The sequence below is a fragment of the Sitodiplosis mosellana genome, unplaced genomic scaffold (assembly GCF_009176505.1).
Source record: "Sitodiplosis mosellana isolate CC-2019 unplaced genomic scaffold, AAFC_SMos_1.0 Smas_scaffold_6181, whole genome shotgun sequence".
Classification (NCBI taxonomy): Eukaryota; Metazoa; Arthropoda; class Insecta; order Diptera; family Cecidomyiidae; genus Sitodiplosis; species Sitodiplosis mosellana.
This window is the reverse complement of record NW_022601422.1, coordinates 3,756,548-3,824,398: the sequence shown is the minus strand read 5'-3', so window position 1 is coordinate 3,824,398 and position 67,851 is coordinate 3,756,548. Positions and strand designations below refer to the sequence as shown.

At 36.4% G+C, this 67,851-nt stretch overlaps 3 protein-coding genes across 31 annotated transcripts; 1 reads left to right on the top strand and 2 right to left on the bottom strand.

Annotated features, from left to right (window-relative positions):
• Positions 1 to 7,233: 7,233 nt before the first annotated feature.
• On the bottom strand, positions 7,234 to 32,568 carry LOC129576150 (serine/threonine-protein kinase WNK1). 26 transcript variants are annotated; one of them, XM_055460759.1, is made up of 26 exons: positions 32,033 to 32,568; positions 21,360 to 22,959; positions 20,956 to 21,191; positions 20,707 to 20,770; positions 20,420 to 20,582; positions 19,833 to 20,288; positions 19,405 to 19,681; positions 17,163 to 19,274; positions 15,838 to 17,033; positions 15,576 to 15,719; positions 14,936 to 14,998; positions 13,392 to 13,489; positions 13,174 to 13,294; positions 12,929 to 13,089; positions 11,780 to 12,795; positions 11,652 to 11,706; positions 11,391 to 11,505; positions 11,063 to 11,216; positions 10,848 to 10,979; positions 10,574 to 10,665; positions 9,968 to 10,408; positions 9,316 to 9,854; positions 9,149 to 9,246; positions 8,964 to 9,082; positions 8,699 to 8,858; positions 7,234 to 8,508 (listed from the first exon to the last, which is right to left on the bottom strand). In XM_055460759.1, the coding sequence occupies exons 2-26, from the start codon at positions 21,428 to 21,430 to the stop codon at positions 8,477 to 8,479; spliced, it is 8,115 nt and encodes a 2,704-aa protein (XP_055316734.1). In that variant the 5' UTR covers positions 21,431 to 22,959; positions 32,033 to 32,568; the 3' UTR covers positions 7,234 to 8,476. The 26 variants fall into 26 exon arrangements, with proteins under 26 accessions (XP_055316734.1, XP_055316737.1, XP_055316738.1 ...); XM_055460762.1 differs by having other exon boundaries at positions 9,316 to 9,848; positions 32,033 to 32,538; XM_055460763.1 differs by having other exon boundaries at positions 9,316 to 9,842; positions 32,033 to 32,538.
• A 922-nt stretch (positions 32,569 to 33,490) lies between these two features.
• Positions 33,491 to 46,878, top strand: LOC129576163 (ceramide glucosyltransferase). 4 transcript variants are annotated; one of them, XM_055460817.1, is made up of 10 exons: positions 33,561 to 33,997; positions 39,212 to 39,332; positions 39,399 to 40,018; positions 40,082 to 41,136; positions 41,427 to 41,757; positions 44,372 to 44,474; positions 44,612 to 44,713; positions 44,838 to 44,950; positions 45,114 to 45,738; positions 45,917 to 46,878. In XM_055460817.1, exons 4-10 carry the CDS (start codon positions 41,039 to 41,041, stop codon positions 46,192 to 46,194), a joined length of 1,650 nt encoding a protein of 549 aa, XP_055316792.1. In that variant the 5' UTR covers positions 33,561 to 33,997; positions 39,212 to 39,332; positions 39,399 to 40,018; positions 40,082 to 41,038; the 3' UTR covers positions 46,195 to 46,878. The 4 variants fall into 4 exon arrangements, with proteins under 4 accessions (XP_055316793.1, XP_055316792.1, XP_055316789.1 ...); XM_055460814.1 differs by having other exon boundaries at positions 33,561 to 34,235; positions 39,399 to 41,136; XM_055460818.1 differs by having other exon boundaries at positions 33,491 to 34,235; positions 39,212 to 41,136.
• A 16,515-nt stretch (positions 46,879 to 63,393) lies between these two features.
• On the bottom strand, positions 63,394 to 66,931 carry LOC129576165 (uncharacterized; the record flags this gene model as incomplete). The annotated part of the gene is given in 2 exon segments (XM_055460820.1): positions 63,394 to 65,901; positions 66,167 to 66,931. Coding segments are annotated over 2 exon segments (1,064 nt in total), but the record flags the coding sequence as incomplete, so codon positions are not given.
• Positions 66,932 to 67,851: the final 920 nt, after the last annotated feature.

The window sequence follows — 67,851 nt, the reverse complement described above, 5'->3', positions numbered from 1 at the left end:
CCTGAAAAACGTATGAATAAACAGAATGCAAAATGATCTCTGGCATGTAATATATATGAATATGAACTGTCAAAAGCGGTGAAAAGGAAAATGGCCGCCATTACAGCTGTTCATACCGGTTCATACCCAATGTATGTTATGTACATACGCATAAAAACAAAGTTTTTAAATTTAATACATTTTGATACAGAATGTATTTCTTTTTATTTCAAAATATTTATCAGAAATAAATGTCTTAATAACAGCGAGAAATGTAGTGTCGATATACTCCATTATTGTTTACACGAAGTTTCCAAACGTTGCCAAAGAAGGTAATGTAATTCAGGAGTAATGAGATTTGTTCATTAGTATTCAAAGTGAATGCGTCATAGATTGATTTATCATTTATGTTTTACTGTCGGAATTTTTCCAAAAAAACGAATGAATTTATTCTTTCAAATTTTACAATTTATTAGTCGGTAATAGCAAGCACCCATGCGTATTATATTAAACTAATCATTTCAGTTGGTGTTTATTCAGTTGTATAGGTACTTAAAATGTATTTTACAAATCTGACAGAATCTGACAGTTGCGGCGAGACTACGGGGGTAGGGGGCGCCATGAGTATCAAATCTCTACAGTTCATGGCTTATATGAAATAGCCACCATTATATTCGCAATACCTCCCACTCAATCGTCGGTTGAGCGGTATTTCTCGGCCCTTAACTATTTATTCGATGTGCACCGATATAATTTATCCGTAGAATTGCTGGAATGTTGCATGTTAATTCACTTAAACCCAGACTTTTTTAACATCGTGAAGGAGCAAAACATCGAACGTGCAATTAACGATATTATTTTAAAACACAAATGATATGCACATGAGCTATGCAATAAAATGTTGAATTTGGTAGAAGCTATTTACAGTACACAAAAACAGTCAGCACAATGCCAATCAAGCTGACGACACTTCAGTGCAAACATCATTTGAGCGCTCGCAGCGCCACGAACTCTCGTATCATTTTGTATTGACTTTTCGATAGTTCATGAGTTCGCCGTAGACTTCGTCAAAACGTGTCGTCCCTTTGATGCCAATGAACTTAGAAAATATTTTTCATATCGTTATACGACATTATGTTTATTGAACAATTCGTTAAGAAACAAAATCCTTCTCAAATTTAAAAAAAACAATGATAGAGTTTACAAAAATTTTCGGACTTTGGTTTTATACTTTTTTGTTTGTGTGTTCATTCTTTTTTATGGCAATTTCAGTATTCGATTCTTTGTGTCAAAAAGAGAACTAAAGAAAAATAGTGTATTTATTGAGTATGCCTGAGGAAAAAAAATCAGAACGAAGAAAAAAAAACACAACAGCAGTCGTCACAACAGTGATGTTATTCGCTGCGCGCGTACATTACGAACGCGCGCGTCTGCTGCAAACGACCGTGCACTGTGACGCACGATTGTATGTATGCGTTCCATGCCCAATGGCTATGGTCCATAGAATTAACTATTGCACCATATTTCCATTTGAAATACAGTGCTTGGTTGAGTTTTCTAAGTTTACTGTCGACATAATCATAACTCTCTTCGAAATAAGGGATCAAGTTGAAAAAAATACTTCTACTCAAAAATATTGAACTAAAACTAAGGCGGATTTTTGCATAGAGACAGGAACGCGAAAGAATACGACAAAATAAACGATTCCATAAACGAAAAAACTGCCTAGGTTGAGATTTCTAAGTTTACTGTCGACATAATCATAACTCTGTTCGAAATAATGGATCATGTTGAAAAAATATTTCAACTCAAGAATATAGAACTAAAACCAAGGCGAATTTTGGAATAGAGACCGGAGCGCGATAGTATGCGACAAAATAAACGATTCCATGAACGAAATAACTGCCTAGGTTGAAGTTTCCTAAGTGTACGATCGACATAATCTCAACTCTCTTAAAAAAAATGGATCAAGTTGAAAAAATATTTCTTAAATTAAACGAAACAAACGAATGCATAAGCGAAAAAAGTGTCCATGGTGCGGCTAACCCTGTACATTTTTGGGAAAATCACATGTTTCTCCAAAAAATAATTTCATTACTGAGGAACGTTGAAACAAAGTCAAATTCAAAAAACTGAGCCGATGAATCGATAGTAGGGAACGAAATAAACGAATGCATGATCGAAAAAAGTGTCCATGGTGTGTCTAACCATGAACATTTTTGTCCAAAAAATAATTTCATTACAGAACTACAACGTTGAAACAGTAAAATAAACTTTCGCGTTCCTGTCTCTATCCCAAAATCCGACTTGGTTTTAGTTCTATATTTTTGAGTAGAAATATTTTTTCAACTTGATCCATTATTTATTTATTTATTTATTTATTTTTATTTATTATGGAGCCTACATTTATGCCAATATTGTTCCCAGCAAGCTGAGAACAAGCTGGTCAGAGACCCAATACGGCATAAATTCCGCCCATGGTGTGTACAATGATGATGAGTTTTTGCAATTAAAGTACGTTAATATCAATGAGAAAAATCAAATTAAAAGTCAAACTTAATCTAAATTGGATAAAAAATTTCATAACAATGGTCCGAGTATTTTGATATTTGAAAAATAACAGATGCTTTAGGTTATTTTTAAACGCGACTAGAGATTTAGAATTTCTAATTTCGACCGATATACTATTCTAAAAATTGATTGCAGAGAAACTAAATGCGCGAGTATCAAATGCAGTACACGGATTGAAATTCATGCGAAGATTATCTGGATAACGCGACGATTCACCATTACGAACAAACATGCGATTCAGATACTCAGGCGAACAATTTGACAACTGCTTGAATATCAAGACTGCTGATTGCAGTTTTGCTCTGCTCTCAGGAGTCAATCCACTCAAACGCTCACGATATTCAGTAATATGATCATTACGTTTTAATCCGTAAATGTATCGAATCTTGTCGTTATCAGCAACAAGATCACGGTGCATCTGGTTTTGGGTGCTGTGGGCGCCCCAGCCGTATGTTTCCACATTTCCATAATCCATTATGGGATCTATCAGAGCTACAGCCATATCACGTTTGACGTAATTGGGTATAAATCGCTTAGTGTGACGAATGCGATTCAACACGCCATACACTTTTTGCAATTTACACTTGTCATGTTCTTGAAAAGTAAAGTTGTCGTCAAAAATAACACCAAGGTTCTTTATTGACTTACAGAATTCGATTTTTTCATCACCTAATTTCATTTCATTGATCATATCAAAATTCAACCGACCCGTTTGATGCTTTGATCCAATGATCATTACTTTTGACTTTAAACTATTTATAATCATATCGCGACGTTTAAGAAAATCATTCAATTTGGCAAGGTCCGAGTTTATTTTATCGATACCGTCGTTAATTTTATCAAAATCTACTTCGATATGTGCTTGACAATCATCCGCGAATAAATGGCCTTTCATATTTTCAAACACATTGAGAGTATCATTAAAGTAAAGAGAGAAGAAAGTTTGGCCGAAATTACTACCTTGCAACACTCCATTATTAATTTCGAAGAGAGTTGTGATTATGTCGATCGTACACTTAGGAATCTTCAACCTAGGCAGTTTTATCGTTCATGGAATCGTTTATTTGTCGTATGAGATTGTGGTGCAGTCACCGTGTACAGATTGCTCAGGTCAATATCAATGTGTGTTACTTTTCTTGCATTGATTATTACAGGGGGTTTGTAGATTGAAACACAAGCACACTAGCGCCGCAGTTTGCCCTACAATATCATATACGGCAAGCTACAGAACTATTCATTCAGTATATATCATGTAGCTCAACTGTCAATCTGTAATCCCCCTGGATTATTATTCGCAAACTGATTTTCTTCAATTCAAAGTCCAATGAATGTTGGCTAGAGATTCCAAATAATTTTTTTAAACGTACACATTCAAACAAGAAGATATATATTTCAATATATTCCAAGTGCGTACTTCTAAGTCAACTCCATAGTATGTTTGGTGCATTAATTGCTGTGCTATATCACCTAAAGGCAACGGTAAAAGGAATGCAAAAGAAGAAGAAAACAGATGATCTCATGTGATGTGACATGTATCGCATAATGTGCTTTTATTTGAATAATTTTTCTTTCAATTGATTTACATTCTGGCTGTATTTTGTTCATTTTCAATGTGTGTCTAGCAGTCAATTGTCTTTGCCATATAACGTTGTGATCATCCGCTTATTGTCAGACTTTGAACAATTGTAAAGCGCCATCCATACATAACGGCAAAATCAGCTGTAAATAACCGTAAGTGAATTTCGACATATTGTGAAATATTGCCAAATCATACCAATTAGTACTGAATTTTGTCGTCATTTATGGACGGCGCTCTACAATTTCACACTTCGTATTTTATATGTATTCAATACAAGATTATATGCGTGTGGTTGTGATTAGACAAACTGAATTATGCCTCCTTCTTATGCTCACTCTTTCTCTTTCTATTCTTTTCATTTAACTCACTCATTCTACCTCTTTTCTTCCCTTCTCTTCTATATCTCATCCACCCATTTTCTTTTTCCCTCTACCCTCACTAACTCACGACATAAATCATTTTGACAGCTCACTGTTTAAACCGTTTGTATCAGCTTCGAGCAATAATATCTGTCTGTCAATTGAAATAATCCTTTTTACACTATTTGTTTTCTCATGTCATAATAATTGTCTCTCTGTATTGTTTAAATGTCTTTTTTTGTCATTCAATCGTTGATTGCTTTGTGGTGAAAATCGATTTTCTTGGTTTTAATGCATTCGCCGCATTCACCGCATTCACTCATCGCATTCAACAACATTCATTTTGCGTTTGTGTTTCCATATTCTTCGGAGAGATTTGTTGGGATCTATGTTCTAACTCGACTCCCTCAGAGACGTAATTCTCTGGAGGATGGATGGTGGTGGTTGGGAAACATACCGAATTCTACCGATTAGTACTGAACACATACCAAATGGATAGCTTTATTCCACATCTTGTCTATCTTTAGACAATGGATTTTACATTACGAAGTATTCTCAGCGGGTGCTTCAAACACATAGCATCGAAACTTCTAGATTAGGTTCAAGCTTGGATCTTTATAAATGTTTTCTCTTTCTAGGATGTTTGCTTGGTATAATTTTCAAGCTTTATCATTTTGCCCATGATTTCATTCCTCTTTATTCCATTATTCTTTGAAAACGAAACAAGTATTAATCAATAACTGTTTACTCTGCAGTCTGCAGGTGTTAAGCTTTTCACACACAGTTTTAACCTGTAATAACTTTAAAACCGCTATCAATTCAAATCCCACCGAAAATCACCTCAAAAATTAGTTTCTGTATCCCGTTGAGAATAGCGATTTCTATTTTGCTTGCCGTTCGAAGCTCAAACAATCTATTTTCATTGGATTTTAATTGAAACGGTTACTGTTTAGGGCCATCAATCAATTCGTGAAATATCATTAAAAATCAACGCATGAGTCTGTATCGGTTTGGAATATCGTATGAAGAAAATTGACTTAAACCTCGGACTAGGGGCATTTCTCACGCAAAAAATTGAAACGAATGTGCAAGAATTTAAGATATTTCTTCTTTCCCATTTAAATGGTATAAAAATGTATGAAATTGTCTGGAATTGTCAAATTTAATGTGAACCAAATTACTACATTCCAGTCAATTCTAGAACATTTTGGTGAATTCACTGCAATTTCATAAATTCGGTTCTGTTAGCAAGTACAAATCTTAAGTACGTACCTAAGCTTAAGTATAAAGATTGTCATCCTTATGTACGTACTTAACATACTTAATGTGCTTACGTATCAAGCTTAAGTGCGTACTTAAGGTTAAGTATGCTAAGTATTACGTACTTAAGCTTCATACTGCGAACGTATTTTACACATTCAGTGTAAATGTGTATCCATTTACCCGAATTGATAGAAATGGAAGAAATTGTTCAATATTTATTGGAATGGTTCCATTTTTTAGGTTAGAAATGCCCCTAGACCTCGGAAAAATTTGTTGTTTTTAATCATGGCGATATTATGTTGTATAACTGTAAGCGAATACATATACCCTGAATTAGATTTTCGTTTGATACCATCGTCAACCTGTCAAAATGTGAATTCTCTCAACAAATTTTTGTCAGAGCTGCCTCAGTTTTGAAGCGAAGTTGATGAAAAGAGATCATTAGAAACTGGGATCTTTTTGTTGATTAGAAACGGGAACTTTCGCTGTGTGTGTGTGCGTGTGTGTGTGTGTGTGTGTGTGCTTGATGGACAAATAGAAAAAGTTTGTGCAAGCAATTTATGTTAAATCATGTGAAACTAAAGAGGAAACACAAAACAAAGATTATTAATCTGTCACTGCTGCTACTGCTGTTGCTGCTTTATTAGGATCCAGGATTGAAGATTGATTGCTTCGGCCGAGTATGCAAAGAACAAGTTAAATGGCGCATTTCATCAAAAGATTTATTGCTAGTCAAACTACTAGATTGAATTACACTTGACAGCGAATTTGATATACATAAAGTGCACACAGATGCACACTTTTTTTGTTGTTGTTGTTTTGTTTTGTCATAATAATAATAATAAGTAATAATAAACTTCCGTCTGCATTAGAACTTTGGTTCTAAATACAATATAATAAAGTTTCAGCAATATAATAATATATGTACAACATTTTTGTAATTGGTACGAGCGTTGTTCCATTAAATCATGCATCTCTCTCTCTCTCTCTTTTTCGCTCTTTATCTCTCCTCTATGTCCAATTCCTGTGCACTTGACGTGCACTAAAATTGTTTCAAATCACCTTTATGTTATTTGCATGTGTATTCCTGCGTTTGTGGCTATTATTTTGTTTCTTCATTAATTTAGGTTTGTTTCTTACCATTATTCATAATAGTTCATTTCATACATATTTATTTGCTGTGTTCTGAATTCGAATTCAATGAAACTGTTTCATTTCATTTGTCGTGATTGTGAATTAGTCAAAAGTAATGCGATGAATAATCCTTGGGTTTGCATCTAATAATCCTCTATTGTCGACCGTCATTTGTGAATGAATCCAACAAGCGTGGATGGGTGTATGTCTGGGTCACCCATACTGAGTTCGTGTGTGTGTGTGTGTGTGTGTGTGTGTAACGAGCCTCATCCCACCCAGCCTTTGCTTTCATCACGACATTTCTCCCATATTTTCTCTCTTCTTCATTTGATAACACGACGCAATTCATTGCAGTTTGTATTTTTTTGATTTATTAGGTTTTTTGTTTTTTTATACATTTAAAGCAAACATGTGTGTGTATTTTCCATTTTACAATTGTATTTCTTTTGTTTTGAGGGAGCGTTCTTAAAGATAGACTATATAATCGCAATTTGTTGCATTTCCCACGGATACGACGACGTCACGTATTAATGATGCATTTTAAACATACGTACTGTGTTTCTTGGATGATGTGAACGGTGGTAAAACAAACAATAGCAAGAAAAAGAAAACTCAGATTAACAGATATTTCACATAATTTTTTTTCTCTTTTGTTCCTTTATGAATTGGAATTCAACAAAATTCGATATCAATCACTTTTTCACATCCATTCTCTCTCAGCAATTTCTTCATTTAATTCTTTCTCTCCTTCAACAATTATTATCAAATCATAAAATTCTATTGGGTTTTCTTTTTCTTGCTTAACATTTTGCAATAAAAAAAAAACTTCGTTTGCACAGAAAAATAAAAAAAAAATTTAGGCAATACAAATCTCATTTTGGTACATAGTGTTGTTGATTTTATTTTGTAGTTTGTTGGTTTGGCTGCTGCATTACCGATATTTTTCATCCATCAAAATTAATAGGCAAATTCCGTTTTTTTTTTACAAAAAAAAAGACAATTTGTTTATATAATCACACTAGTGTTTTTGTTTTGAGAGAAGGAAGACTGCAACCTTACATCGCAACAGCGATCACAAAACCTATATAATTTACAACCTTCTCTGCATGTTGTGGCTCTTCCTTCAATCATATTCCTATTACACAATTATCGCGCTTTTGTTGCTGTTTCTTTATTTTTTATTCATTTACATCTACGTTCGAGTTCGGTTTTATTTTGAGTTGACATGTTCGACATTTCCTCTCAGTTATGGCATTTTAAATAATTGTTTCTCTCCCTTTCTCACTTTTAGGCTAATACCGTTCAGCGGTTACCGAAGCTTAGATTTCCATTTTATTTTACTCTATTCTAGATTTATACTTGTTTTTTTTTCTTCAATACTATATCTATGAGCTTTGAGCAATCGTTTTGGTCTGGTGTGTAGTGGTCAAGTTGCGCATCACATTTGTTTTTCTCCTGTTTTTTCTCTCTCTCTATTTCGAAGCGCCGCAGTCTCCAATTTCATTCACATTTCTTCATTTCAACAATCTTCATCGCGATTTCTCATCTGTTCACTCATTTCAGGCTCTGGCATTTCGTATGTAATTAGCTGCTAATTTGTCTTTTGATCATCACTCGTAATTTCTGTTTTAATGAAGACAAGAAAAAATTGATATTGCGTTCAGAATTTACTTTCAAATATTTTAGTTACTTTTGTATTAAAATTTTTAAAATTTATTTTGATATTTTTTTTATCTAATTAGAAAAAAAAAACACAAAAATTCACCATAAAATTGGTTCAAAGGATTTGAAATTGCGTATCGCACACACTTACGTTCTCTAAACTTTTCCAATTCCATAAAGTGTCGCAATCGTAATTCCTCCTCTTCAATGTGCTGACGCTGAAGCAACAATTGCAATCGTTGCCGACTTGTTGGCTCCAAACGCATCGTACTCAACATATTTCGTGTTACTTCCAAATTGTGTTTAATTTCCTTTTTTTTTTTTTTTGTAAAATAGGTCGAGCAAAATAACGTTTGAATTTGTGTAAGTTTGAAAATCGATTGGTATTAAATTTGACTTTTAAAAAGAATTTTTACCGTTTTTTCGTTTTGAGGTATTGTTGTGGTCATCATTTCCGATGGCGTACAAACAGTTGATGGCTGTGGCACTGGTGGCTGTAGTGTTTGTGTGAATAATGGCTTTTCCACGGGTAAAACTGAAGCAAAACCCCAAAAAATTAAGATAAGTATTTGCTCTCAACGAATGAGTGTGTATAAATTACCTTGTGGTTGCGAAACTGGCTGATAGCTCATATTCCCTATCATACCAACTGTAGTATCGATATTGTGTTGAAGTGTATGGCTTTGATTTTGGTTGTAACTGTATAAATAAATATGCATTAATAAAACCAACCTCAAATTTTTGCTCGAGATTTCTCGAAAAAAGTACCTGATTTGTTGTGGTTGTTGTTGTTGCTGCATGTTCGTTTGTTCCGGAACATATGGAACGGGCGCTGGTTGGGATACGACCGGTTGTGGCTGTGGCGTTGGAATCATTTGCGCCTGCATTGTGATCGTGGTCTGTGGTGCCATTGATGTCATCGTCTGCGGTGGCGGTTGCATCACTTGTTGATTCATTATGTGCGATTGATCCATTGTTGGATAGTTTTGCCCTGGCGCTTGTTGAATTTGGGACTGAATCGGCTGTGTCGACGCATAATTTTGCGATTGCATGACAGATTGCTCATGTGAAACTGGCGCTTGATTGAATTGCTGTTGCATTTGTTGCATCGGCACTTCAGATGGCATTTGATTGGCCATTTGATGGTGGGGCAGCACTTGTTGTTGTTGCTGTTGCTGTTGCTGTTGCTGTTGTTGTTGTTGTTGCTGTTGCTGTTGGTGTTGCTGTTGTTGTTTCTGTTGCTGTTGCTGTTGCTGTTGCTGTTGTTGTTGCTGTTGCTGTTGCTGTTGCTGTTGCTGTTGCTGTTGCTGCAATTGAAACCAAAATCGATTTTTAAAAGGAAAATAATTTTGAGCGCGTTTTTAGAACAAATCGCCATAATCGAGTTAGAAAAATAAAAATAATTTCAAGTTCAACCTACCATTGACTCAATTTTATCGGGCGAATTATCGATCGGTGACTGAATGTTATGTGCACCCATATCGTGTACAACTTGCACTTGTTTTGGTTGTTCGGCCGAACAATTTTCTAACAGCACATCGGCTCCATGAATGATGTTCGGTAGTGTCACGGATTTATCCTCTTCTTTCACATGCGATACTTGGAACCGTGAAATTTTCCGCACTTGTGGTGGATTTGGTTCCGGAACTCGTTCCGGTTCGCTCCTCGTAATGACTTGATTTACATTGGCATTTGCCATCATATCCATATCACTGTGCGGTGCAATGACTGCATTTGCCATTGGCATCGTTTGATTTGGAATTGTGCTCGTTTGGTTCGGTATTTCAGTCATATTTTCCTGAGGCTCTTGCCATTGATTCATATGATGACCGCCTTGATGTTGCAAATTACCTGTTGGCTCCTGTGAATTACAAATCGATTCAATGAATGGAATTGCTATGTCAATGCACTTAAACTGGATATCGAAACAACGTATTGCTAAATGAAAGTGACCCAAGTGACCTATTTAAATTTAAACTTATATCTTCTACTGAAAGACGAAATTAGCTTAGAAAATTGTACTCACTTGATTCGGAAGCTTTACGGCATCTGAATATGTCAGATTACCGGTCTGCTGAGACAATGGTTGCTGAACAATATTTGTCATTTGCTGAATTTCTGCAATTGAATTAATAGAAAGTTTTTTTTTTAGTATTCGATTGGATTTCCATTTATTTCCTATTTATTTAGCAATGCTGTCTTTCTCCCCCCCCACCCCGTCTTTTTCCTTTTCTTCTCTTCCTTATCATTCCATTAATCTTCAATTCAATCCAACTAAGCTGAAGAAAAACTGTTTGTACCTGTTTCGATGTTCTGGAACGGCTGTGGCATGTATTCGCCCGTTGGAGTCGAAACGACCGATGTATTTTGCTGGCCGGAATTCGGTTGATGCGACATCATTTGGTGATGAATCATTTGTTGATTGGCTTGTTCTGCAAATATTAACCCGCATTTAATATCAAAAAGTAAAAAAAAAATGGGCTCTTCGTTATTTTGATTCCAAACAAAAACTTACGTGCTGGTTGCAAGGCTGAAATCAAATCCAATGGTTGTAAATTCAATGTCGGTGAGTTCACTACTTGCTGATTATATTCTGGTGGCGATGTAATAGTTGAAGTAGCCACACTATCGGGCGCTGAATACTGATGCTGGTGTTGTTGATGTGATTGCTATTGTATGGGAAAAATGATGAAATTTGAATGATTTTCGTGTAATTGATTGATAAACCATTTAACAGAATCAACGGATTAGTTCAGAATTGATAGAGTGCTTCCTTGATTTTCAAATTATTTTTACAGTTCGGTTCAAATCAATTGCAAAGATATTTCCAGTTATTCTTGTACCTGAATCACTTGATTAGAGTCGATATACTGATTGGAGTCAATATAATTCGGTTGCATATTGTTCCCATTGTACATATCCATGTGCATCGCTTGATTCACAAAGCCGCCTTGCATGCTGCAATATTCCGAATGAAAACAGTTTACATTTATTAGTGAATGTTTCTCATTGATTTGTTCTTTTAAAAAAATAAATCTATCTTCATGTTTGTACTGAATTTTACTCTTTTTGATATACGACAAAATGTTCATTGAAATACTTACATATCTTGTGGATTTTCCGCGTTGCCTGGAATATAGTTGACTATGTTCATTTGATCTGTTGAAGACGAAACGAAAAATGGACCGTCATTACAATCTGAATGAAAATTGCAACTTTTTAATGAATATACCTTCACCAATAAGTTGATTTCCACCCATCTCGGGTGACAGTTGAGATGAGCTTCCCTCATTTTCCGCTAAGAATTTGGTCATCATATGCACGTGCGTAATGTTCTCCAATTCAATTTTCAATTGCTCCAATGTATTGATGTGATCCGGTCCAAGTGGTTTCTTCAATTGTTGCTGAATGAATTCTTTGGTTTCCATTGCATTCGATTGCGAAATAATATCGGTTGGATTGATAAATGGTGCGCCTTCCGGCTGTACAGCCGAAATGAATTCGGCAATTTTTCCGCTGAGTTGCGTGGGCACATTTAGCACATTCGACGCATTCATAAATTGTTGGCCGCCGGAATTCGTGACGATCACCTGTTCGGTCAAGTCAACGATCGTTTGAGTGACATCAGCCGGTGGCGGTTGTAATTGCTGCTGCTGCTGCTGCTGTTGTTGTTGTTGTTGCGTTCGCAGCTGTTCATCACTTGGGATCAGCTGTGGTACTTGATTTTGTGATGGAATTTGATGTATATCACCTTGTAAAACATTCGCAACGTTCGGCGCCTGGCTTATTGGAGGCGGCGGCGATTTCATTGGCTCTTCAATGCAAGTACTCTTTTCATTTGTTACCGTTAATATTGCGGGGCTAACTAAGAAACGTGATATTTTTCGAACGGGTTGAGCTTTTGTCGGCGAAGCGGCTTCCAAATCCTTTTGTGGCTCTGTCGCTACTATAGACGGTGTACTTTCTACGGCCACAACGGTCACCGGTGCTTGATGTGGTATCGATGCAGTATTGTCTGCAACCAAATCACCACTGCCACCATCAGGCAAACCGGCTTTTTGTACGGGCGTCGGTTGGTCGGGAGCCAATTGAAGCGGAACGAAAACATTTTCGGAAGCGTCAAGCACTTGGGCAACTTCCTTTGGCATTTGGTCTAGTGTCGAATTAGGTGCAAGCGTCATTGATTCTTTGGCATCATTAGCATTGAATTGAGTCGTATTTTGCGCTTCAAACGAACTTGGTATATCACTGAAAATGAGACGAAAAAAAAGGACGATCATTGAATACGGTTTCATTCTCATTTTTTTTTTCTCGAAACATTCTCATTTCGAGAATGAGTTTGAACAGTTGTTGGCAAAAATATGTTCCAATTGAAATGTACCTAATATGTTGGAACATTGAAATGGTCGGCGGCGATGATGTCGTTGACGACGAAATTGTATTCTCTGGAGTATAATCAGACATTGTCGTACATTCAGAGGCGGTGCTTGTTTTGCGTGATAGCTCGTGTCCAGCCATTTGCTGATGCTCGGAATGGTTTATCTAAGGCAACACAAATATTTATTTTTTCAATCGAATTTGTTGTCATAAAAATTGCTATCGAACAAAAGTGAATGATAAACTTACAGATTGCGGTGTTCCAACAAGTGCATTGTTCACATCATCGGGAAAATGCTTAATTGTGTCAGACACAACGTCATTGTTGTTATTATTGTTGATTATATTATTGTTATTGTTATTATTCGTGCTGAAAAGAGAAAATTCCATTGAATTCAATTCTTCAACAATAAGTTGGTTGGCAAACTATTCCATTTAATTCGACTCAAAATGATTATGTTGCATACCTGTTTGGACTCTGTGAGGTATTTTGAACACCTTGTAGCGGTTGCATACTGTAAATGGTTGGATCGAACATTTTCGATAACGACGAAGTTTCATCCTTCTGTAAATTGATCAATTCAAAGATTAAAACATTGAACAAAATCGGTATTATGCTCACTAAACTCAATGTGCATCTTCTTTCAGATGCATGGAAATGCTTAAATTGTGCATAATTCAATATTTATACATATATATAAAGAAAGCATACAAAAATCAATCATAAATCTAGTTCAATTCATAACGAAAATTATCGTTTGTTGGCAAATGGAAACGATTTTCCCAGAGAATGCAAATGGAAATGATTCAACATTAAAATCATCAATCAGGTGTATGAATACATTGCTTGACATTTTGGATGTATAGATGATATTCTAGACTCTATCAACAAATAAGAGAGAACTTTGGATCGAAAGTGTTGACAACAATCATATACAATGGTATGGAAAATGGAAACGTTTTAAAGTAAGAATGGAATAGAAAATTTCCAAACTCAGCGATGCACGTCACCACTTAATCGGCTGGTACACAGTACATTTGACCAGTTGCGACTTCGGTCAAACATCTGCTGTTGCGAAGTATTCTCACGAAGTGGTGCTTCGTCTCAGTTCGCGTGCTGTGCACACACGTTGTAACTGGTTAACCATATACACGAGTCACAGTATGCTTTGATGCATATTCGCAACAACGGAAGTTTGACCGAAGTCGAAACTGGTCAAATGTACTGTGTACCAGCCGATTAACTGGTGACGTGCATCGCTGAGAACATTTCAATTGGAACTCTCCATCTGAAGAAGTTCTTCATTCTTTATTCTTTCAGTTCAAAAAGTCAACGTTCCAATTTGACTTTAATACTCACGATGAGCATGATTTTTAACTTTTACTCTAGCTAAAGTGCAGATAAATGAAAGAATCGTCCCATTTATGCGGCTGGTGTCTAGTTGCAGGTAGACTAAAATAATTGAATACACAAGGTCACATTGGAAATTCTAGTCGTAAACCATAATGTTGAATGTGTTTTTGTGTATTTTTTTTTTTGTATTTTGTTTCTTGTGGCACCACAATTATTCGAAAGCTACACGAATAAATGTGTCTGCGGTTCATAAATTTACGTAAATTATGAGCATACTCATAATGGGAATGTTTTATTACTTTAGTACCTGCAGATGACTGCCACTGTCATCAAGACCTTTAACTTTTCTATTTTCAATTGTTTCAAACGAACCGAAAAATTAGAGAGAAAAAAATCCATCCATTTGCAATACAATAACGGATCAACAAACGAAAAAAGATAAAAAAAAAACTGACATTTAAATACACAAATGAAAAAAACCATACAACAACAAAAACAACAACAACAACGATAAAACGACAACAACAAACAAAAAATGGAGAAAACAACAAATGGTGATTGATCGTCTTGAGGGTAGAAAAATAAAACAACAACAATAACAACAATTTTAAATGAGTAAGTGTGAAAATGCGTGAGTTGATTGAGGGAGAAACTTACTGATCGATGTCTTTGATGCGTTCGAAAAGCTGTTCGCTGTCTCGTTAGAGACGCGTGTCTCACCTAGATGATTGATTCCGGCAGAAGTAATTGGATTTGTTTGTTTGTTTGTCATTTACGAGTGAAATGTATTGAATGCGTGCAAGTTAAGAATAGTTTTTTATGTTTTAGATTACATTTGGAGTTGAAAAGAGATTGTTAAGAGTTATATCAATGGATGAAAAAGGAAAACAAAAAACAATGATGAAGGCAAAACAAAAAAAAAAATAAAATATTGGATTCGAGAGATTCAAACTTGAAATCATAATCAATACGGTGGAATGTCAACGATCGCCCCCTTGTTTCGAACCACAGGATCGTAACACCGTAGATTTCAAATGAAATTTGTATGAGTGTTTGTGTGTTTGATATCTTTTGGTATGAAATCTAATCAGAATCTAATGAATAAAAATGATGTGTATATGGTTTGTCTTTGGTGCGTTTTAGTAATTAGAATTAGATTATGATGGAATCAGATGGGCGAGTGATATCACAATATCGATATTTATATAGTTTCAAACAAAAAAAAAAGAAGAAAGAACAGAAACAAAATCAAGAGAACAAGAATTTCGGTCAAACGACACGAATGCATTGCACAAACCTTTTCGAGACCACTTCCAGTTCGGCGGTGAGTTGTCTGCGGCACGGGTATTTGGTTTGGATTCAATTTGAGTTGCCTCACGATATCCTTCACCATATCGGCAAACACATTTCTTTGGCTCGCTGATAGCAATTCCTTTGATATCTGCAATGATGCGAATTTTCCAATGTTTTTTTTTTAAAAACAATTCCGTTTCGAATGGGTTTCTTGTTGAGGCAAATTTCAACGGTTTAATGAAACTGAATTGCCGTTTGCTACTCACCAAATCATTTGCTACATCAATTGGATTCACATCGCTAATATCAAATTTGAATTTAATGGTTTTCAGTTTGCTCTCCATGGAACAATCGACCAGTGTCCCATTTTGAACGCTCAATATCACTAGTTTCGGTATACGCTCCGATGATTTGTTCGATCGTCGGGTTTTGCTTTCGCCACTTTGGGACGATTTTGTGCTTGGCGCGACATTCGTATTGCTACCGCTATTCGCGACTGGCGCTTGCGATTGTGGCTGCTGTTGTGATTGGTCTTGCTCCGATGGCTGTTGCTGTGACATCGCCATTTGAGGCTGTGATTGTGGTTGTTGAGGTTGTGGAATTGGTTGACTTTGAACGGATTGCAAAATCGGTTGCGCATTTTGTATCGGCTGAGAAACAATCGCTGGTTGCGTTATTAAATTGGTGGTTTGTGATGCCACTGATGTTGACACTACTTGACTCGATTGAGGTTGAATTGTTTGAGAGGTTGGCTGTGGAATTGGTTGAGGCACTAATCCTGCTGTCGGTTGATTGACCACCTGAGCCTGAGCCGTGGCTGGATAACTGACAGCTGATGGCGCTGGCGCCGAAACGACAGGTGCAGGTGCATGCGATTGTAATATGTTTTGCTCATTGGAAGTGGATGATTGGGTGATTGTATGCAAAGCTTGGACTAGCTCTTGTTGCGCACCAGTCGATGACGTGTCAGGGATAATGTTTATGGCCTGTGCTTCGATATCAAGGGCATTTTGATCGGTTGTTTGATTCACTGTCACATTTGATCCTGGCACCGCACTGGCATTGATGTCATACATCACTGGAACACCGGTGGACACGTGCTCAGTTAACATTGCACCATGATCGGCTTGCGTTTGATAGTTTAGAACATTCGAGTCATGAACTTCATTAAGCTGCTGATGCATTTGCTGTGGTGGTGGCTGTTGCTGCTGCTGTTGAATTTGTTGCTGTTGCTGTTGCTGTTGCTGCTGCTGCTGCTGCTGTTGAATTTGTTGCTGTTGTTGCTGCTGAATTTGTTGCTGTTGGATTTGTTGCTGTTGGATTTGCTGTTGCTGCTGTTGAATTTGTTGCTGTTGCTGCTGTATTTTTTGTTGTTGCTGCTGAATCTGTTGTTGTTGTTGTTGTTGAATCTGTTGCTGAATTTGCTGTTGGCTCCACACTTCAGGCGTTGTATTTATTTGACCTATGGAAAAAAGACATGATTTTTTAAAATAAACTTCTGACTAAACTTTTTTTCATTTCAATGAATGTTCTGTTGTATCTTATTGTCCTCCGAAGACATTTCAACTATTCAAAACAAATGACTCCTTACCTGGTGCAACTTGCATGACAACTTCATTTGGAGACACGAGATTCTGTGGACCGAGGTGATTGTCTTGTGCAACCATCGATTGTGCGTTAATGTGTGCACTAATATCGGTTGACGATCCAACATTTATGCGCATCGGTTGTTGTTCCACCGGCACTGATTGCTGCTGCTGGTGCTGCTGCACTTGGTTTGATCGAATCGAATCGTCAATCACTCGGTTCTCATTTTCAACCTGTATGTTATTCGCTACAAATTCGGTGTCATTGCGTGCAATGTGCAAATCGGCTTCAACATTTGCATATTGCACTTGTTGCATTGCGTTATCATTATGTTCTTTGGGAATGCTATCAATTTCTGAAACGATTGTGGTCAGAACGTTTTGATCGTAGCTAACCGTGGGTATGCTTGCATCATCCAGACTAGATTGTTGCACAAGGCCACTATCCTTCGACTGAATATTGGCACGTCTATTGCCCAATACCAGTACGTCCGTTGCGTTGATCATCTCACCGGGTATGTAACCGTACTCTTCGCACTCATCATCCTCTTCTTCCACTTCATCGGACTCCTCTTCATCATCGTCCTCTTCATTGATTTCGGCTGCCTTTTGAAAGGCCAACATTTGCTGGGCACGCAACGCTTTCGATCTCAAATGCGGTTTTTGGCCATCGACCTGTTTCTGTGCCATCAATTCGCGCCTTTGTTTGATCAACGCAGCCACTTGTACTTTGATCAATTTTGCCACCGCTTTTGAATCTTCTTCATTGATAATATTCGATTTGAACATCTCGCTCGCCAGCTCATCCGCATTATCAGTCGTGATATCAAAATCAAATTGAATGGCCTCGTTTTCTTTGTGCTTGGATGTTCGCTTCTTTGGATCCATTAGCCGCAATCGAAATTCGATATTATTACACGCGGTGCTCAGCAGAAACTGTTGCTTTGTGATCGGTTCAAGTTTAATGCCCAAATCTTCGCAAAAGAAATCCGAGTTCAATAGGTCAAGGCAACTGGGTCGATCTTCTTTCCGTAATTTCGTACAACGATCGATAATATCTTTGACTTCTGGGTTTTCAATTTTTTCGAAGCTCACCGGTTTGATGCCACACACCACTTTTTTGTAGATTTGAGCCGGACCCGCGCACTCATTGTATGGATACTCAGAGGTGGCCATCTCCAACATGCACATACCGAAGGCGTACACATCGACCGCTTCGTCATAACTTTCTTCGTACATTTCCGGGGCCATAAATTCCGGTGTGCCGATCACGGATTTGGCAAAGCTACGATTTTTTAGCGTGGCCAAGCCCAAATCGCCGATTTTTATGCTACCGGTCGTGCCGGTTATGAAAATATTATCACATTTCAAGTCACGATGAATGATAGACGGTGATCGTGTGTGTAAAAAGTATAAACCTTTTAAAATTTGCCGACACCATGATTTTAATACTTTCGGTGTGATTTTTTTGAAGCGTCGCAAATACGATTTTAGGGTGCCGGACAACATGAGCTCCGTGACCAAGACGATATTCTTCTTTTTGCCATTGGCCACCTCCCAGTAATTGTAAAATCGTACAATGTTCGGATGTTGTAGTTTTTTCAACATTTCCGCCTCTTCGCGAAACCGTTGCCGCTCCGCTTTGTTCACCTTTTTGTCGAGCAGCTCACACCAGGCGACAGCAACACCAGTTTGCGTGTCTAGTCCACGGTACACAGTCTTGAATGAGCCACGGCCAACCTCTTTGTCATATTTGAAGAATCGACCGCACGGCGATACACCCACCGGTTCCTCATCATCTTCCGTTCCGATTGGCTCCTGTTCCAATTTATGCTCGTCTTGCGGCCCAAATGCCACATCGAACTGCAGGAATTTATCATCCGATGGAATAAATTGCGCCTCTAATATTTCAGTCTCTGTGCTCAACAATTCAATATTATCATCCAAATTACGTGGATACTCCGTTTCGATGGTGTCCGAATCGATGAACAAATTTTTCGAATAAAATAAATTATTTGTCGCGGCATCCAAACTCTTGCGAATGAAACGTCGATGCATATTATTTCGCTGCGTTTCATCCGGCGATCTTACTTCCAGCAGCGCAGTACTCGTACATTCTGAAATGGGTTGAGAAGAAAATTAGTCGCGAAATCAAGGGATGTTGTACCGATCGACGTGGTCAAATGTACATTTTGTCATTTTTTTCAAGGTAAATGTCGTTAAAGTCTTAAAACCATTCAGTTTTACCTGTTGAAAGTTTTGCACCTATTGCATCTTTATTTCCGGCCATTGAACTAGCCGCCGGCGTCGTTGCCTCCATCATCACCGCAGCCGCTTCCTTCACTTGATCTGACGTTGACTGACTATCTATTTGCTGTTCATTCTTATCTAACTTATGCACATCTATTAAATGTTCATTTGCATTACAAGCGCTCGATTCACGGCCACTGGAAACTATTTTATCATTATCACCACCGTTATTTAATGCTAAGTCTGTTGATACATCTGAGACCCCATCGTTCGACTGTGAAAAAGAGAAAGAGGTAAATAATTTGTGTTATTGTTCAATTGAAGTGATTCATTTTTTCCCGATCCAATTTTAATGTCTTCTTAAGTATTGTTTTTGTATTTTTGTTTTCCTTCATCGATGATATGGATCTTGGTATATCGCTTACCATTTTCGTATCGTTTTCGTCGGATGTCTCAATGTTTGTGCTGGTTGTTGGTGCCTCTGTCTTTGTCGCCGGAGGCTCGTTAGCCATCGATTTATTGCTTTGAATGTCGTCGATTTCGCGAGCCTCCTCGCAAACACTGCCCTCGCTACAGCTATGCTGTTGTTGCTGTTGTTTTCGTAAACGTTGCTGTTTTCCGGCCGATATCGCTGCCGCTCCACTACTATTGCTACCGCTCGAATTATTTCGACTGGTTGATTTCATTGCAGGTAAATCACTAGCCGTTGAGCTACTGCTGCCACGACCACCGGACAATTCCCGGGCCAAATGACTTAGAAATGAACCCGTTTTCGATAAATTTTGCAAATGATTACTATCACCAATTTGTGGCTGCTGATTTTCAGCTGAACCTGCGTTATTATGACTCGAAGAAGTGTTCACAGATTTTTGATTTTGTTGCTAGTTGTGAAATGAAATAAAACGGGGGAAATCCAATTTAAGATAAAAGTCTTGCGCATATTTTTTTTTCTGTGTTTCAAAATGCAAAGCAAAAAAATGGGAGGAAAATCAAGAGCGAAGATAAATTGTACCTGTTGTTGATTCAACTGTGTTGAATTCGAACGTATGGCATTCGATGCTGTTTTCGACAATTGTGCAGCAATCGGTGCGCAAACAGTTCCAGTCTTTCGTTCACGTGGATTTAGATGATTTAGCTGCGTTGCTGACGCACCCGCTGATGATAATTCGCCCCTTCTGTACATAACAACAAAGCACACAATTCGGATTTAGTACACACACACACACACACACACACAAATCAAACCAATCTTTCGGAAGCAACAGCATAAAATTGAAATCAAAAACAAACTCCATTTACCCTTTTAACGGTTGCCGCGATACAGAATTGTGTTTTATGACAGATGGAGATGGAGATGCAGTTGCTGCAATTGCACAGAACAAACGAAATAAGTGAGTTGAAAATCAATTTAAAAAAAAAGCAATTTCAATAAATCAATTTGTGATTGCGATGCGAATTTTTTTCTTGCTTTTTCTCTCAATTCGTTAATCAATTATGAATTTCCATCGAAAATTTGAAAACTTTTGCTAAGTACTTTGCAGTTATTACCTTTTTCTCTCGACTCGAGTGACTTTGATGAGGATAGAGTAATTTGGTGAGAAGTGGAACAATTGTTGCTAATAAAAATTGAGTCTTCGTCTACGCGTGGATTATTAGTGACGACGGTAGTTTTTGTAAGATTTTTTGTCTGAAGCGATGACGCCGATTTGAGTGTTCCTTGGGCACGGGCTGTTTTTGCATTGCAAATATCGCAGTTTTTTGCGAATGATTCTTGATGTTGTGGGCTGTGTATGTGTATCGAATGGAAGAAAAGATTTATGAAATGAAATTTTTGATTGAAAAAACGGTATGTTTTGAACTATTGGATAAAACGGTAATAGAAAAAAGATGAAGAGAAGTGAAAGAAGCTCGAATAAAAAATCGAAGAAAATCAACGAAGATTGTGTACGTACCTTGTATGGCTATTGTTATCTAAACGTTGATTAACTGATTGCTTTTTATTAGTGACTCGTTTGTGCCGCATTATTGCGGCTACCGATTGATTTGCACCGAAATCTGATTATTGAATCACACACTTTATACACACTGCACTGATTTTTTAAAATTTTCTTTTATTTCTTTTATTCGGAAACACAATTTCAAAACTGCATATATTGAGATGCAAATGTTGAAACCGAAAAACAGTTCTTCTTAAATTTTCACACAAATAAAACACCGAGAAAATAGTACAATTCGACGGAAAGAAAATGATTAAAACAGTGAATAAAAAAAAAATTTACAAAGAAAAGTAAATAACGGAACGGAAAGAAGGAAAAATAAAACGGCTATGAGCGCATCCGCGAGTGTTTGTTTCTCTCTCTCTCTCTCTCTCTCTCTCACGCGGTCAGCCAGTTGATTTACGCGTTTTCAGGACGAACACTAAACGACGTGTTTCTTCTGATATTTTAAAAGTTCAAATGAGAATTGTCCATAGAAAATTGTCCTCATTTTAAACGGCTGTGTGCACACGCACGCCGCATCTCACTTGTGCATTAAGATTTGCTATTTGATTCAATGGTATATAAACACTGTGTGTGTCGCGCGCGCACAAAGACGCACACTCACACATATTCAATCTTATATGCATATATTATTGTACATATATAAATGTGACGATGATGAAAATTAATTAAATTCTTGCCGTTGTTTATATGAGTTATATGTTGGTTGTTCTTTTGACGCAGTAATCGTTGTCGTAGCTGCTAGACTTCCTTTCTGGTGCTACACCACCAAAAATGCTTTTGTTGCTGTTTGTGTCGCTACGCGAAACTATCCTTTCAAACTCTCACTGGCATCCCGTTTGATTGCTGCACCGCAAATACCCTGGATTAGTCGTATGCATGTTAAATTTATATTATTTTGTTTTTTGTTTCTTTCTCTCGGTTTCGGTTTCGATTTAATGTTGTGTATTTTATGTGTGATTATTTCAATTTCTTGCTAAGCAGCTATCACTTGATTTTTTCTTTATGTTAAACTATATACGATAAATTTATTTAAACGTTTACATATCACAAAATGCTGAACCTCATTGAATCATCGGTTTTTTTTTTATTCATCATGATAATATTTTTCTTTTGCTTCGTTTTGCGTGTGAATGTGATTTATTTTATTTATGATGAAAACGCGGTCGTAATCGGTTTCGATTGTGGTTTGGATGGTATTCAAAAGTTCGAAACTATCATGATTCAGCCGACAAATTTTGATTCACTGAGTGAGGCTGCTCCTTCTTCTTCGTTTTTTTTTTCTGGAGGTTTTGCTTTGATTTTTCGTCGTTTGAACAGCTATCAATTGTGTGGATTAAATGCAAGAGTGGATCGAATTTCTAAGAACTTGTATCGGCTTTTGATTCCAAAATGAGTGTTTTCACTTGATACGTATGACTTGCCACTGCGTACATTTTTTTTTTCTCTCAATTTTGTTTATTTTGTTTTTTTTTTTTAGCCTGATAACCGAACACAAAATTAATCAACCATATTTCGTTGTTCGAACATTTGCACGGACGCCAATGGAAATCTATAAAATAATTTAAAGAAAAATCGGTTAAAAAACACTTGTAAAATAATAAAATTTACTCGTTTTTTTCGTTAATTTTTAATTTTTTTCTTTGAAAAGAAAAAAAAATCACGCAGAAATGTGAAAAGAAACCGTTGTGTTAGTTCACTTATATTCTATTTATATGGTGGTAGGCCTATTCACATGATTGTGCACGATCTCCGTAATTGAAATGATCGATTTCCAAATGTGATTGTTAATTGGATGGGCAATCGATTGGTCTTCTCCATATAACAATCATAGCAAAATAAAATTACATCTTAATTTCGCTTAATAGCTCAATTTTGTGCCATTTTGTTCGAACATTCAAATGTATCGATGTTTTCTCTCTTTCCCTTTTTCGCAGTCTGTTTTTTTGCTTCTTTCGGGATTCGTTTCTTTATTCTCTATTTTTTTGTTGCTTCGATTGAAGCGACAGAGGAATCCTTACCGGTTTTTTGATCAGTGCGTTTCACACAACTGTTCCCTACTAGCTATTCATTGATACTCATATCCGAAAGTGCGTATTTTATCTATTGAAAATGATTGTGGGGAGCAAAAAGAAACTGTTTTCTTGAAAAAATGAATTCTTACATTGAAATTCGAGCAAAGTTGTGAAAATGAATATTGTTATTATAATATGGAGCCGTGCGTTGTGCATGTCGTCGTCGAATCAAAACATGCACATTTCGAAAGAGAGAGAGGGAGACGGAGAAAGAGAGAGAGAAGGAAAGACAGTGAGCAAGAGAGAAAGGAAAAGGCTATCTTACGATAGACAGAGACAAGTGACGCGCCTAAGCCAAAGCCAATGGCAATTTTTATAATAGTAATGAATACAAAAATAACAACAAAAAACTCATGGTTGATAATTGCATCAATAGACTCACAGGCCTTTGCTTTTCCATATGTATTTTGTATTGGGACTGGATTGAAAGAAGGAACATGAAACTCTATCGAAAGAGCGAAAAAACAACAACAGCCTAACAGAGAGAAATAATGGGAGAAGAAAAAAACAAACGGAACACCAACTGATCAACAAGCAAACACATACACACATACACAATCTTATTTAAACATTTGTCGCACAGCAAAATAATACACAGCAAATTTCTCGAATTCATCATTTAATTGTTTCTCTTTTGCAGTCGGTAATACACGCGCTCATTCGCTTCTTTTCCTCTGTCTCTCTAACACTCAATCTGTCCATCTTTGTGTCTCTGTCTTAAGCGTGAACACACACACACATATATTCATTATTTATGGCTTCATTTCGAAATTCTTCATCAGTTTTTGTATATATATATATATATCATAGTTTAACACTGTTTTGCATATGCACCGTGAAAATGCATTTTATGCCGATTGGCGCATGCATCCGTAAAACGATTCCTGCCCATATCAAATGTGCGACAGTTGAGAAGCATGCGGAACAGAAACAGAAACAGAAACAAGCGAAGAAGGAGAGAGGAAGTGACAGAGTGGAAAAATGTATTAGTACAACGCACACACCAAACACGAAGACCGTGTCATGAGAGCGAATTCAGCGTTGACGGTTTTAGAATAATTGTGTATTGGATTTGCGAAGCGCCTCAATCTCTCAAACCACATAATTTCCATTGTTTAGTCTTATGATACTTGATGTTTTAGTCACTCGCAATTTAATATTTCTTTCCTTTTTTGTTTCCCTCTGTGTTTTGTCCTTTTTACGCTCTTTCTCGCTCTTCCTTTCTATTTTTTTTTTCTCTACCTTCCCCTCTTTCTCGGCGTATTTCACTCTTTCTTTCTCGCTCTTGGAGAAATGCACAACGATCGATGTTCATCGTGTTATCGCAATCGGTAAACGGACAACGGACTTGTACAATCAACCCGCAATTTGAATAAATCATCTCAATCAATTGAGCAGCCAGCAATGATTAGTTTGTGTTCATTTGCAATGCGGTCGGTTGTCTTGGCCGACATCATCACTGTCGCCGACAACAACTTTTTTTCCTCTTCTTCTTTGTCTCTTTTAGTTAAATTTTAATCAATTTATTATCATCATTTCTATTATTTCGAGAGAGATTGAGTGTGTTTGTGGTGTATACAAAATAAGTTGGTCGTCGGAAAGCGATTGAATTACCCGAATTGTTCAATTGCTGTATGTGCGTGTGTGGCTGACAATGAGTCACATCAAAATCTGGACGCACTAAATTCTAAATGCCTTGCGATGCGGGCAAATTGAGTTTTTCTCTCTCTCTCTCTGTGTGTCGCTTGGTCGAGAGATGAAAATAGAACTTGATTCATATTTATATTGAATTATCGTAGCATTAGTAATTGTTCGGTGATTAAAGGCACTTGTCACTGTGTGAATGTGACACACAGCAGCACAGTGCATGCTAGTGAATCATGACAAAACCGATTATGTCACCGATTTCGATGCGAAAACATCAAAGCAATCCATTCGGAATAGTGTGAATGGTTTGTTTTCTTTAATTTAAAATCTGGATGCTATTTTCATGTAAAATAGAGTCAGACGACCGTCCGTTTTTTTTCTTTCTAAATATACCATCGACATTACTTCCTGAATTCATCGGTTTAAAAACAAAACACGATGATAAGATTTCGAGGGAATGATGCGTAAGTGTGTATGTGATGAGAGTAGAGAGAAAAAAAAATGCACCGTCAATTGCATCTTATTATTACATCAGCCTCATTAATTCATCGTTTATTTTAAATGAATCATTTATTAGCTGAATGACACCAGTCCAATCACTACCGTTTGTTTTTTTTTGGAATTTCTCTTTTTTTTCTTTTGTTAGTTTTTTGTCATTCAAATCTATTTCTGTTCGATAAGTCTAATCAAATGACACACACACACACGGATTTTTTGCTCTTGTCATTCGATCATCGGTCGGTCAATCGCTAATGATGCGATGAACTTTTCTAAAGTGTCGCATGTTCAACCGTTTGAAATTGACAATTTGAAAAATGCAGCACGTGAAAAATGCACATCAGCTGGTTGCTTCTAAAGCTTGATGCATGTTTGGCATCGCATTTGCGGCAGAAAAAAAACCCATGATATAGACATATTTAAGTGTGCAATAGTAGACCAATCGTTGTTGCTGTGAGACAGAATGAAAGTTAAGACAAACGCGTTTAGCGCAATTAGGAAGTCAACGTAATAAACAAACAAAAAGTAATGAAAGTTTGAAATTCAAATTCCAACGAAAAATTTCGCATTTTTTTTATTCCACCGAAGATGTGTCTCTCCGAAGATCGAAAAAGAGGGAGAAAAATACACACACAAAGAAAGAGGGACACATACAGAGATAGGCAGAGAGAGACGACATACAAGAAAATTTGTTTGAATTTAGCGAATTACCGAAGTTAACTTGGTTTGTCATAACAATGACAACAACAACAAAAAAACACAAAAATATCTGAACTAGCTCGATATTACAATAATATGGAAATTGAATGAGAGCAATGTTAAAAAGAGCGTATGTGTTTGCTCCGTGTTTGAATGTGGAAAAATTGTAAAATTTCGAGCGAACACACGATTGCGATGTTTATATGTATCAAGTGAGTTTGGATTACGAATTAGTTGGTATGTGATAAGAAGAATTTTGCGTTCTGCTGTTCTTTCGACTGTGTGTGTATGCATGTGTATGTGTTTGTGTTGGTGCGCTATTCAAAATTATTTATTTTATAACATTCCAATTACGGATGGTTTTAACTATCTCCATCGCAATTTAGTCGAGAATCGCGATGCAAATCAATATACGCCCCAATAAAAAAAAGAAGTACGTGTGAGTGTATTTGGTTCCGCGACGCCTCAGTGGCCATGAGTTATTCTCGCACACCGTTCCGTTCTTATAAGGAACATAGTTTGCCCTTTCGGAAATATCAATTCTAATTGGAATTGTACATTCTTTGGCTGCCGCACAAATGCGTCAAATATAATTGAATGCGGAGCATGAGCGAGAGAAAATATGTTGGGCGATCGCGCGTGGCCGTCGCCAATATTGTTCGTTCGATGATATTGTTGATAAGTTCGTGTTGCACAATGAGTGAGCACAAGGCAGGAGCGAGACGAGCGAAGGCGCGCGCGCACACGCACGCAATGCCTTTGACTAAACAATTTATTATCAATGCTGATTGTGTGTGTGTTGACGCGTTGACGTTTTTATCGAATGCAATTTTATTTTTATTATGACTAACACAGGTGATTAATTTACGCGCTACGAACCGAATGGTTGAGCGTGTCCCGAATGAATTTTATTCAGAGAGGGGAGGGCGTGCGATGTTGCACAAAATTCCCAAGTTGATCCAAACCGACCCATCGAATCGACCAGAAAAGAAACAAAACAAATGTCAATCGTGGCGAGTCAAGCCGAGATTGCATTTAGATCGTAACAAACACTCGCGCACTGCGTATGTGTGTCTGTGTTGTTTTTTTTTTTGGATTTCAATGTGACTCCAAAATTGGAACGGCAAATTAAGTAAATAAACATTTTTACGTAGAGAAGCAAAGCTGTCATTGCCACATTCATTGTTATTACGACCATAAACCATTGCATAAAGTAGCTAAGAATGCTCGCGATCATACGAGCACACACACACACACACATATACGTTCTCAAACACTCAATAAAAACACACCGAGAAAGAGAAACAAATATATGTACGACACACCGAAAAAAAAAACAATAACAACAAGAAAGAAATAAGACAATAAATAAAACAAATAGGTAAAATTGAAGGCGCACAGCAATCGACGAGAGAAAGAGTGAGAAAAAAAACACAACAACACTGTACGCAAAAATGCATAATATGAATAAGCCCGTTTAGGCTTGAACGATGTTTTCCATATGCACTATCAACTAGAATAAGCATTCCGATTCACTTTGAACAATTATGAATTTTACGAAGGAGGAAAAAAAACACAATCGAAGCAAAGAAGAAGTATTATAAAACACAAACCCGACAAACAAATAGAATAGTATCCATCAAGCGGAATGAAGAGAGATAGAAGAAAAAACAAAATAACAACGCACCATGCATATGAAATGGAGCGCTATCACATTGGAAAACGCTGTCGGTACTACCAACAACGAAGCTAACTAACTAACCGACTAGAAATGGATTACCGAAATCGAAAACCAGATCTGGTGCATCGAAATCTGAATTTCATTTTCCATTCGTATTCATGCATGCGATAAGATATATCCACCCCGATGCATTCGGGTTTTTTTCGCTCTCTCTCTCTCTCCCTCCTTGTCTTGCATTGGTAATGCTCTAGCTTTGGTGTTTGTCTTGAAACACGGAACGTCCAAACACATATTGCCGATTGGAATGACGTTTCGAAAAAGGAAAATCGAGGTTTGTGTGTTTCTATCACTTTTTTTCTCTCTTCAAAGTCCACGATTGCAATATCCTGTGCAAGTGCACGTTGCTGGACACGAATTATGGCGTCTTTTTCTTGCTGTTCTTTCTTCTGTTTTCATATGATTACGGCTTAAGCACGATTTTAGTCGAGCACATCGATGATGACATAAAAACATGAACATTTCTGAACGAAATGTGGCAAGAAAAAAATGGAATGCAAAATGGAAATGAGAGGTAAAAATTGGCACATTTTCATTTAAGGACTTGTTGTCGACAAGTAGCCAAGGTAGTCAATCCCGTTCTGTACAGGTTCAAAAGAAAGAAGAGAAAAAAAATTATTGAGCGTGTTTATTTTGTTTAAAAATATTCCATCGCATTGCTGATGTTTCTGTTGCTGTCGCAATGTCTTTAATCAAATGTAAATTTGCATCAAGCAGCGCGCTCGTGTTTGCAATATGGATTTTAATAACAGATGACACACCAAAACAGTCGAGCAACATCAGCCGATGTAGTGTTTGTGTGTGTTCTGACCGAATGAAAAAGGCTAGATGAGATGGAGTGAGCGGGGCGACCGCTATGAAAACAATCGAATGCAATGCAATGTTTTCTCTGTGTATGAAGGAAGCGTGCGTGGCTTCGAACAATCGAATCCTTTTCTCTCTTTTATTTTTTTTTTTTTTTTAATTCTTTGCTTCGATAATTTCGAGTTGGCATTTTATTGTGCATTCTGTCGTTGCTGCTGTTGCCATCGCCACCCAGCTCTCCACCCACCGAAAGCATACATAACTCGTCATACGAAGCGAAAAAAAAAACTAGACTATGCATGAAAAAGCAAAATAAAAACTAGAGACTTCGATCTTATAATATAGAACTTGCACCCGTCTGCTATAATATTCTCTATCTCACTCAAAACTTTAAATGCGCGCTCTTGCATTGGCTGGCTCTGTTGCTGATGTGAGTCAGCCGCTCGCTCGTGCTCATGTTGCATGCTCGAGACCGAAAAACTTTGGCAATAATGAGACGACGACGACGACGACGACGACTTGATGGGCACCTCACACGCGAACACTTTTAGAACATGCAAAACATTTGCTCAACACCCCGATCCGTATGTATTTTTGTAGAAGAATTGAAAGAAAAAAAAACGAATTTTTTCTCGTCTACGCGCCGTACACTTGTACGTAAATCCCAGGACGGAGAGCGGATATACTAAAGCCATACGGCTGCCAGGCGAGCACACGTACGAACTTGCAGTCGCTACCCTCGGTCGTGAGTATCGAACTCGACAGTTGAGAGGCTCTCGAAAGTATATGCGTTCCAGTTTGTATTTAACACAAAACGTGTTCATTCGTCGCCTTGCGAATTATACGGAGCGTCAGAATGAAAAATATTCGAGTCGAGCGAACGAAACCACAGACATGCATAACACAATACATTTGCTATTGTAATGGTTGCAGTAGCGCGAGATTAACATTCGTTCGTTTAGATTTCATCAAAAAAAAAAAAAAAAAACATTTTTCATATCAAAATTGAGCGGGAATTTTTTTTTTTCTTTACCAAAATTCGAATTCGCAAATATGGAATGAAGAAAAAAATTAATTATCCTCAGTCAGTTTCGAAGCGATGTCAAAATTGCAACAGAATCGAATGTTCCAGAACACAGTCGATTGATTGCAGCCAATAGCAACAACGAAATAAATACTGCAGAAATGCTAAGCTTGACCTAAGCAGACACAATTCGATAAAATTCTAATGTGTGCGTATCGGCCAATTAACCTCTATAATTGTCATCTTTAGCCGTAAATTATTTATGAAAAATAATGCTAAATGTTTCATTCATCGATTACCAAACGATTGTAATCAACTCGATGAGTGTAATACGATTATAAAATTTCGCTTTCGACAACGGTGAAACACGAAAATCGCAAGTTTTCAAAGATTGCAATAATGATATACACATGCGAACACACACACACACACACATGAAAGACACATACACTATCGACTCATAAATCGATATCAAACACTCGGAATCGATTTTATTCAGCACTTTGTGACTTTAGCACTGCAACTATTTGGTTTTTGGCCCAACAATAACAAAAACAACGAAATGAAATGGGTTCATGAAATAATTCGTGTTGCGTGCAGAAAAACGAAGAAAGAAAAAAAAATTCGGTAATTTCTTGTTGTATCCTATATCAGCTGGGCATTTGTATGCGTGCACATGTGTGTGTGTGTGTATGTGTATGTGGATGCGAAAATATTTCGCCTCTATTTTGATTCTCTCGAATCATTAGTTTGGTTTCCTCTCATTAGAACATTTCCATTGAAAAGGTACGTTCGACAAGTGGACTCGAATAAACTACAGTTTTTTTTTTTACGTTCGCAACACTTTTTACGATGTGTGTGTGTGTGCGCCAGATTATCTCGATGTCATCCCGTGCAGAAAAACGGGAATGCCATGGCAATTGCAAGAAAGTGCGATACCGACACACACAGCACATACACAAAACATTTATACACAAACATACTCGTCGTACATGTACGTATGTACATACGACACAGAGCCAGAGAGAGAGAGGCACATACACAGGCAGGAGAAAGAGAATCCGAAATTGATTTTCACTTTGGTTGCGTTGTTGTGGGTAGGTCAGGCGTTTTCGCTGCTTGACGTTTTTTTCCTTCTTCTTCTTCTTCTTCGTCTTCTTTTCTTTTCGTTTGCTTTGGCTTATTACGTATCGTATATATCAATATTTTTCTCTCTCTTTTGTATTAAATATAGTTCAATGATATCGCTGTGCTTAGCACAATCACACACATATACTTCACCATATATTTCTCTTAACACGAATCAAAAATATTTTTCCCCATTGCTCTCTTTCTCTCACTCATCGATTTTCGATTATTCATCGACACTTCAAAAAAAAAAACAACAATTAAATAAATAGCACAGGATCAATTCCAACCAACCGAAATATTAAAAAAAAAATTTATGCTATTTTGTTTAGCTCTATGTCTGATGCTGTGTATGATTCATTCGCGAATCAGAACGAAATGAAAGAAGAGTAGCACAGTACAGAAAAAAAAAACAGAACAACTAAATTGGCCAATTTCGGAGTGTTTTCCGCGTTTTGAAGTTTTAGTTGACTGACTGTGTCGCCGATTTTCTTCGACTGTCTTTTTTTTTTTCTTGATTTTTCGACACTAAACACTTTTTTTTCTTCTGCTCGATCGAGGCAGAAACAATTGTCCGCCGTACACTCAAACAATCAAAAACACAAACACTCACTGAATCAGAAATAAATTGTTATTGTTATTTCATTGGTTGTCGTTGTCGTTGTCGTTTAAAACGTCGTCGTCGTCGCTGCTGCTACTCTTTTTTTCGCTCTCTTCTTTCTTTCATTTGCTTCATTTTCAATTCATTTTTGCCCTGTTTTTGTTTATTTCACACACCACACACGAAAAAAAATAATTGTATATCAAATAATAATAATGCCTTTTCGTTTCATTTTTTTCCCTTCTTCTTCTTCTTCTTCACTCTGTCATTCGATTTTTGATTTTTGGCTAATACTTTTTTTTCGCTAGACGTTTCTATTTTATTTCTTTTTTTTTCTGCTATATCAATATCGATGAATGAATCACAATAAAATATGTATAAAAATTATAGATATTCTTTTGGGGTCTGTACCTTGTTTGTGTCGCTTGGTTTTGACGTTGTTGCTGATTTGTTTTGAGTTTTGTTCTTCTTGATTTCGCTCACTGTGACTCGGTTCGATCGATTTATGTGTGTTTCGAGAGCTTTTCCTTTAGCTCATGCACTGATCTGTCATATATAGTCGTAGCACTGACGATATGATACACACATATAGAGAGACAGAGAAATTTTTTTTGTTTTTTTTTTTCTTGCTTCTTCTTCTATATGCACGAACCAATTGAGCCTGCACGCGTGCATCGTGTTTGCGTGAAACACGTGTGTATAACGTGAGAGTTTGGATTTTTTACTCCCGTCTGCAGCGTACACATTGTGCATATGTATATGTGTGGATTGAAACAACGCAAAACGAATGAATGTGTGCGAGTGTAAGGAGTATGACAATACCTATATGATGTTCGATACGTATGCGTTTGACAAGGATGAACGAGTGGTACATTGGCACATGGCTCTATACACGTACATCGTTCATTGTCTATTTCGTACTATCGAGCCGTCAAATGTCGTGCACACACACACACACACACACACACATACATACACACACGAAAATGCCGCCTCTTCGGTTGGCAAGCATGGAATAATGCGAGAGGCGCAGAAAACATCAACTTTCAAAATTCGCACAGATTTGCAACTGCGATGTTACTGGAATGTGTCAAGACTAGATGCACCGATGAGGCATATGAAAAAAAAAATCGCCTTATCTCTTCAATTGCACTTCAAATTAGAAGAAGATATTTTAAATAAACTGTTTTTTATAGCACAAATCATACGCAATTTGAATTGAAACCGATACAACGGATTGAATGAATTGAAAAAAAATGCGTTCTTGTTTCGGTTCGGTGTGGCCGAACGGGTCGGGCAATTGAATCACGCTGAATAAATCTCAAGTGCATTCGAATGGCGCATTGCAAGAGGAGAAAGAAAGAGCGCGTATCATCATCAGAATAGGATGGGGAAAAAAGAATCTCTGGAAATATCGTGCCGGATATTTGATATGACCGTTGCATTATCTTGGACGCATTCAAGTGGTGTCGCCTTCAAATCATGTGATACCATTGAAAATGCTCGAATATCAATTGTGTGTGCAGCCGCAGCACATTCAATAGCTCTAGAAACCGAATGAATTTCCATTCGATTATTTGCGGTTTGTGATATGATTGAATTGCCTCTGTATGAATTGTCCCGTTCGTTTGACGTACGGCAATTGTCAACGAGAGTGAGCGAGCTGCCGATGTGATGGCGCTACTAGTCCCGTTTCTACGGTATGCGCATATCACACCGAATGTGTCAAACGAGCGAGCGAGCAAACACGAAACGAATGGCCGATTGATTGACGGTTGGTGCGAGCGAGACAGCCGCATCGAACGCAACAACGATTTAGACATTCCTTGTACCAACACACCCAATTGACGAGCGAAAAAAAAAACCTCTGCCCGAACCAACGTATAATATCGCGTACAATTTTTTTTTGACGCCGTCGTTGTCGTTGTCGTCGTCGTTGTCGTTGATAATTGTTGTTGTGCATAGAACGCGCAATGTATTAATGATAGTTGTGCTTTTTGTGTTCGACTCTTCACACTTATATTCATTCAGTAACAACTCACAATCGAATTCACGACCGATTTTTCCCTTTATTTTGTTTATTATTTAAGTTTTTTTGTTGAAAATTTGTCGTTTTCCACGCAAAAAAAGAAACAGTGTACCAAACATCGAAAGAAATAAAAAGCGACAAATAAAACACAAAAATACGGATTCTACAAAGTGGCGGCCAAAGCAAAAGTAGCAGCAGTTGAAGTAGCAGCAAACAATTCACCATTTTTTTTTTCGAGGGAATTTTTCCAAGTGCCCGACAGACACACCAAAATTTACTAACTTATCAAAATGCTGAGAAACTCAGAACAGTATCTCGGTGAACGATGAAAAATCGGATCCAATGAAGTGAGTGTGTGTTAGTTGTTGTTGTTGTATCTCTCTATATTTTTCATTTCATAGCGAATTAAGTGTTTATCGAAAGTGACAGATACAATACAGGAACTGAATACAACAAAGCAAATTTATATGCCTGAATAATTGCACATTCATTCAATTTAATGCAAAACTTGCGAATTTCTTTGTTACGAGCGACGGTTTGCAAGTGAAATGACTCAGAAACAATGGAATAGTAAATTACAATTAGGTTTGTATTCAAAGCAAGACAGAGAACATTTGTTGGAGGTTGTTGGTAGATTTTTTTTTTTTTTTTTGTTGGTTGGTTGGATTGTTGATGCGGTTTTTGTTTTTGCTCTTCAAAAGTGATCAACGATTTGTATCGTTCAAGATTGAGAGTGATTTAAAATGAGCAATCGAGTGCTTGTACGATGCAGAACTCATCATTTTTTTCTGCTGTTCATTTCGTTGCTTCTGTCAGTCGGTCGTTTCTGTCGTTCGCTCGTTCATTTCGTGAAGTGTATGTATGCATCGCATGTGTTTACATGACCGTCACTAATAATATTATATTATTCTAATGGGATTTCACTGATGTTTCGAGTGCTTTTCAATTCTCATCGACTACGACGAACCCACCACGATTCTCTATCTGCCGTATTATGTGTGTGGTTTTTCTCTGCTCTGCTTTTGCCTTGTACGTGCTAGTGTCGCCAGAATGGAACGACAATGACGACGACGACGACGGCGAAGAAGAAAAAAATTGCACGCCAATTCAGACAAGGAAAAATTTGTATCAATGCGACAACAATTCGCACGACACAGCACTCAAGATATGAATCATACCAATTTCACTCGTGTTGTTGCTCTTGCAAATCTTGAATTGCATTTCAATCGTATTTATTTGTATTGTGTCTACCCGATAAGTACAAAGTTTCTTTTTTTTTATCTCAATTAAAAGAAAAAAGAAAAAGTCTCATGGTATACATTCTCGTTGTTTCGAAACGGCAAACGCGCGGAAATGATTGGAACCGAAAATTTCATTTTCATCAGCGGTGTGTGTGTGTGTGTGTGTGTGTATGTACTTTTTTTGCTTGATTTCTTCTTTTTTCGCTGCTGTGCTTCTTCAATCGCGTTCCTTTCATTTCGATGAGTGCACAAGTAACGAGTGTATACGTGTGTAATGAGCTTGTGTTATCGTGTGTATTTTTTTCCCCTCTATTCATTTTCGGGTATTAGAAAACGGCAGCAACAATAACCGAAAACGCGAAAAGCATTAAAGAAACATAGACTGAAATCGACCTCTCTCTCTCTCGTTCGAATTTTGCATACTTTCTTGTTCTTTCGAACAACAACAAAAAAATACTTTCTTTCTCCATATCGACATGCGAATGATAGCGTTATTGGGCCAATACACGCACCAAACCAAGCCTTTGAATCATTTCACGTTGCATGTTTTTCAATTCCGTTTTGATTGAGATACACACAGAGTGAGAGAGAAAAAAAACCATATATTTATATTGTGAACTGGCGTTAGTCGCATTTTAAGTTCATGTGTACTGAACGCCCGGCATTATATTTCAACTCCTCGCGCGATGATCTGAACCAAGTGGCATTGTTGTTGTTGTTGTTGTTGTTGTTTTTTTCTTCACTCGTCGACACGTCAAATGCCCGAATTTCTAAACATTGGCCAGAGTCGTGTTCCACTGTCAGTCGATGTGTATTATATACAACAACAGCAATATGTCTACGAACGCATTCCGCACAAAAAAAAACTGAACAGCAAAACGAAAGAAGAAACAAAAATGAGCATACGAACCAAAAAAAAAGAAGAGAAAGATTAATCAAACAAACAGTTGGGGCTGAAAGTCAGGGGAATGTATATCGCACGGCTCAATTAATATTCCTTTAAATATAGAAAAAATGAAATGGAATGTGATCCAATTTATTTGTCGGTTTAATTGCGCACGAGTGTGTGTGTGTGTGTGCGTATGCGTATGCGTGAGCGACCGTACATTCATTCATACATTTCGTTTGTCTTATGCCGGGGTCAATTCAAAAACTGGTGATTTGGTTGGTCCATTCGCTCAACGCTGCGAGAAATACATGATTCATGTTTCGAAAGAGAAATCATACGGTTCATCTTTCGACTCATCTGCCCATCATTTGATGGGCAAGACAGATTGAGCAGCAGACGAAACAGAAAACAACAACAAAAAATTGGCAAACATATACAGCGATGACAGAGTGAGAGTGAAATGATCCGCCCATGGAGAAGAAAACAAAAATACCGAACTGACGACACTGGAGCATTTCCATTTGAACTTTGAGTTGCGAACTGCCTAAGCAGAACGACCGAAACTGTTCAACTTTATATTTGGTTGCTGCTGTCGTCGTCGTTATTGTGTACGGTTTTGTTACATATGGCTCGTCGTCCGATGCAATAAATTATTCGTATATGCGACAAATTACACGATGACTTGCAGCAAAGCGGACAAATACGCATATTGCCCATGACTTATTCGGAAATATGTGCGGAATGCGAGCAAAGAGCGTCCACAATATAGTATGTGGACTCAATATTTATAATCCAGAAAAAAAAGAATCGTAAACGAACGTGATGGAATTGATACGTGTGAGTGTACGTGTAAATTGGGTCTTGAGTGTGTGTTCGTACGCGCGCGCCCGTGTGTATTTTATGTTTACGAGCAAATAAATAAAAATTCAAAAATTCAAATAAATGAAAATTGAAACCGAATGACTCTTGACAACGACGACGACGACGACGACTATGAAGACGGCAGTGGTGGTGACGGCGACCCCATAATTGTATTGTACTTGAAAGGGGCTTACGTCATTTATCAAAAATGAGCCATTTCTCTACTTAGTTATCAAATTAAATAGCTGTTGGAGTGTTGTAACATCGATCGATTTTATCATCCAATACTTTTTCCCTCTTCTACTTCTTCTTCTTCTTCTTCTTCTCTTTGGGGTTTTGACTGGTCAAATGTTGTGATCAGGCCACTGAATGAATTCACATTGCCAAAAAAATACATATACATACAGAGTATCGCGCGCGAGCTCGCTCGCCAAATTCCATGGCTGAACGGCATATTCCATTCGATTCATAGAAGGAAATGCGAAATATTATCGCAATCGAGTGTTCTCATTTCATTCGATACGTAAACAAAATTCACCGCAATCTCGCGACTGGATATGAAACGAAGCGAACGAGAACGATTAACCGCAAAATCCAAGTGTAGCAAATCAAATAAGAAAACCGTGTTTTTTCTTCTCTCTTCAGTTTCTTCTCTTACTCTCTTGTAAACGAGTTTTACCAGCCGACGACTATGTACATGTAGTTCATTGCTCATTTACATTACATATAGGTAAGAAGAGAAAAAAAGGTGGTGTTTAGCACTGCAAATAATACGATAAACACTACAGCAATTTCGATGTAATGCCTTCATTCAGCTAAAAGTCACTCATTTCAATTGAAAATCTATCACACACAGTTTGAGAGCTGTCGTTGTTGCGGCTGTTGTTTTCCGCGATTGCTTAGCTTCTTTAAAACACACCACATCGTGTGTTTCTTCAGAAATCGACGTCACTTGTGTGAATCATGCGATTACATATAGGAAGCGTTTGCGTCGCTAGCAAAATGTAAAACAACTCGCACATAATATGTATGAGCGCTCGGTTTGCGCGTAATTGCTTTATAACTTTATCATTCGATAATCTTGTTAGAAGCGTCGTTGTTGCTGTCGCCGTCGTCGTCGTCGTCGATTGTAGTTGGAAAGAATCGCTTCGGGGATTAGTCACAAGTATCGCATATTAATTATTCATTACATGAATCGAGCACACAACGTTTATTCTTAAAAATTCAGTCACTGTCAAGATCCCATCGAAATCGAATTAGATCAAATATGCGGCTCAAGTTCAATCTGATTTCTTTTTCCCTTTCATTCTGTTCGGTCTGATTGTTTTGTTCCGAAAAATGAACATGATTTGTTCAAACCAAGGAGCAATTTTTTCTTGTTCGTTTTTAGTTTGGATCGGTTGAAAGAGCGTGTGTACGAGGAGCGTGTTGGTTGAGCGCGCGAGAACCTAAATCGATTGATTTTGTGTTTTTTTTTTTTTTGGTCTGTGGAAGGTTTTTTGACTAGTAAATATGTTTAGATCACGTTGTATGGTTATCGAATTTTCGAGCATTTGCTCAAAGTGCTAACACCACTACAACACCACAGTATTATTTCTGTGATAAAGTGTTCGCTCTCATTCGAATAGATAAAAATCAGCGATTCGCCCGATTAGATATGGTGAATACTCGGCTCATTCGGTCGTTCTGTGTGTCTGTATGCAATTACAGTATACGCACTGAATTAATTTGTGATTACGGCCGAAAAACAAAGTATATTGACACATTCACACATTAACCATAGTCCACAGTCCGCATATTTAAGGCAAAAGTCATTAAACAAACACAGAACCAAATGAATAAGCATAGAAAATAGAGAGAAAGAGAGTAACGAAGAAACAAAAACGACGACCGTACAAAAAAAAAAATAACACAAAACTATAACAAATAACAAAAGAATGACCCAAAGTGAACTGGAAAGCTAGTTTTGACTATCTTGCCAATGGTCTTGCTCACACAAACATACACACACATTTAATAACCGCATTACTTAGATACAAAACTCTAGAGGGTAACGATTGAAATCGACACGCTTTTTATTTCCATAGCCGCCACAAGGATGGACAATAGAGACCATACGACACACTAAACAAGAGCATTGTATGTGTGTTTGGCTAGAGACTCGGTGTATGGAAAAAAAGAAAATGTACGGCAAAAAGTCAAAAGCAAAATAAAAGAAAAGTGTGTCCATGCGTTTGGTTTAAGCGCGTAAGCGCGCGCCAGCTACAAACCAAACCTCATTATTGATATTTTCAATGGCATATAATGGATTCGAAGTTGCTTTTTCCACTCTTTCGTTTTCATTGTCACATTCTCATTTCTGCTGTGTTGCTTTTAATTTGGTTGACTGTTTGCTCTATGAGTCATTTGACATTTATTTATCAGTCGCAACACAAAATATAATCGCTTTACAGTGTTACACTTCATTTCTTTGGCTTAGATTTGTTTTTTTTCTTTTAGTCATAAATGTCTTTATTTTGCAAGTATGCTAATGTGATTGTGTGTCCATTTTTTTTTTTCGTTCTAAATAGGGAGTTCAATGCGGCATAGAAGCATCAACCTGAAGACAGTTAAAACCATAAGAATTCGCAACAGCTACACCACCATTTGACGCGAACAATCGTCCAATGTGTGATTGATTAGAGAGAAGAAGTAGCAGAAAATAAACGAATCAACATATTCATCATATCATTTAACATATGTCTGTGTACTTTATAGCCCATTTGGAACAATTAAACATCGAGTGAAATATAGCAAAGGCGATTAAGTTCAAAAGAAGAAGTAGAAGAAGAAGAAGACGACGACGACGAAAGAAAAAAAATATATTAATTAGCACTTCTAATACAATAAAAGGCACTGTGTGTTTGCAGCGATACGACGAAAACAGGGCAATTACGTTGACAAAATTCAACGAAACGAAAAGTGAGTTTTCTGCGCGAGCCAGAGTGAGATGGAGAGAGAGAGAGATAGAGAGTGACAACGACTCGGCTAGTGATTCGATAACCCGTATCTATGTGTGCTGTATATTTGTGTTTATGTAAGTGCCGACCAACCGATGAAAGGATGATGAATATTTGTGTTGAGTGAGTCTATGGCCGTTAAAAGATTATGCAAAGAAAACCGAAAAAGGAACAAAATAAAACACTCAGCCAAGAAGAAAAGAGTAAACGTCAAACAACAAACACACACACACACACACACACACACACACACACACACACACACACCAACAATATAGAAAAAATCAAATCGTAACCAGCGAACAAAGTGCTCTTTATTACTGACTGTTTCGGGGCGTATGTATGAAATTCATTCTTCACTTTAACGTCGACAGTGAAGTGAGTGTTTATTGTTGTTGTTTATTTTCGAGATAAAGAATTGTTAATTTTTTTTCGAAATAGTTGATTTGTTGGTCGGACGAATGGTCGTACGGCTCAAGAATCAAAAGTCGAATAATAACAAAGGTAAGCAGCAGCAGCAGCAACAGCTTTGAAGGTGAAGCGATACGATACACAAAAGTTACGTACAGAGAGACCTGTTTGAATAATAGCAACAACAACAAAAAAAATTATCCGCGTTAAGTGAGACATGTGAATGTGGTGTTTCATCTTTCTTTATTCGTTCATTTTTATATGATAAATATTTGTGTTTATAACTTGCATTGGTGTTAATCACCATCAAATAAACGACGACGACAACAACAAAGGACAATTGTGGCTGTGCTAAAACGAAAACAGAAATAATTCATTCGTCGTTTCAACTAAATAACAAAACAAAAGCGAAATCACAGTGTGCATCATCGTAATCATCATCAGCAGTAGCAGCAGCAACAAATTGGAGATTCATTACGGCATAAAGAAACAATAATAATAAAAACACAGTGTGTGCAATCATTTTGAAGTGGTATATGCATGTGGAAAACAATTTGGCCATGCTCTCGTCGATGCCTAACACCATAAAGCGACTTTAGTTTGTGTGTGTGCTTCATTTTCTTCGAACAAATCGACAATGCCAAATTTAACAATCCAGTGATTTTAAGCCTGACACAATTTTTCCGCCGTCAATTTTGTATTTCGGTTTTTGTTAGTTCCTTCGTTCGTTCGCGTTTGTTTGTGTTTGCGTTGTTCCGTTTTGTTTTTCGTTTTTCGGCCACTCAAATTGTCGTCCGTGAACAGAGCGTTGCCGAGTGAGAGCGACAGAGAGTGAGTGAGTGAGTGAGAGAGAGAGAGATAGAGAGAGAGAGAGGAGGTGCGCGAGAGCGCGAGCGTGCCAATCGCAGCAATTGTGGCGCCAAACCACACCGAAACCGGGAAAAGCATGCCAAAGGAATCATCGTCGATTGATGAGCTCCAACGAAAATGTCACCGATGATATATACTATTTATGGATTTGCGATATTCTTCTTCGTATTTTGGTGCGGCAAATGGCTATTACACGTACTTGCCATTAGCTATGGGTAAGTTCAAATAAGAATCATAATTTTTGAACAAGAAACATAAACACGAAGAGAGAGAGAAAAAAAAAACACACAGAGATGTAAAAAGATGATGAATAGACGCAAAAACAAGAGTGAAAAAAAAAACAATAAATTCTAAACAATGTAATTGCTTTTGGAGTAACACCTCCTTTGCCGTAAATTAATCGCTTTGTTATTTCTGCTTCTTTTTTTCTTCTTCTTCCTCTTCCTCTCGTACGCTTAATTCGTTTGTGTGCTCGCCGGCACGTACCCGTTCTCCAACAAAACAGCAAATATAAATTACATCGCAGAGTTAAGGTACCGGTAATAAAGTCATCGAATCAAGCGGAAATTGTACAAGCCACCGAACAGCAACAGCAGCAGCAGCAGCAGCAGCAACAACAACAGCAACAAACACAACAACAAACACAACAGCAACAGCAACAGGAACAACAATCATCTACATCAACGGCGACATCAGCCAGCGCGCAATTGTCATCCACCATCAATTTAGTTAGAGAAACACCACTGCCATCGATATCAATTCTAAAACCGCTTATGGGCGTCGACCCAAATTTGCAGCAAAATTTGGAAACATTTTTTACTATGAACTATCAAACGGTAATTGTACCTTTTAAAACTTCTCTCTAGCTCCCCCCCCCCCCCTCATTCGTTACCTCCTATAAAAAAAATGCAAATGTCAAGATCATTTCCAATTGAAATTTGTTCAACACGGTATATTCACGGTAATCAGTTGGGAATAGACGGAGAATAAATCGCTGCTGGTATTCAAAGAATGTGTCGGATTCCCTGTACTTGTGCTTATGTGCATTGAATTCGGAATTGAATAATAAATTCGTTTAAATAGGCATAAACAATTTATTATTTACGTATTTCATTGTTCAAACACAAGAAGCGAACAATGACAAAAGAAAAACAACAACGAAGAAACAGAAGAAAAAAAATCCATGAACTAAACCCATCTTGAGCCTCGTTCAATTAAGGTTTTTTTATTATACAAACTTTGCCTACGAAAACAATATCAACAAGACATTTGTCTTTATGGAATCCAATTAGTTTGAGTTTTCGGCATTTTTTTCGGTTCGTGGATTTATTTGTGAAGTGAAGAAAACACCAGCGAAACATATTCAATTAGGGTTAAATGTTTTATGTCGAGACTTTAAATATGTGGGCCAATTAGTGCCATCTTCATCAATCTCCATTCGTTTGTGATGAAATTTTGATTTAACCATACACACGTTTTACGGCGAGTGTAGACATATTCGCATGTGAGATATATGCACGTATGTATTTATTTCGATTTGAATAATTTTCGTGACAAAACTTTCGATTCGTCAACTCGAATTTGTTTCCACTCTCTTATCAAAATTGATATATGCATTCGCATGATCATCATTATAAACGGTTTCTAAATTTAAAACGCAGACACAGTCATTTTTTTCTGTCTCATTTCAGAGCAAACTGAAAAATCCAGAATCAAATCGCCAAGTTCGAAAATGCATTAACGTGCCCTTCATATATTCCATACCATCAGCCGCGTTAACCCTCAACTGCATAAGGCCGCCTTTTGGCGGGCATCATTTAAACATCTGTATAATGTTAATCGTACGGCGGATGACATTGCTTCAAGGGGAATTTTTATTTGTCAATGTTTTTTCTTTATTTTTGTCTTTGGCGTCATTTGTCTATGTCGTACGATTGGTGAGTTATAAACAAAAATGTGCACGAAAACGAAAATTTGACAAAATAAATTATTCGGTTTCCAAATTAGACATATTTTTGACACTTTTAAACAATAGATTTCATTGTTCTCTGACTTATTTCTATCGCATTTCCTGACTAAACCATGGGAAATCTAGGATTATGAATATTTTTTTCGTTATCTATGGCCAAAAATCAACCAAATACCAGTACTCCCAGTCCTGGGAAAAATTCATGCAGTTGAGGGTTAACTTTATGATTATTAATTTGAATGTTTGCCATTCATCCAAGTATTTCAGATAATCCAAGCTGTGAATACTGATTAGTTTGAGCGAAAACAGAGGAAAAATAGTTCTTTTTCTGTTGCCAGCCATTTAAATTTATTTATGAATTGAAACAACAAATGTCATTCACCAGACGCCTGAAATGCCTGAACACTGATATTAAATTGCACTGAATCGAAAGCATTCAAATTCTTTCGCGTCTTTTGTTCTATATATTTGCTTTTGCTGTCACAATTCAGCTGCGGCCACTGTGTCAAGATTAATCATTTTTATCGTCTGTTTGTGGTTTTTTTTTTTTCTTGAAACAAAATTGCATCGCACAACAATTTCCACAATGCAAAACCAAAATAAACCACTTATCCAAATACGTTTTGTACCTTAATTGGCCAATATGAATGAACAAACAGAAAAGAAGAAGTAGAAATATGGAATTTCCCCCAGCAACAAATTTGAAATGAAAGAAAAACACAAAAATTATAATTAATCAATTCACTAATAAGGCGCAATCATTTAAGCATTATTTGCATTCTCGAGTTATTCCAATTTCCAATTATTGTTATAGTCAGTGTTGTAATTCTAATCTGTTGAAAATGTCTGTTTTGTTTTGTACTCATTAGAAATTCCATTGATTTTTAATGAATTCCATTGATTCAGTGCATTTGAGTTATCCATGAAAAACGAATTTTAGCTACGAACAAAAAGGTTTTTTTGCGGAATTTATTATTGATAGTTTGCAAAACGTGCTGAAATCGTCCTATCGATAGCGCTATGACAGTTGCAATTTGTTTGCGTGGAGAATGTTTCTTCTAATGGAACCACATCATCACCCAATCAAATTCCAATATAAAACTGTCCATTTCTAATGACATCATCGATGTTAAGTAATGAGAATAACGCTATAACACATGCTTGCTGTCAATTGTAAATCGCATTGAATTGACGACGTCAATGTGTGAAATGAAACGGGTGTCAGAGTTGAATTCGGTAGAAATTCCATAAGAATCAACGTATATATATAGATCATTGTTGATTTCAAAACCAGTGGCTCTTTGCTACCATGTATTACCATATATTGCTTCTCATCAGAAGTAATAGTGAGTATATGGTTTGGCTTGACGCCGACAATCAAACTCAATGAATAAAGTATCGAATTTAATTAGGCTAATTTACCGCCCAAAAAAAAACCCCCACTAAATAATATATCATTTGGTCTCGCTTTATTTTTGCAGTACGAGCTTCTATTTTGTATTGAGGATAAATGTGATCCAGCTATTAGCGTCGTGGAAACATTGATGCACAAGTATCCAATGATCGATTCGAAACTATTCATTGGTAGGTGTTCGATTTGCGATGCATACACTCGTTAATTCAATAAATAGCATCGAATCAATAATAACGAGTGTCCATCAATTATATATCTCTCTCTCTCTCTCTCTCTCTAACATATAACATGTATCGTATGTCCGCAGGTGGATCGAATGTGGGAGTCAATCCAAAAATAAATAACATGCAACCAGGGTATGAGGCAGCTAAGTATGAGCTGGTTATGATATCGGACAGCGGTATTCGAAGTATGTGTTCTATATTGCGCGTTTTCCTATCTAATTAAATGGTATTTAAAACACTCCAGACAATTAATATGTAAATATATTCGATTTCGTTTCGTTTCCGTTGTTGTGGCGTTTTTGTTAACAGTGAAAGAGGATACATTACTCGATATGGTCGAGTATATGACCAGCAAAGTGGGCTTAGTTCATCAGATGCCATTCACTTGTGATCGCGAAGGATTTGCCGCCACATTCGAAAAGGTAAACAATCAAATTGTGTGGGCTGGCCCATTAGCCAGTATTGAATACAATAAGTCTTCAGTCTGAGTCATTGAAATGACACGGAGATTGTTTACCGGTAATAAAATTTCATAAATTTCATTGTTGTTTCTCTTCTCTTTTTTTTTTTCGTTTGTCACGGTAGATATTTTTCGGAACCGTTCAGTCGCGCATCTATTTATCGGCCGATTTATTGGGCATCAATTGTCATACGGGCATGTCGTGTCTGATGCGAAAAAATGTACTTGCCGAATTGGGTGGGCTGCAAGCGTTCGCATGCTATTTGGCCGAAGATTTTTTCATTGCACAAGCGTTTATGGATCACGGTTGGAAGCTGACCATAAGCAGTCAGCCGGCATTACAAAATTCCGGTATTTGTGATATATCCACGTTTCAGGCGCGTTTAATGCGATGGGTTAAATTGCGCGTCGCTATGTTACCCACAATGATTCTATTGGAACCATTATCCGAATGCATGATACTGGGTGCATTGGCTTCCTGGTCCGTTTCGGTTCTGTTCCATTGGGATGCACTCGTTTTTTATTTAGTACACATTCTGATGTGGTTACTCAGCGATTGGCTCATGTTGTCAATTGTACAAAATGGCACGTTACCATTCAATAAATTTGAATTTGTCGTCGGTTGGCTACTACGCGAATGCACTGGACCATACCTATTCTTTAATGCACTATGGAATCCGGCGATTCGATGGCGTGAACGCGTTTTTCGTTTGGCTTGGGGTGGCATCGCATACGAAATTAAGGATGACGGTTAGTTTTCTCTTTTTGTCATAATTCGTTTTGGTCTATCTCGAAGAGTTCGATTGAACCAATGAAAATTGGATTGAAAACCTTCATATTCAAATTGAAATCAATTTTAAGCGGTAAAAATGCCAAACAAATTCTGATACTAATGCCATTGTTCGATTTGTTCTTCTCAATTTTCCAGGTGATAATAGTAAATGTGCAATTGACGAGAGTGAGGAGAAATTGCATAAGCCAAGCAAAGCATCGCCAATAAATGTATCCGCGTGTGAGGGAACAATTAGTTTAAGAAATCAAGCGCCATTGTCACACAATGGTGTGAATAATGTTGAGCATGGAGGTGTGAGTTGGTGTGAGAAATCAAGTTCGTTAAGTAATAAGTCTTCAATCAACGATGATTATTCGTTGTCATCGCAACATCGAAACGCTTGCATTTCGATATCGGTTGGGATGGATGCCTAAGCTGAAAACAACAAAAATCGACATGAAATAAACATTTAAAAAAAAATAAATAAATTTCGTCACTCTATGCTGGCCCGAACCGGCTTTTTCGTTGCCGCCGCCCCTATTCACTGTGCTCTTCAATTGCCTAACTAGTTGAATATAAGGAAGAGTAGAGTTTCGACTGCTGATTCACAATCGATGAAAATAGTTTTTCGTTCAATCGATGGAATGAGATTGAATTATGGGGTCAACAATTGCAACAACACCATGCACGCATCGGGAAGCAGACATCTTTAGAAATACTTAAAACAAAGCCGTAATAGCTCTCACTCCCATTCATCCATCCATTTACGAGATCATCATTAGCACACACACACACACAAACACACCGAGAGACTTTTGAGTGTGTCACTACCTAGAAACGCCAATAAATGAAGAAAAAAAACAACAGCAACAAAATTCAGAGTATTTTTACCTCATAATTAGTACTTACATTTTTATGGTTCAATTACTTGTTTTTCTGCACCGCAAACTTAATTTTCCATTTTCATCATCTCACCAAAAAAAAAAAAAAAAAAACACACACACACACCAAGCATTAGTTAATGGAGGATTCATCGTCCCTTGTTTCGATTGAACAATGCGCAAGCACACACAAATTCTACATTAAAATAAAATACAAATATAATAACAAAAAAAAAATTATCTATATATATTTTGGTAACATTGGCACGATTAAAAATTTAACAAAAAAAAAATATGGACATACACCACAACAAGGGCAGCAGCAATTGTTATAGTTTTTTTTTTGTCTCATCATGCGGCTTTTCGTGGCTTTTAGGCAATTTTATTACGCTTTTGCATCAGCATACAAGTTTAATTTATTTCATTTTTATTCAATTGAGTTTAGGTCGCAGGGTTTTACGTTTATTTTCCAATGAGAAATAAAAGCGGAAAATGGAAAAGAAACGCAAAACGAAGAAGTAAGCATTCAATCAAAGAGCGAACTAGTGAGTGAGCAATTCAACAGAACTAAAAAAAAAAATGAAACCAAAAAGCAACACATATTCAGTTGCAACCAAGAGATTAATTCTTTTTTTTCGGGAAGAAATGTGTCTTTTTTTCTGTTGCTGCCATTCGTCGCCACGGTTCAGATAGCAGAATGAATAGATAAATTGTTTTTGAATTTGTAAATTGATCAATAAACGAATGATAATGCAATTAGAAAGAAAATTTGTTTTTAGCAAAGAGAAAAATAAAGTGAAGAATCGAAGAAAGCATTGAATATATCTTGATAGGGAAAAATATGTAATTTTTTTTTTTCTCGATTTTTGTTTCCTGTTTTACTCGGACAATTCCAATTCTATTTGAATATATATAGAAACAAAAGTGTAATCGGTTATTAGCTTAAGGCATATAGTTAACGAATTGTACAACCAATTTCGAGCTAATTGATTCATTTATACTACTCTTAACGAAGAAGAAGAAGAAGAAAAGAAGAAGAAGAAGAACAAACACTCTATTCCATTGTGTTTGATTTTCATATATTCCATCGATTGCGTTGCTTTTTTTCAGTTATTCCTTTTGAGATTCATCCACTTGTTTTGCGATTCAAAGCCAAATATTATTGCACGTCTAGAAATTACAACAAGAAACAACTCTTCTTTCATCTTACACACATAATACATATATATGTGTGTCGCCCCCCTCCCCTCCATAAAATTGTTCCATTTTATCATGTATAAAACACAAAATGAAATTTAAATATGATATCAATTTTACAAGACAAATAAAAACTGAAGAAATGAAAAATCAATATAAAAAAAAAAATTGTACATAAAATTTAAATGCGAAAAATTGTACTATTTCATCAATAAAAAACAAAACAACAAAAAACAAACAACGGTGTTTTTATTTTGATTAGATTTTTACGATTTTCGTTGCAGCAGTGACGTCGAAAGAATTTAAACCAATTTCACATTTTTCGCAGGCTATTGACATCATGCAATTCGAATAAAAAATGTCGGAGAAATTCTTTGTGAATTCCATAAATTGTCACAATTCAAGGCAATTATCAGTTATCATGGGGAACAGTTGTAACGTAATATTCAGAAAACAAAGGAAATACCTAAAATTCCAATGCAAAATGGTTCGGCTATTCAAGAGACTTTCACTTTTATCTCTTTGATTCCTTTTTAGTTTGATAATAGAATGTGTTTACAACGAAATATAAAAACACGTAAATTTGATGACCAATTCGTTCTCTTAGTTAGATTTTTTCTTTTACCGTTCTTAGAATTTTCATTGACTTTTTTTCGCACACACACATATCGCATAAATTATGCTAACGATCCGAGCAAATTGGATTTTTTTTCTATGAATGGTTAACGATAAACGATGACTTCATGAATGAAAAATTGCAAAATACTACTTAATCAACCCATATTCTTATCAGCTCCAGACTGAAGCGAGAATTATGTCAACCATGCAGCCATTCATGGAAGTTTCCCTAGAGACCAGTGCATGTGCCCCAACGAAATTCATTCGTCTCGAAAGATTTTTAGTGTATCGCGTTGAAAATTAAAAATGAATTTATGATTTTTGTTATCACCATTACTGATTAAAAAAAAAAGTGTTTACATATCATGACCGAATCTGCTATTCATTCTTTTGATAATTCGAACGTATATTTTCTGAAGGAAACGAACTATACATGTATAGGATGATTTTTCTTGTAATAAGTATTTTCTATGAAACGATTTCCAAAGAAAATGTATTCTATGACGATTCAAAGATCAGATCCAAATGTTTAATGGGAAAATAGAGGATTAAAACTCAGAATTATGTAAATAGAGATACCACATATCAACGAATAAAATTTCGAACAAATGTTTTTTTCTGTTTGCACTTTTGTTTGTTCGAAATTGAAAGAAACGCATACACGATTTTATTAATTTATTTGTCGTAAAGAGTTAGTGATAACAAGCCGTTTTCTTAATTCGTCATTTTGTGATTATAGTTTATGAATGAATCCGAAACGTTATCAACAGCGAATTCATATATGAATGAGTCACTTCTGAGCAATGAAATATCAATTGGTCAATATTCAATTGTCACTTTGATTATTATTATTTTGACGCATTCTTCCGTTTTATTCCCCTTATTTCATGCGTAAGCACATTAGTTCAACATTTATTGACAACGAATAGCTAATCATACTGCATTCATAACTGGAAAGAGCTCTGCGCAGAAATACAGTTTTGAATAGAAATAAATGTTTTGAGTAAAAATATGTAAAGAATGACGGAATTCCGAAGAAAACCACTTAACGTGAATTCAAAATTCGTCGATTCGGAACTCAACTCTTGTTTGTTTTTCACAGATTTGAGTGATGTCATTTCACGTACAAACAAATTCAACTAAGATTAAGACAAGTTTTGTTAACACCATATTCTAAATGCTTACAAGGTTGACAAAAAATCAATGCTATTGATAATGTGGCTTTTGTTATCGTGAATAAGTGGCAGTTAACGTTCACCAATTAACATAAAATAGTCAGTTGAATTGAAGGCGACTAATTCAATTTATCTTCAGTGAGCTCAAAGTCCACTGATTTCCACTTCCATGATATTTTCGGTCTTTTGTCGGTTGTTTTATATACAATTTCAACCATACTTTTCTCCATATGGAAATCACCGTAATCACTCAAGTGTGTTATGTTCCGAGCTTCAACTTCCTTTCCAGCTGGTTTGAAAAATTTCACTATATCCACTTGGGGATATTTGATAGTGCCTCATATCTTTTTGGTTGGTTCAAAAACTAGTTCGAATTCATCTGTATTATGTTCAGAAATTTCAACTGACTGAACTAGAGACATGTTTAAACATGGACCATGTTACATGGTATACCGAAAATAAATGCGAAGTTCGTCATGATTACGAATTTAAAATTTCAACTTGTGGCAATTCATTACACATTTCAACAAAGGGCTACTCCGTTTTGCTATTTTTAACGGTTTACATCTTCTGGTTTCCGACTTTAGCCAAAGATTTTGATCTTGTTGGCACTTGTGTTTCCTTCTGGCATCTATCACACGCGCGTTAAAAGTGTTAGGAAAATGTTTAGTTGTCTCAATCAACATCCTCCGGATACTGATACACGGCTGAGAAATCAGCATTTATAATCTACAAATCTTTCTATAAAATTCATATCAAACAAACATGTCAAGCGATTTTCAACGGGTTTCTGAACGTAATACATAACATGCCAAAATTATAATAATCAAAGACAATTGTTATACAAATAAAAATATTTTTGCTCTAAATTCTTCAATCAATTTGCTTTTTTCTCCTTAGATTTTCATACAAAAGACTCTGCGATATTGCTGAACTAATTGCCTCATCTCGTTCATTCCATAAGAAATTTAAAACATGCTACTAATTTGATTATGTTCATCACTCCCCCATGCTATCACTCAAATCCATAGTAACATTGATGGGAGTTCCTCCACAAGTGCTTTTCATGATTGCCACCAGCCAAGTTTCTCGCAACCGAACGCACTGCTATCTGTTGAATGCCAACCGAACCACTGACTACTTAATGAACTAGAAAACATCATAAAATACACTTGAGAGTTTCGTGCAAGTTCTATTTTGAAAAGCACTTGACTACTTTTAACTTTTGACGATTATCCGTTCGTGTTGGCCATAAAACGGGCAAGAATTTACGAACAGTCATAAAGTATGGTTCGCAAAAAATTAAAAACCATCTTTTTTTTTTTAACAAGAATTGTTGTTTTATAACAAACATTTTGCAAGAGTTTTCAAGCAAATGATTCTCTTAGATAGTTTTTCTCTTGTCCAAACGTTCTTGAACGAAAAAATTGTTAAAACTGAAGGAAAATCTAGAACAAACAAAAAAAAAATGCTTCTTTTGTAGCCGAAATGATTTGTTTTTGGTTCATAAGCAAAATTGAGGATGGTTTTTCAACAGAGGTGAAGAAGATTAATCCACTCCCAGTTTTCTAGATGAATAAAGAGCTTTAATGATTCATCTTAAAGTGGATTATCTTCGTAAGACTCACGATTTGCATCGCCTTATTTGTGCTCTAAATTGCAACGCATCTCGTTTATCTTATCAAAGCCGATGCATTTGCACTGTTTGCCTTTTCGATTCATACAGGTCAGAAACAAAACGAGACAAAATAGCGAAAAAATAATAAAACATTGTGAAAATCAATTATTTGCAGACACAACAAAATAAACACCGACGCAATATTTCGTGGACATGCATATCGTTCGTTGGCTACATTCAATATTCTCTTTGACTGTCGGTCAATAACCATTGATTTCCGATTTTACTTGTGATTTATTTCAGTTATTTTTGCTATTTTTGGAGTTGTTTTTGAATATTTTAATACAAAGTCAATTTAAATGCAGAGAAAAAAAACACATTTGCCGATTTCTTAAAAAAAAAAAATTAGTATTGAGTCGACACTGTGGACTTGTGTTTATATTTGGTCATTTTTTTCATTATCGCTAAACCACTTCGCACGATGTCGTGATGCAGTGGATTATTTGGATATGCAAATCCAATGGAATAAGCACAAAGAGTTTTTGGTCTGAAGTGTTCAGACTCTGAACCGCTTTGCTCTCACATATCCCAAGCAAATGTGCGTAAGCAAATGTAAATGATATGCATAAAATATTCGTTTTGCAGTCGTATTTCAGTGCAGTTTGCAAGAGCAATTGAAGCAGAGCCGTATACGGCTAAATATATTAGAGAGAAACCAAATCTCAGTGAGAACTATTTCTGCGAATGGATTCTTCGTGGTTGCGCTAACGATTTTCACGAAATGAATCACTTCACCAAAGAAAATACAAAATACATAAATGGCAAAGTGACAGAAAAAAAAAAAAAACGTTCGAATTCTCGTTATCGTAATGACTTTGCCATTTATTTTCTCTTTTATAGCTATCGCATGGAATGGTTAATTTCATCTAAATTAATGCTTAGAAACATTTGGCCAAAAATAGTGAATTTCTACGTGGCTTCTGTTTTGTGCCGTTTACTTTCATTTGGAATCAATTGAAATTGCGTCGTAAATATTGCCTTGTCAATGCTCGTATGGCCTGCCCCATTTTGCACTGCCGTCGGAGAAATGCCAAAATCAATTTCAGCGTTTTTTTGTTTTCGTCATACGAAATTTCTTCACCAATTCAAAATGATTTGGTACGAACTAGAGTGATTTCTATTTCTCGTTTATTTCTCTCTTGCAAATTGTAATCGTTTCAATAACAAAAGAGCTAGTGCGCTCGCGCGCCCATTGAATAAAATCAAATACAATTTAATTGGTTCATTGATTTCAATTTGTATTGATTTTATCGATGGAAATGTATTGCACATTTTCTATGTTACGGCCAATTAAAATTGATGTGATTGAAATGATTTGTGCGTTCTCGCAGTTTCTAAGACCGTTTCATCTTGGTTCCTCTCCTTACACGTTGGATAGACGTTGTGACAAAAAAAAAAAAACAACAACAACTCTTTGATGAAATGATTTTACAAAAATTCAATGTACTGAACTGAATCGTAAATAAAGTTGTCGGCATGAATTGCGTGTTATGAGCCGACAAATCGCATCTTGGCCATCGAAAATGAGATGTTTTGACATTTTTACGATAAATACATAATGATCGGGTTCTTTTAGTGCCCCCAAATCACAGTTGTATAACAATCTTCTTGCTTTGATTTTGGTCTGTGCTTTCGTTTCGTAACTCGTTTTATACCAACTTTTTTTTTTCGTACATGTTCATCACGTTTTGCATATGCAAAAATTCTGCTATAATTCCCTCTGCATAATAATTATAGGCCTGAAGGTATGATTTTATTCTGCTATCAACATTCATGCGCTCACATCGTTTTCAACTGATCCGATTTAATGTTGTTAAATTAGAAAATTGATGTTCAATTACTGTGCGCCGTTTTTTTCTTTGCTCTTTCGTTGTTCGCCTGCCAAAGTGATTGTGACCACCCTGCTACATTTGCCTGAGATTAGACTACATCGCATGTTTTGGTTGCAGTATTGACCTTAACATTAGTGGCCCGTTGTCGAATGTACAACGCGCAAAACCACCCACATAAAACGGCACATTTAAACAAACGGCTATAATTTGAACGGAGCAATGTTGGCGATAACATGTACCGATTTGTGTGGATATTTGAAATACACAAACAGTGATTTACTACGTTTTGTTGAACATTTTTCTTGGCGCTTTTATGGAAGTCATGTTTCGTTTGCATTTCAAGTATCGGATTGATGTCGTTTTGAGGCACAAGCAAATTGAAACGAACTATCTATGAATAATGTAGGACTTTTTGTTCGTTCTGGTATTTTGAATGTGAATGGGATTACCGTCAAAAAGTTGTCTGTCGATAGGATCGTATCAGTTGCATAACATCATCACAGTTTATAGGGTTTTTTTGGAAAACGTTTGGTTTTATTGCATTTGAACGAGAAATTGGGACGCTTTTTCTAATCTTCATACACATATCTCAAATCAAAATGAAATTATATGATCAAAGATGTCAATCGGTCGTATTTTGGCTTATGCTAATTTCATTATTGAGCTACGGTGTTATCTGCATTCGATTTGATCACTGACAAATTGAAATTGAAATCGAATTCTCACTTCCTAAAATAATAATAAAACAAACTAAGAAGAAATGGATTAACTACTAACACCCTTTGCATATTTATTCATATCCCTTCACTATCTAGGGGAGAGACGCATGGAATAGGATTATTGTTTCAATCACAGTGCAGAAGGAAAGTGAGACGGAATAAAAGAATAGGAGAGAGAGAGAGAGAGAGAGAGAGAGAGAGAGAGAGAGAGAGTCGAGAAAGAATGAGACAACTACTTTCGTCGAATAATAATTGATTCTCATTGAAATATTGTGAGATGGCACCAAAATCATTTATCATTCATTTTTCAATAGATAGACAATTGTCATTTTCCATAAAATATCCCATTCAACAATGATGTGACTCAATAGAAAGTGGACAAGAAATATTGCCATTATCTACACAAATTTCTCGTAACAACAGTGTGAATTTTTCTAATCGAACAACGATTCCATGACGAATACAAATCAATGTCATTTAGTCGAGTAGTGCACAATTTCATTCGAAATCGTTTTGCTTTTTCCTTAATTGATGCGCATGATTTAATACAACAATTCACACAGAAAATTCACATTCACCAGCTCCGCCTGTTCCAATGACAATTTAGTTATAAAGTGGCTTATTTATCTACTTTTAATATATTGATAAATTTTGATAGATTTCAATTTTTTGGGGCGAATATAATTGCAGTGGAATTTGATCGCAAATTGGCTCGTTGAATGTTGACCGAATTTGTATAATTGGCGAAAAAATGAATTTACGCGAAAATGGATCACAATTAGCATTGGGTGGATTCGTCGACGCATTCGAAAATTTGGTGAAATCGAATCGATCGAAGTGCTGGAAAATAGCGAAGCCGCATTCGTGACCTTTGTGGATGACCGTGCGGCGTATTTGATGCAAGCGCAACACGACCTCGATGAAGGTGATGAAGAAAAGGCAGTGAAGAACCAATTAGCCGCATAAGTGCGTACTGGCTAACGAATGTGTAGACCAGTGAAAAAACTTCATTAAGAACTGAACGCAATCATCTGAACTGACGTTTGTGACTGACATTTAAATCACCAGGTCAGAGTTTAAATGAAACCAAACATCGACATTTTTTTTATTAAGTTTTTGAAAAAAAAAATAACTCAAATTATAAAAATGACTTTTAAATTGAAAATTAATTGAAATATATTAATTTTTTTTAAAATTTGTATGATTTGAATCAGAATACGCAAATCAAAAATTATTATACTTTGAATGTACTCATTTCACACAGATAGCTGGCTAACGATTGGCTTACACCAGTTGTTGGTGTAAGCCAAGGCTAAGACAATGCTGGCTAACGAAAAACCATCACTGAGAAAAGGTAACCATTTGAAGTTCGTCCAGCCAATTCGTCGGAGCAACCACGAAGTTCGACCAATTCACTACTCGACATCAGACAAGAATCAGAGATATTCGCTTTGAACGAACACTGTTTGCTGCTAGGGGTTTCACGTAAACTCGAAGGCCGAAGATTTGACTAAATAGCTGGAAATAAAACCATTTTATGTGTAAACTATAGATATTGCTTCTTTTTATTCATAAACTCGAATTTTTTAGAATTTTTTGAATCTAAAAATTCTGGAAGTGGGTTTTGGTGGATCCTCAGGATTGTTCGAAACCGCTCCTGGTTCTGGAAGTGGATCCTCAGGATGGACCAGGGCATTGTCAAACCCAGTCTGATCCATCCTGAAGATCCACAAAAACCCACTTCCAGAACCGGGAGCAGTTTTGAACGATCCTGGGGATCCACCAAAACCCACTTCCAGAACATAATTTTCAAGGTGAATGTTGAAATATTTCGAAATAATACGGATTTTGGTGAATCCCAGAGAATTTTAGAGAAAAGAGAGAAATATTGAAATTTTAGATGAATTTTAAGTTGCGTGAAACCCCTAGGTTTGCTGCTCTTATTTAAATTTTTGGACATCGATTCATCCGTCAATATGGCCCATACCTGCACGTTGTTCAGGCGATTGTTGGTACATCATCATTTTCCACGGATTCGAAAATATACATTCGATGAATATCCTGACAACGATGATCCATGTTTGTTCGTACTGTCATTAGTAAAGCTGCAACGAACACTACAATTTATTGGCCGATCCATCACTGAGCTCACCATTAATTTCAACCGTAAGATATATACGGAATATCTGATGTGACCACCGGAGAGATAGAACAGTCGCAAAATGAAGGTGGTTTCAAGTTCCAAGACTTGATTAATAAAAATTTCTTCGTTTTCGACGAGGCAGTGAAATCGACAAAATCAACTTCATGTTATAAGTTGCTTTTTTCGGCTCAATGTCCTCAGACGAACGAGAAATATGCGTTTGCGTCGAACTTGCCCCCTTCTTCGTGTCTCATCATGACAAACAATGATGATTTTGTGGATCACGGTGATTCCATTTGGCATAGCCGTATTTACAAATGGGATGTAGAACCCACACCGTGGCAGCATGTACATATACCACAGGCGACATCTTTTCAAATAATAATGAGTGAGTTGAGTATTACGCGAAGAGATGTCGCCTATGGTATATTGCTCTTTGCTGCCACGGTGTGGTAAAACCATATACTAATATTGACCCGCTCGACGTCAAAGCACTTTGACCTCCAGCAATTTTGTACGTTTTTGGTAGAATTTCAAAAAAGTGTTACGGTGACCTTGGGTTATTCGACATATCCTTTTTAAAATGAAAACGTACAACAACGGTCACACGGATTGAGGTGTAAAAGGAGCAAGAACAAACTAAAACAGAACACGAGCCAGAAATAGAGTCATGCACTGCGTCACCTCGTGATTAACGAAAGTGATTTTCATCGTGATGAAAGGATTTTTCGATCGTACTTGTAATGGAATACCCAGCTCACATCCGTGATGTTCAAACTGAACCGCAATCCCCTTCAAAACATTTACTCTGCTCTCATGAACTTGCGTTTTCTTGAAAAACTCACAATCGACTTCGATGGAAACGCACACGTTCAGCTTCAGGAAATCGCCCGTCCCCAAAATCTGTCCGAAATATCGTTTTGTGGCTTGCGTGAAAACAATTTACGAGTTTTTCTCGATTGTTTGGTCACATTCGTTAAGGTACAGAAAATACAACTGGATGGCGTTTATAATTGTCGCAAAAATAACCAGAACTATCAGCAGTCTCTCATGAGATTGGCTGAACTTCCGTATTTGAACATTTTCACAATGAGAGGTTTTAAAATTACCAAGGCAAATTTGATTGAATTCGTTCAGAATGCGAAACACTTGAAAAAAAAGATTAGTTGATGTATCCGAATGTGACCCACCCAACGATGCTCTGCTATCAGAGCTGAATTCATCTGAGTTTGGACAATTGAAAGTGTTTGGAAATGAGTTAGCGCGATCATATCTAAAAAAATTAGAAAAATTCGAATAGCAACGCATAAAGGGCTGACGTTTTTTTTTACGAAAAAGTCCATGAATAACAAAAATAAGAATTTTTACGATTAAAGTTTAGTTTTCTTACATTTTTATGTATTCCACTCAAAATTCTAATATGAAACAAATAAAAGAACCAACATAAAATGCAATTTTTTTTCAATTTTTTTTCAATTTGAGGTTATATCACTATTCGCTGAAACTAATCTGATATTTTCCACTTTTTTCGATTCAATCTCACTGCCAGAGATGAATTCTCAATGCAAACATTTGATGCGGTTGAAATGAACATGAGACTTTCGTCGCTCGATACACAGATACGAAACAAAAATAAAGCAATCCATTAAAATGGAACATGGAAAAGAAATCCGTAAGAATGAAACATAGTATGTGCCGTCTTAAGTATTTCGCTTTGCGGTGTTCCGTTTTGATAGATTTTTTGTCTGTAGTGTCGTTATGAACGAATCTTCTCGCATTGTGTCATATGAATGGATCTGTATCACATTGTTTCGTTACTCGAATATTTTTTCGTGTGTTTCATTTCAATTGATTCCCGAGCTATTGATGACGTAACTCGCATTTATCACATGATGCAAATTAAGTGATAAGGTGCCCGAATTTCGATGTGGCGATAACACCAATGAATTAGGCACAAAAAATACTATATGAGAATCGAAAAAAAAAAAAAAATTTAAACTTTTTTTCGATTTTTGCCTGTTTCGGATCGTCTACATGGGAAGTTTGTATGAAAACCTCGGAGCGCCGGTGTTTTACCCATATTGTTATACACATCAACAAAGCAGTCTGCTTCACCGTAGAAAAGAAGTGCGCAGTAAGGAAACAAGAACGTACAGGTTTCACCCAAAGCATAAAGCAGTTCTATCAAAATCTTTTACAATGTTTTTTAAATGCTCATATTCAGAACACAGGTAAAGGAATCACAAGTTCGCTAGAAGAAACAGAAGAAATTCGACCACAAAAATTGAAAAATGCAATTAGCTTCTTTTGCATGCGATATAATCGGCTTTATTTTGCATGTGTTTGCTTTGTTTTTCATTTTCTGTCACTTTTTCGTCGTACACATAAATGGAGCAGGACCGATGGCATTAATACATACACATGGGATCATCCGAAAGCCTAATGACTTTCTTACTTTCCAGCAATACAAATTATCGAGATATTAGAAGAAATCATTCGTTTCCGAGTGAACAGCACCTATTATTTTTGCGAACAAAAAAGAAACCTCATTGTGCTGACCAGTAAATTTCTGATTTTGAAGTCTATCAAATCGCACATTTTTGGTTAAGTGCAGCCAAAACTATTCGATACGTGTTCCTTAAGTCAACAGCTCGCTTTTTTCAAATATCGTATACAATATTCATATTGCAAATCAAACACACAAATCAACTTTCAAATATTCGATACACTTGATTCAACACTTGACATTCAATACTGTGGAAATGGCAAACGAGTTGAAAAGTACTACTGCATCGGAGTTGATCGCAAAGATGTATCTCAACGAACAATTAGCCGACGTTCACTTCGTGTTCAAATTCGATGATGATGTCCAAAAGGTGCCAGCACATAAATTAATATTGGCATCTCTAAGTCCGGTATTTCATGCGATGTTCTACGGATCATTGAAGGAGGGAAACGAAGTAAAAATTGAAGATGCCGATGCCGATGCATTCAAGGAGTTTCTTCAGATTTTCTATTTGAGTGAGGTGACAATAACTATGGAAAATATTGAGACCATTGTTCGGTTGGCCGACAAATACGATGTTCTCGGATATGTGAACGCTTCTGCCGTATTTCTCAGAAGCCAATTGACAATGGATAATGTGTGCTGGGCCTATCAGTTGGCTATGAATCTCAATAATAAAGAGCTGATCGAGTTCTGTGAGGATAAAATTGCCAGATCGCCAAAAGAATTGCCAGATCGCCCAAAAAGGGCTTGATATGCAAGGAAACCAGCATATTTGAAGCCTGTTTGACGTGGGCCAAAAACGCGTGTGAGAAAGATGATTTGGATGGAGCAAAAGCGGTGAATTTGAGATCTCAACTCGGCGATTGTTTTCAGTCAATTAGATTCAGTGAAATGACAGTTGAAGATTTCTTAACTATCGAAAATTCAAATGATGGACTCTTCACTTCAGATGAATTCAAGGATATAATACTTACTTCTACAGTAAAGGGATATGAACCGAAAATATTCAAACAGAATCCTCGAGTTTATAAGTTTAACTGGAATGAGAAAGATATTTTGAAGTGTGATCGACAAATTATGAGCAAATCAGAAACCAGTCTCAAGGAATCAGAAGTCGTTTGGTTTACATCAAATCAATTATTACTTTTGGGAGAAATTTATTCCACTTCCACGATAGGTATGGTAGATAATTACTATCGACATTATAAACAGTTCAATGCTGTGAGCGTAACAATTAGAGAAATCAGCAGCGATTCTTCAGAAAAAGTTTTGTATGAGGGCTTATCAAGAAAGTGGGTCAATGACGATATCAAAAATCCCAACTTGTTGACTCGTCAAAAAAGACTGAAAGTGGTGTTAACGCAACCGATTGCGATCAAACCGCATATTATGTATGAAATTCATTTTTCAGTACTCCTGGATCTTGATCCTTTGAGTTATTACGAAGGATGGTGGCCAACGGTTGAAATTCAATTCCATCAAAACCCATTCCATAAAGACTATTCATCTGGTTGGATTCGGTCTCTGAGCTTTAACAGATTGTAAAATTCATTTAAAAAAGCATCCAATTGCATATAAACTGAAAATAAAAATTGTTTCTTTTACCTAATTTGAATAAAAATTTGACAGAATCGGCAAAAATTACGTATTTAATAAAGGCTTTAACATATCATTTATTAATCAACCTCAAATGAATACGCACCGAATATATGTACGTCTACCAGCTAAAAGCGACACTTCCACATCCAATTTTGATTAAACTTCAATTTATGTATGAAGTATGGAAATTCGACTAGCCAAAATATGCTACTACTACTCAATGGAAATAGAAAATGGAATTGAAAATCAGTTCCAACAAAAGCTGGATCTCTGATTTAATTTAAAAAAAAAAAAGATTCATAATGCGTAAATCATTTCGAAAAACCAGCATAAGAAATAAAATTTTTATGTAAAATAATTAAACATGTCATATACAAAATTTCAACAAATTTAATGAAAATAATAAAGGGTGTTTTTTTTTAAATTTTTTTTTTTTAATTTGAAATAAAAGGCACAAATTCCGATATTTTGATCGTACAGCTTGGTTTATTTGATAGATAAATTCATATAATTTAATGTCCGACATACATTTTGGGGATATGACCACCTCCCCTCATTTTTTACCCACCCCTCCTGACAGTCCATTTTTGAGCTATTTTGGAAGATTTTGAGGTCATATACTCACAATTTCATGAAATTTGCTGAACTTTAAAGTGTAAATCGGTTCATTTTGATCTGAGTAAACAAAAGAATTCATGTATCCCCACGGGGAGTAGCCCATAGCCGTAAAATAGGGTCATTTTGTTGGATGATGTACAGATTGCATATTCGAAATTTTGGGAAAAAAACTTACACGAGACAGTTTCTCCAGTAAATTGATTTTTTTGCTCAAAATATGCTATGATATGGACATTTTATTTAATCCGGTGATCATCCAGACCAATTTTGTCAGAAAAAGTGGAAAAGTTGTTTTTGGGTATAGCCCAAATGGCTGTGAATAGAGGCTGCTCGATGAAACCAGATTACTGCTCAAAAACAGATTTCGTCACTCTGTACTAATGAGTTTTGGGCTAATTCGTATTTGTTTCGTTATTTCATGCAAATTTAGGCTAAAACCTGACCATATTTTGAGCACGAAATAACTTTTGTCGTCAATTATAAGCGGGAAAAAAAAAAAAAAAATAGGTCGAAAAATTTAGTGTCCTGAAGACCCCCCAAAAAGGAGGGGAGGTTGTCATATCCCCAAACTGTATGTCGGACATTAAATTATATGAATTTATCTATCAAATAAACCAAGCGGTACGATCAAAATATCGGAATTTGTGCCTTTTATTTGAAATTAAAAAAAAAACGTTAAAAAAACACCCTTTACCTTCCTTTCTTCTCGAAATGAGCGCTAATTATCTCTTTGAATGGCTCTCTCTTTGGCTGCAATCTCTTAATATTATAAAGCACATACCAAATTTCAAGTGAAATATAGTTGGAACAGCTAAATCATTAAAGTTTCTAAAGGTAAAATCTCCTTTTCTGTTTTTTTTTTTTCTCCATTAAAGTATTGTTTTCAAAATGTTAATATCCCCAATGAGAAATATGTGACTAGAAATTGTATGGAGTGTCGAATGTCTAAGAAGTTACTAAAGCCGACGATTTTTTAAACGAGATTCCTCCCCCCCCCCCCCCTAAAAAAATTCTAGTTACGTCACTGATCAGAATGCATGTTACAAATTTGAAATTTGACATTTATGTCAGATGTGTATCAAGGGGAATTAAAACTAATGAAATATCAACCAGAGCTGTTTATTTGCAAAAATGCATCTTAGTCATCAAAAACGATGTTTTTTTTATTGTTTTATTCAAAGTAATCAAATTAGAGACTCAATTTTTGCATAGATTCGCTTACATTGTAATGAAAATGCTTGAACTTTTAATACGCTATGACACAATACGAAAGATTCTATTTATGCAATATTCGAATTAGAAAAACCATTTAAAGCGACAGATTTATGGTTGAAACAAAGTAAGCGTCGTCATAAAACGGGAGTGTTTCTTTGTTGCTGGTCTCATTTTCATGTTCATTATTATTAAGCAGATCATTCCACGATGCATTCGCTTGTATGCATCGCATCGATGTTGACATTGGATTAAATTGCCTTGGGTCGAATCATGAGAAAGGTATGAAATCAGTATTCTGTCCTGGGTAATGTAAATAGCGCCTTGTTGCAGTCATTTCATATAATTTATGACAAGTACTAATTCATCCACTTGCCGGGAGTTTTTTTGTAGCCTGAATCCAAATTGAAACCGCATTCGGCAAAAACAATGAATATACAAAAGAAAATGACGGCATTTTTTATTTCACGTTGTTCGTGTAAATTCTCAATTATTCATGAATCATCATTATTGCACGTTGCGGCTGAGCACTTGGTTTCGATTGACACTCTGCAATCTAGTCACGCGTATCAAAAAAAAAAAAAAAAAATTGGAAGACTCATGGAAAATGCATGTCGCTGAAAAATTACCAGGTTTTTTTTTCGGCACTTGTACCTTACACCATTTATTCACTTGCTCTTTTTCTTCACGATTCAGTCATTTACCTTCTGTTGTTTTTTGTTCAACTTGTTTTATGATCCTCATTAGAAAAGTTCTCGTAAAAAAGAACAGAAAAAATAATGCACAAACAAAATACTCAAGAAATTGAGTTGATTTCATTTGTAAGCGATTTTGTTTCACCATTTTTAGTCTCTTATCCACTTAACTTCTGGCGTCTCAACGTCCATTCGTCGTTGTCTTACCTTTTCTCCTTCATTTTTCTTTTTTGTACACGTTTTTTTGCCGCATTTGTTTTCTGCGCTTCTCGGATCGGTTTTCAATAAAACGCAATGCAAATAACAGCCAAAGCAAACACGAAGAAGACAAAAATGGAGGAAAAAATGACAAAATTAGCCAATTCGCGAAATTAACGAGTAAACAATGCTTCAAGTGGACTTTGAATCGAACAAACTGAAAGTGAGTTCAGAATTGTGCAAATTTGGCAGAATTTCTTTTCTTTCGGGAGGAATGATTTCTGCTTTTCGAATGGAATACACAATTTTACTATGAAATGCAAATAAAAGTGTAAGAAATGAAATATTGGGCCAATTTCCACTCAAGACAGACCAGGCTAATGGGCAGTATCTTTTCAAATTTCTTGAAAAAAACATTTTGCTGTAGAATTTTCTTTTGGATTTTTATCGATTTTGGAAGCAAAACACCATCATCTCTACTTACCAAGCTTGCACTTTCTCTCAAGAAAAAGGAGGAAAAAATCAAAGGAAATAAAAAAAACAATTTCAAGCCTAACGATTGATTTTTTGATATTTTTTGGTCGTTTTTATTTGTATTTTCAAAATGTTTCTTCTTTAAATTGCATAAAATTAGTTAATTATCGTTCGTAATTGTAAAATAGAATTTGTTGTTGGTGTATAATAACGTTTCAACGTCTAAAATAAAGAAGAAAAAACAATGTTAAAAATAAAAATGTGGTTCGATGTGTGACCAAATTAGGATGTGTGGTGGCGTTTGACGGCAAAATAAAATAATACAGACGAGAACAATTTCATTTTAATTTGCGAAAATTGTTTAGATGTAATTGTATGACAATTATTAATTTTTTTTGTTTGCTATTGCTCCCTGCTCCTAGCTGCCAAATAGCGGTTGTTTTTGTCGGTGCAAAGCAACAGCAGCAGGAGGCGTTGCCGACTCTTTTTTTTTAACTTGTGTTTTTGTATTTTTTTCGTGCTTTTAACAGTTTTTTTTATTTTTCATTCATGATGATAATAATAAGCCTTATTAAAAATCATAATACAAAAATACTTTTTCAATTGGCAAGATGATTACATTTGCATATATAATTTGTGTATGTGTGTGTGTGTGTGTGTGTTTTGCATAAAATTAAGAGCAAATAATTATGATACGAATTACAAATAAAATATAATTTATGATAAAAACTAACAACTTAACGAAGAAAAAAATAAAACGTAAAGAAGAAGAAGAATAAAAATAAAAGAATATGGGGGGGGGGGGGGGTTTCGATATTTAAATCGTTTGGCCATATCGTAAATGATTAGTATATAATAGTATCATTCGTGTGCGACAGCGGCATCTCGATGAATATATCGCGGACAACACGAATGAGAAATGATGAGACATTTAAGATTGTTTTTGTTTTCTCTTTTCTTTCTCGCATTTCGTTTGCTTTTTTCAATCGAAACGAGTGGTAAAAAAAAAGAAGATTTATCGAAAATAAAATACGATGGGTAAAATGTTATGCAAATGTGTGGTAACGACAAATTTGAGGCAAGACTTGAGTTTGGGTACTTCAAACCGAACATTCGCGGATGAAATGTGTCGGTAGAATTTGGCAATGAATTTTTGCGGCAAATCGGAAAAAACGACGCTATGTTTGTAGAAAATAAGTGTAAATTAAGCTGCGGTCAATTCAACTATTTCAGAAGTGAGAGAGAGAGAGAAGAGAGTGTCATCGAAACCACAACATGCTAACAAACTGGACTGTATATATCGACACTTTTCCGGGGAAGGGAAAAAAAAGTATTCTTTAGAGTGTATCCAAACTGGCTTTACCGTATCGTATTTTATGCAATCCCTTCGATTGGTCATCGATGATTTATGATTTATCACAAAAAAAGGAGGCAATGATTCAAGAAAATTATATATGGGATATATATGATGCAAAGTGTTTGCCCTTAACATAATTTCAATAAGAAAAAACACATTACAGCAACGCTGTACATTACTGTTTTGTCTTAAATCGAAAAGATTTCGTTTCATTTTTTTCGTTAGCTTTTTGAAATGAAAATCGTGAAAATCAAAATTTATTTTGCTTCTTGCTTGTTGTTACACGGCAAAACGATCAAAAAATATGTGCGCTGCAAAGAGAAGACCTTGATTGGCTATCGCAGTTGGTTTTTTTTAGTAATAATTTAAGAAGAAAAAAAAATTTAAAAAGAATAATAAAAATGGATCAAAAGGAGACATGAGAACGTTGATAGTTAGCCAAGTATCAATGAATTTGGCGAGCACAAATTGACGCACTAAGTGTGTTTCTCTCTCTTTTCTTTGCGTTTGATATTCATTTCAAGTGATTTCTTTTTTAATTAGTCTAGTGTTTTTGTTTCCCTACATTTAGATATTGCCTACAGTCTAAACCTAAACCGAAATCATAATTCGACTTTTTATTTTCTGTTTTGTTTTTGTGTATATCCCGCCAGGCAAACGGATCTTTTTTTTTTCTCTTTCTCTCACACACTTTTCTTTTACTTATTCACTTCTCGCTTTTTGTTTCGTAGTTGACACGTTGGTGGTGCCAATTTGGCGCCAACGCAGTCGAGTATCCCAGTCGAAAGTCAGAACATCACAAAATTACACCTGAACCTGATAATGTGTATTTTTTTTTTTCATTCATTCATTCATATAATTGAAGTCGAAATTGAAAGAAATTCGCGATTTTTCCTCTTCCAACTCGCGGAATTCATCATTCGTTTGTTCGTTAAAATTATAGTAATGGCGCGTTTTGCTTGCGATTTAGATGATGTTTGTCCTTTTTGTGACTGATGCGCCGGCACGTGAGGCTCACAACAATTGCAAATGCAGCGATCGTTACGCAGATTCCGAGCACAATGCGCAATGGAACATACCAATCTTCATCATTGTTGATCGGTTTGGTCGATGATGCATTCATATTATCTATAATATCTGGACTCAAATCGAAATCGGTGCTTGTCTCTGTGTCCCATGTCGTCGATTGAGTCGTGGTTATTTGGCCAACAGCAATCGTACTGTTCGCTATATCATCTGGATAAAATGGAGAAGGGAAAATTGGGTTAATTTTGGTTTAAATTAAAGATAAAGCGTTTTTTTTTCCTTTTTTATCCGAGAAAATTTGATAATTTTACTTTACTTGGAATCCAACTAGAACTAAATTTCAAACAAAAAGACTCGTTCGAGAGTCGAAATGAGGTAAATGATTCAAAAATGAATTGAGTTGATTTGTTCCCCTAAATAATTCAGTACTGGAAAGCAAAATAGATCAAAAAAAAAAAACTATTCTGATTCTCACCTAATCCCAAAGTGGTTTGTTTAGTGGTGGTAGAAGTGCTAATGGTGGTTGTCGTGGTCGCATTCGATTTGGCGCAAGTGCAAATGGCGCAACCACGAACTGGATCGTGTTCGAAACCGTTGCGACATTGACGATCACATTCAATTTCTGGCTCGCAGAATTTACTATCACTAATATCACAAACTTGGCAGCATTCACCCTCGATTGTGCGTCTCTTTTCGCAATTCAATGATTTACAGATCGATGCTTCGCAGCTGGTTTCACCAGTTTCGGTGCATGTGCAATGTGTGCACGGATCTTCGGACCATTGTTCCAGTGCATTGATATGTCTGCGTAGATTGTGTGAATAGCATGTTGGCTTTTCGGTGGTGCATCGATACTTAGCACAGCAGCTGCCTGGTACTTGTGACGCTTGTGCAACGGTCATTTTGTATGTATTGGGCGGGCATTTGAATTCTGGGCATTTATCAAAATCACATTTGCATTCGCAACATTTTTGAGCAGTAGCAACAGCCAATGATGTGTCATTGTTGGCATCGCGTCGACGTCGAATGTAATCGCCGGGAACGATTTTGATCGATTCTCGTCGTCGTGTCAGTATGGCACGTTTTCGTTTCAATGTGATTGCCTCGTGAAGTGGTTGTGGCGGCGGCGCTTCCGTTGCATTCATCGCCAATAGGATCGAATCATAATTATCAATTCGTACAACTTTACTATCCGATGGACATTGCAGGTCACACACGATGCTCGAACAATCAGGTGGCTCTGTAGAAGAAAAAAAGAAAACAAAATTATAAATCTCAATTAAATACCATATAAAAAATACGTCACTAAAAATAACAAATTCGAATAAATTACGAATCTCATGTCTCAATTAAGTAAAACGATTAAATGGTGTTTCCACTCTCTCTCTCTCTCTCTCTCTCTCTCTCTCTCGATCGCTGTCGCTGTCTCTCCCTGTGTCTGTCTTTTCTCATTCGATTCAGTTTAAAAACAGCATTTTATGCGCTGATTTAAATGCGTGAGTGTGAACCGTGTGAGTTGTGTGGCTGTGCCACTCAATCTTTTCCTCAGTAATTCGTTATCATGCCACACACACACACAACTCATTGTCCCGTTCAAACAACAAAAATCTAAATTTAATTTCATCAAAGTGTTTACAACAGAATGAAAAATAGACGATCGTTGACAATAAAAAAAGAAGCGACGCATCCAAAGAATAACAAGAATCAAAACGAAACTCATCCAAAAACAACACAAACAGATAAAATCCAAATCAACAAGAATAAGAAATTGGTTGGCACCGAAAGAAAAAAAAAAAAAAAAGAAGTTCGTTTGACGTGAATATTTGGTATAATAAATTTCAATGCGACGTCTAGGTGAAATGAAATGAATGAAATTTTCGGGAAGAAAAAGAAATCTCGTAAAATCACAATACGTGCAGAGAGCCATGCTACTCACTCAAAGTCGAAATCATTTCATCGCCAATAAAGTGGCCATTTAAAAAGAAAATGCCATTTTCGAAGGGAATTTTCTCTCTCTCAATTTGTATTCCGATCATTTCGGCCCGATTTATGGGCTGTACTTTGTGTTCATCGTCAATTTCGATGAACTTTTAACGATGTGATGAACAAAAACGGTCACCGACTTATTTACCGAGGTAAAATACGCCAACGATTGACGAT

Coding starts and splice junctions, on each gene's coding strand:
- LOC129576150 (XM_055460759.1), bottom strand. CDS start 21,430: ATGCGGCACAAACGAGTCACTAATAAAAAGCAATCAGTTAATCAACGT. Junction 11,707..11,779: donor AAATCAACTTATTGGTGAAG/GTATATTCATTA, acceptor CGTCTTCAACAG/ATCAAATGAACATAGTCAAC. Junction 8,859..8,963: donor TACCTCAAAACGAAAAAACG/GTAAAAATTCTT, acceptor AAAAAAAAAAAG/GAAATTAAACACAATTTGGA.
- LOC129576163 (XM_055460818.1), top strand. CDS start 41,039: ATGTCACCGATGATATATACTATTTATGGATTTGCGATATTCTTCTTC. Junction 41,758..44,371: donor TTACTATGAACTATCAAACG/GTAATTGTACCT, acceptor TTATTTTTGCAG/TACGAGCTTCTATTTTGTAT. Junction 44,475..44,611: donor CGATTCGAAACTATTCATTG/GTAGGTGTTCGA, acceptor GTATGTCCGCAG/GTGGATCGAATGTGGGAGTC.